Raw genomic sequence first — 72,089 nt, 5'->3', positions numbered from 1 at the left:
TCCAAATCTACTCCAATTACGTACATTAGAACTCACAACCTTAAACACTTGGAGTGCATCACCTTCCAAAATAATGTTATGTAAACAATAAAAGACTCCTAATTTACCGTGTGTGTGATCAATTTGTAATAAAATATGTAAATGCGAAATTTAAAGAAGATAGATATTTTGTTAACGAAGTGGAAACTCAATTAAGAGAAAACCCACTCCAGGGTAGCCAACCCCTAGATATCTATTATTCAAAAAACAAAGCTAGTAACACTCACATACTCTGATGCAGCAATCGTACCTTGCACTCGAACACTTACCTATACGTGAACACTTTCCAACCAGGTCTCCTACCTGAAGAGGTCTTCAATGGAATCCTTTAGCTTAGGGCTCCTCCCTAAATTAGACTTCAAAGTTGATCAAATCACACAGAAACAATCCTTAGAGAGCTAGCACATATCACTATCTCTGCCTAAGCACCCTCTCTTAGTACAAAAGAATTCAGTATCAAACTCTATAAATAATACATGTCTAGAGGCCTCTATTTATAGGCTTTAGAAGACCTAACTTGAGTTTGAATTGGATTTTTCTAGGCTGCATCCGGACGTAGGCTGAGAGCGTCCGAACGGTGAACTGCGCAACCGCCTTTACATAATGCGCTTCACGCGTTTCCTTATTAAGGCTGCATCTGGACGATGTTGCTCTAACGTCCGAACGGTTGTAAGTTGTCTTCCCAATTCGTGTCTACAAAGGACTCTGGATTCTTCTCGAACATTGAAGAGCGTTCGAATGATGTTGCCTTGTCGTCCGGACGGATGCACACTGAGTTGTCAGAATCTTCTCTACACAGAAGGGCGTCCGGAAGAGAACAAGGGATCCGACTTTTGCTGAGTTGCAAATTGCGCAGAATCTTCCTGGAACTCTGAAATTGCCTTCTTGAAGCTTATGACACTGAAACTTGTCATAATAAGGCCCTTTGCATATTATAGAAATAATCTCTGAATATTCTGAAGACTCTGAAATATTACGACATCCCTATTATAACAGCAACATTACATGATAGTGATTTTGTCAATAGAATGTAGCCAGTAAAACTAACATTATGTAAACCTAATTTTTTGTAGAATAAAGAGAAATGAAATGTTGTTGAGGCTTCTGCGTGTGCCTCCGGTTTATAAACCATATATATATATATATATATATATATATATATATATATATATATTGTGTATCGATTGTCCCATATATAAACTTGAACTTCAATTAATCTCTAAATTTCATTTTCCACGTTGCATATTCACAATCACAATTCAATATCATAAGGACAAATTTAATGCCTCCAGTTTTGTTCGGTATGACTTTCCATTAATATTGCACTACTTTTTGTAAAATGATTTCTTGGACGTCTCTATAGTATAATGTTCCGGCTTTTCTTATTATTTTATATACACCGATTTCAAAAACCCTAATATTCTCATTCTAAGGATCATTTTGTAAATCTAGCTTGCTTTGAAACTCATGCCCAACAATGTGTTTAGACAAACTTTATTTGAGTTTGGTTGATCACCTTACTAAGAGCCCAAGCATCGACGGCCCAAATGGCCATTAACCAAAACATTTCCATATGAGGAGAGGACCCAAAATCATTAGTTTGTCCAGGCCTAATGACCTTTTGAAGTATCACAGTAGGCGCGGGGAAGGGCACAATAGAGTCCCTACCTTTACCATGACACTGTACCGATCCACTAAAAGACAATGTTAACAACTACCCTAAAAAATGGAATATTTGTTGCGTGCTCACTACCCACGCCCATACATGTATGGAAATTCCATATCGTGAGAGCATCCCCAACTGAGAGGTGCCATGTGGCTAGATGGTTGATCAAAAGGAATCTCCTACAACTATAAAATGGGGTAGCCACTAGAGATGAAAATTCAGTTATGGTTGTTACCGATTATTAGCTAAAACTGGTAACCTTAACCAAGGTAGCCGGTGGGCTAAAATCTCCAACCGTAGCCAGTTAACCTGTTATTTAATAACCGGTAGTTACTGTTGATACTCAATTATCTGGATTGGTAACCGAAATTTTAAAACATTAAGTCTTTGGGGCCTAATTTGGGTAAAGAAATGCTAGGGGTACCAAATCTTTTACCAAGAGATTAGTACCAAGATGATGTTGAGCTTTTTAATTGGAGATGATCAAAACAATTAATAAAAAGAAATGCTACAGGTTGCCTATGAGTTTGAATGGAATAGAATATACGTATACAATTACAACCAGATTGCAGAAAATGTTTTATATGGAATTTCATGTTAAACGTATCAATATGCCTATGAATTTGAATGGAACATAACATATATATATAGTTACGGTTAAAGTGCATATGATATTTTATAAGGCTTCATGATTAGATGTGCTTACATACATGTATTTCATGAAGGTTTGGAAATGCTCGTATCTCTGAATGACTGGGTTATGATACCACTCTTTTTCTACTTACACGTATACATATACTTGTAGTTTTTTGAAGGTTTGGAAAGCTTGTATACGAGTATGACTGAGTCATATGATAAATGTATAAATGTGTGTATAAAGTAGTATGTTTCCCACGTTTACAAAGTGCTAGTGTTTACCATACCAGCTACGAAACATTTTAAATGTAAAGATTCATACTAATAGTAGCTGATAAGTAACGTAAGCTAGAAAGGAAAATAGTTGGGTCATTGTGAAAACTTAGGGAGTTTTATACTACTGAGTTTGTGGAGTCATAATTCCATCTATGCGGACATGGTTACCACCACGATTGTGTAGATGTTGATGATTTCGTTGTAGGTACTGCAGACGTCTATGAGGACCTTGTGTTGGGGATCATGCGATAACCAAAGTATGCGCAGCAGAATACTGATCCCATAAATAATTTCTTCAAGATAAACGAGGCTAGATTAATTAAACTAACATGTTCAGGGTACTTAAAATCGAAACTGGCCTCTCCTAGCCTGCTACGGCCAATTAATTTTGGTTTATTTGCTCCTTGCATGTTAAATGATAAAGAACATGTTCGTCGTGTTCTTGATTCGACCTATAGATCTTCTCTCTTATGACTGAATATGACCGTAAGTGTGGACTCACAAATTTTAGTATTAAATTAGTAAATAATACTCCACTATTGCCCTCTATTTATAGACTTAGATTTACACTCATGATAGGGTTAGGAGATAAGATAGGGTTGTAGCATAGATATGATAGGAGTCATAGGAAGAGTTGAATTCCACCTCCTACTATCTAAGGTGCACAACCAATGGGAGTTAAACACTCCATTGGCCATGCACCACACAGCTATGGGGAGATAATTATCTCCCCATGCGTCTAGGGCTAAGGTTTTAGGCTAGCGTTTTATTAGGGTTAAAACCTTAGCCCATTGCTACCAATTTTTCAGCATAAGCTTGGGTTTTATCCCTTAGACATAATGCTCATTTATCTCTACTTAAGCTATTTGGAATTACTTCCAAGAGCCCATAGCTCTTTAATTGCTTAAGCCCATAGAAATTAATTCCTAAGCTCAATCATCTCTAAGTAATGAGCCACATAGGAATCAAATTTCATTGGCCCATGTTTTATCAAATAAAACAATCCACATAAATAAATACATAACTGAGGCACATATCATATGGTTAATTTACATCACCTCAAAGAGGGACATAAAGGAAAAAATACAATTAGTTTCAAATAGGTCTGTGACAATATCACACGACCCTATTCAATCACAATTGATTCAACTAAACAAATGTAACTATACTCTAATATGTATTTTCAAATTAATGAATCAATCCCCTCGATGTACTTATTTATTACATATTATCCCTCTATGGAATCATTCCATAGCCGAACCAAAGTCAATACACTGTTACTTAGTTCACAACCTCTTTTTCTTGATACTCTTGATTTAATTACATGATATATCCTTTTTGTACCTTGTGAGATTTTCATCTCATCTTGCACAAAATAAAGTTTCAGTAAATACCACTAAAACACTCAGACCCGAGCTTTAGAATAATCATTCCCATTAAATCATCAAGGGGAATATTCCTTATCGCTTTGTTCTATAACAAAGTGAAAATAAATATTGACTTCTAAAAGAACGAAGTGTGTGTTTGTGTACAATAAAATATCTTAAATGTGAAATTTAAATAAGACAAGAAATTTGTTGATGAAGTGGAAACTCTATGAAGAGAAAAACCACTCCGGGGCAGCCAAACCCAGGAACTCCACTATCCAAAAACAAAGCAAGTTACAAAGCACTCTTACTCACAAAACCTATTGCAATAGTCATACCTTTAAATATAACATGAAATCCATCGTGAACGCTTCCCAACCAAGTCTCCTACTTGAAGAGGTCTTTGATGGATTTCTTTACCTTAGGGCCGACCCTTAAGATAGATTTTACACGAACTGTTGAGCACACACCGGCAACGACTAGAGAGCTAGTGGATCTTTGATTCTCCCTAAACACCCTCTCTAAGCACTGTGGAATTCGTTACAGAATTCATACAATTTACAAGCCTAAAGCCCTTTATTTATAGGCTTACAGAGATCCTAAATCTAGACAAATTTGGACTCTGGCTGTTGAGTGTCCGGACGGAAGATTGCCTCGTCCAGGTGGTCTTCTACGACCGCCTTTAGAATAGCGCAATTCTTTCCATAACAGGTATACGTCAAGACGGCTTGGTCGAGCGTCCGGACAGTCTTCGCTATAACTCTGTTCCGTGTTCAAATGGAAATTTGGAATATTTTGAAATGCTGGACATGGTCCGGACGTGCTGCCACGTCGTCCGGGCGTCTTGAAGAAACTTTCCAAACGGTGTCGACTTCTAAAATCTAACTCTATGTAGAAATTGGAAAAGCTTGACCTATCGTCTGGACGGTGTTGCTCTGACGTTCAGACGTCTTCAACTCAATCTGCTAGATACTTCGGGGCATCTGGAAGCCTTCAAAGGCTCGTTCAGACGGTTGTACAGGAACCGATTTTTTTGTCTTGGAATTTGCAAGGAATCTTCATGGACATCTTTTAGAAACTTGTGATCAGTCACATGTTTTAAAATAAACACTGTCCGAATATATGAAGACTCTGAAATAAGAACCGATCATCCTGTTAATATGCAACTATTACACAAAGTGTTTTTGTCATCCAGAATGTTGCCAACATAAAATACTAAGAAACTCCCCCTTTGACCATTCTGGGACAAAAAACACTTGACCAGGTTGGAAATACATTCCCGGTTTAAAAAACAAAAAAATACTCCCCATTTTTGTCACAAAAGGACAAAGGGTAAACAGAGTATTAAGGAAAACCAAAAGTGTTTAAGAAATACACAAAGTGTCATAACAAATTAAAATTGTTCTCAAAATAAGAAAAAAATCAATCCTCATCATCAGGCTTGGGGTGATGATACTGCAGGCACTCCCTTATGTCAATCTGACACTGTTCAACACGCTCTTCAATAAGATTAACTTCCTGCTGGAGAGCTCCCATAGATGACATAAGCTGAGTAAACGCAGCCTCTATGTCAAAGGAAGGAGGCAAAGCCTATGATGATGATGCAGCTGCTGAGGGGGGACCTGGTGGAGGCTGAGGAAAACCGCCTTGAGCCTTATGCTGCAACTGCGCATTAGAATTCATGAGTGTCTATATGCCAAGAGGATCTGGAATCCGTGATCTGGGCTCAGAGTCTGAAATATCTGTCACGATCTGAAGACAAATTTGAGTGATTAAACACCCAAAAGACAAACTGGTGTTCTTCTCATCACGGACCTCAAGCATAGTATGCAAGATGTGCTTGTACAAACAGAAAGGAGTCCTCATCACTATGGCATAAAGAAGGGTGGCCTTCTTGAGAGTAAGCTCACTCCGATGAGCTTGAGGCCAAAGGTTTGTTATAACAACCTTTGCTAAGAACCGGTGCATAGGAGCAAAAGCACCAATATTGATATGTGAATGTGACTTCTCCTCTCTCTGTGGTCTCGTGCCAAAGAAATCATGCAGAAAGTCGATGCTGGGAGCCTTATCACTAGGAGGAAAAGGAACTCTTGAGACTGGTAAAACAGGTACTCCGATCACAGCACTGATAAGCTGTGGATCAATCTGAATCAGCTGTCCTATGACCAAAGTCTGCATGATCAGTCCTCTATCATCATCCTGGATGATGATCATGTTGCCATAGAATTCCCACACCAGTCTGGGAAAGGCCGGGCAGGCACAGTTGTATAGGTACTCCCACTAGTTCTCCAAAAGCATCTGACCAATAGGGAATAGGACTGGATCCTTCAGATCGGCGCGGAGAAGATTCCGCTCTGATAGGACCTGCTGCCTTTGCATGCGGTGCCGCTTGTCAGCAACTTATTCTTCAGTCCTTTGCCTGACTCAGGGTGGAGAATCGTCTGAAGACATATTTCCTAGGCTAAAGAAAATCACAGAAAAATCCATGAAAATATTAAATCCTGTTAGGCCAAAAAAACATTTGGCATTAGGATGGCTGTAAAATGGACTATTCCAAAAATTACAAACATATAAATAACCATATTATGATATCATACCATAGATAAAGACAATATCTCAACCCAACAATAGAAAATATGAGCAATAAAGGCAGTTGACACTAACATAGACCCAAAAATAATTAATCCCTAAAAATAACTATTATAGGCATAAAACTTATAAGAAATCATTAAAAAAAGGAAAAAAAAATCATACTTGGGGTGGAGAGAATTCATAAAAAGGACAAGTGCACGTGAGAACTAAGCATAAAAATCAAAGAAAGATGCAAAACCCAACAAAAAAAAATCAAGGAGAGAAAAGAGTGACATGCGGCACAAGGGGGAAAGTGATTAAACCCTACAGGGTTCATCGTCCGGACAGAACATAAGTGTCGTCCAGACGTAGTGCCACGTAAGAGATCGCACTAACATGCCCGTCCAAACAAGGATAAGAAACGTCTGGACGAAACAACTATACCGTTGGGACAGCCAGAAACATCGTCCGGACGCTTCACACAAAAATTTGAAAAAGAGAGAAAAAGAACAGAAAAATAATTCCCAAAAAAAATTTCCAGAACACACATGTATAAAAAACTAATAACACAGTTCTAAAGTATTGTAACACAGATGCTAAAATATAACAAAGAGTTAAGTAATTTATCGAGCAAAAATTTTCCTGCATAAGAATTTTTTAAACAGTCTGCTTAACTAATGCAATGTGTGTGTGTGTGTGAAGACTTTCTCAGTAAGGTATGATCTTTGCTGATATAATTTAAAGGAACTGAAATTACTTTAAGGAGAGAATTTTCACAGTTGGATCAATCAAAAGTCAAATCTTGTTTTACTAGGGCCTAGACACCCTCATCTAATACCCTCCCCCTAAGCTGCAGCACTTTTCTTTTACTTCGTCCTTTAGTGATTGTCTTTTACCACAATGATTTGGTCACTGACTGTTTCTATAGGGACAAGTGGATCTTTTAATATATCAATATTTATTCAATTTTGAATGCTTTTTATCACTTGGTGCTGCAACCTAGAAAGAATGCCAGGATTAATGGGTTCTAGGTTCAACTAGCGAGTTGGTTAATTTGATAATCTTAGCACATAAAAAAAAATCTCTCCAAAGACATTTCAGAGGGGGTAAAAAAAAAAGAGGGAAAAAAATACCTTAAGGGAGCCTTGGATAGTGCATATTTTCATCGCATGAGAAAAGTAACTATCTATCAAATAGATGCAGCAGTGAAACTTTGCAGATATCAAACAAGAACTTTCAGTTATATAAAAGCAAAAAGAGTAATGCACCAAGAACTGAAACATCAGGTAAAAATACATAAGATATCTGAAAAGCTAAAAACTAGGAATAATTGTCTGCATCTTTCTCCCCTCCCCCCCCCCCCCCCCCCCTTTTTTAAAATAAAAAATAAAAGCAGAAAAAAAAAAAAAAAAAAAAAAAAAAAAAAAAACATGCTTTACAATAAAGAGGATAGCATAGTTCAAGCATGTAAGGTAAAAGCAAACCTGTCCTCAGGGAGAGAGGTTTGATAGTACCAAGATAGAAAAGCAGCCGCTCGACGTGCTATTTCTATCATCCCTATTTTCACCTGCAAAAATTCCTCAAGACAAACAAGAGGAAATATAGGGAAAGAAAATATGGTTCCATAACAACAAGCAAAGATTTCATACGATGATATAAAAATGCTATGCAAGTGTACCTGTCATGTTCTAGGATTTAGGAACCAAAATCCTTGGCATGTGTGAACTCACCTACTAGGTAGGTCCGCTCCCCCTTGGGGGTGAATGTCTTCTTTCTTGTCCTGTCCTTCCTTCTTTAGTTGTAGTGTCAAATATCTGACCAGATCTTGCATGAAAGAACTGACAAAAGAGGTTCCTTCATAAAAGATTTCCCTTTTTGCAGTCTTCTGTTTCTCCACATATAGCTTCTTGGGGACCCAAGTCCTTTTTGCTTGAGTAAGCTTCTGTAGTTGCTGATGCCTTGGAACATGATTTCTAGGCAAAGATCCATGATGCCTAGGTGGCTTAGATGGAGGACAGCTTGGCTGGACATGACTGCTAACTCCACATTGGTGACACATGGGAGTTTTAGGAGCCTGCCAATTTATCTTCCTCTGAACTTGCCGATGTGGGCACTTAGGTCTGATGTGCCCTAGTTTACCACAGTGATGGCATGTGGGAGGCTTTCTTCTGATAGGAAGCTTGTCCTGAGGCTAAGGGGTGACTGGTACTTCCCCATCCATAACAGTTTTTCCCTTATCCACATTTGAGGGTGGAGACTCAGGAATGACCGACTTCACAAAAATAGTCTGGGAGGTAGAAGGGGTATTAGAAGTAGAAGGAGGAACATAACCGAGTCCGGTCTTGTTAGTTGGGCACTTCTGAATGAAGAGCATGTGAATTAGCTTCTCATCTAAGACTCTCTCAAGTTGCAACTGTGCTTCCAAAAGCCTATCTTCTAAATCATTGATCTTTATTAGCATAGCGGTCTTCTCAGTCTTGAGGCTGTTAAGCTCTTATTCCTGCTGCTTGTATTTCTCCCTCAGCTTTATGAACTTTACATATTGAAGTTGATAGGCTGACTGTATATCTTCTTCTTCACTATTCTCAGAGTAGTAGGACTAAGAATCCTCATTTTCTTCATGTGGGGCCACGAAGGCCAGGAATTTTTCTTCCTCAGGAGTTTCTTCTTCCTTTTCAGACTCATCACTGAGAGTAGCATTAAAGGCTTTCCCTTTTAGTTTCTTCAGATTTGCACATTCAGTCCTGATGTGCCCGAAGCCTAAACATTCAAAGCATTGGGGACCCCTCAGATCTTTCTTCTCTGCTTCTTCTGACTCGGCTATGTGGGAAGCCTTTTTTAGTCTGTTAGAAAACTTCTTGAATTTATTATTTTTCATGAACCGCTCGAAGTTCTTGGCTAACATTGCCACTGCATCTTCATCAATATCAGATTCTTCGTCAGATGAGACTCTGCATTTCTTCTTAGATGCCTTAGATGCCTTGAGGGCAATAGTCTTTGCCTTTCTGACTGGAGGTAAGGAGTATTCATATGTCTGAAGAGATCCTACCAGCTCTTCAATCTTCATCTCCTCTAGATCTTTGCTTTTTTCTATAGTTGTCACCTTAATCCTGAAACACTCAACCAAAGATCTTAGTATCTTTTGGATGAGTTTGACATCCGAGATTTGCTTCCCAAGACTCACCATAGAGTTTCTTAGGTCGCTAATATTGGTGTAAAACTCTCCGAAGGTCTCTTCTTCTAGCATCTTAATTTCTTCAAATTTAGAAATCAACATTTGAAGCTTAGCAGATTTACCAGTTTTGTGCCTTCATATGTTGTTTCTAGAATTTGCCATGCATCTTTAGTAATTTCACAATTTGAAATTCTTGCGAATTCAGATGGTGAAAGTGCTTGACATAGTGCATGGAGGGCTTTATCATTGGAGAGTCGCGCGCTTGTTTGAGTAATAGTAATTTCGTCTGTATCTTCTGGTTTAATCCAACTAGTTTCAACAATTTTCCACACGTCAATTGATTTTAAAAAGAAGCGCACGCGGGCTTTCCAATAGCCATAGTTCGTCCCATCAAATGGCAGAACTGAATTAAGATTTTGAGACATTATAAAAATAACCAAAACAGAAGTCAAGAGATTCCACTCAAGAAATAAATCTAAAACAGAGTGTACCAAGCTTTGATACCAATTGAAAATAAATATTGACTTCTAAAAGAACCAAGTGTGTGTTTGTGTGCAACAAAATATCTTAAATGCGGAATTTAAATAAGACAAGATATTTGTTGACGAAGTGGAAACTCTGTGAAGAGAAAAACCACTCCGGGGCAGCCAAACCCAGGAACTCCATAATCCAAAAACAAAGCAAGTTACAAAGCACTCATACTCACAAAACCTATTGCAGTAGTCATACCTTTAACTATAACACGAAGCCCATCGTGAACGTTTCCCAACCAAGTCTCCTACTTGAAGGGTGAAAATAAATATTAACTTCTAACAACCAAGTGTGTGTGTTTGTGTGCAACAAAATATCTTAAATGCAGAATATAAAGAAGACAAGATATTTGTTACGAAGTGGAAACTCTGTGAAGAGAAAAACTACTCCGGGGCAGCCAAACCCAGGCAATCCACTATCCAAAGACAAAGCAAGTTACAAAGCACTCATACTTACAAAACCTATTGCAGTAGTCATACCTTTAACTATAACACGAAACCCATCGTGAACGCTTCCCAACCAAGTCTCCTACTTGAAGGGGTCTTTAATGGAATCCTTTACCTTATGGTCGATCCCTAAGATAGACTTCACACAAACAAGGAGCACACATCGGCAACGGCTTGAGAGCTAGCGAATCTTCAAATCTCCCTAAACACCTTCTCAAAGCTAAGAGAATTCAATACCGAATTCTGTAAAATTGATAAGCCTAGGCCCTCTATATATAGGCTTATAGAAAACCTAAAACTGCTGAGATTCGGACTCTGGCTGTCGAGCATCCGGACGAAAGTTAGCCACGTTCGGACTGTCTTTTGCGATATCTTTTCAGAAACAGCGCAATTCTATCCTTATCAGGTCCACATCCGGACGGCTTGGCCGAGCGTCCGGACAGACTTCGTTATAACTCCTTCCTGTGTCGAACAGAACATTGAAATATTTTGAAATGCTAGACAACGTCCGGACGTGTTGCCACGTTGTCCAGACAACTTGTAGAGACTTCCCTAATAGTGTCAACTTTGAAATCTAACTCCGTGATGAATACTGATTGACCTAGCCGTCCGGACGGTGTTACTCTGTCGTCCGGATATCTTCAAAGCAAACTGCTGGATACTGTAGGGCATCCGGACGCCTTAAAAGGCTCGTCCGGACGGTTGCACAAGAACCGGTTGATTTGGCTTGAAATTTGCAAGGACTCTTCATGGACATCTTCTAGAAGCTTGTGGTCAGTCACATGCTTTAATTTGACCACTGTTTGAATACATGAAGATTCTGAATTGGGAACCGACCATTGAAGGAGTCTTCAATTGAATCCTTTACCTTAGAGCTCCTCCCTAAGACAGACTTTAACACGATCACAACAACAGCACTACGACAACGGCTTGAGAGCAAACTGATCAGCACAATAACTCCTAAATTATACTCTCTAAGCTCTAAGGAATTCAATACCATCTTTTTACAAATTACATGCCTAGAGGCCTATATTTAAAGGCTACAGAAGACCTAAATCGAGTCTGGAATGATTTTCTCTAGGCGGCGTCTGGACGGTAGCTGAGAGTGTCCAGACAAATGTTGCTTGACTGATGAGCATTCAAACGATTAACAAGGACGTCAGGATGGATGCAAGGGATTCAACTTCTCTGTCTTGAAATCCACACAGAATCTTCTTGAAGCACGTAACCGACAGGTAGACTCTAAATATAAACATCATCTCTCTGATTAAAAAGCAACATTACATAGAAGTGATTTTGTCCAACAGAATGCAGCCAATTACAAACTAACAAGCTGCATCCGTTCGGATGACAGGGCAACACCGTCCGGATACTATCCTTGATAAGGCAAGACATGGAGAAGAATTTCAACCGTCCGAACGTCAGGGCAACACCGTCTAGACACGGTCCTTATGATGGTTATTACGTACAGCAGAAGTGCAACCGTCCGGAAGCTAGGGCAACACCGTCCGGATTCAACCTTGATATGGTATTCCGTGAAGCGCGTTATGGAAAGCTGGTTGCACAGTTGTTTGTCTAGACTGCCTCAGCTTGCGTCCGCAAGCCACTTAGAGAAAACCGAATCAATGTCGATTTAGGTCTTCTGTAGCCTATATATAGAGGCCTCTAGGTACGTATTATTTACAGAATTTGGTATTGAATCCTTTAGAGCTTAGAGAGTATATTTTAGGAAGAAATTGTGAAGATCCGCTAACTCTCAAGCCGTTATTGTGGTGTTGTTGTTGTGCTTATAATTGAAGTTTATCTTAGGGAGGAGCCTTGAGGTAAAGGAATCCATAGAAGACCCCTTCAAGTAGGAGATTTGATTAGGAGGCGTTCACGTTGGCTTACTTGTCAGAGTGCTAGATACGATCTCGCTGCATCGGGTATGTGAGTGTTACTGTCTACGCACTAGCTTTGTCTTCTAATAGTGAATTTCCTGGGTTTGACTATCCCAAAGTGGTTTTTTTTCTCTTAATTAAGTTTTCACTTCGTTAACAAAATATTTGTGTTCTTTAAATTCTGCATTTACAATATTTTGTTGCACATTATGCACACACACATGGCAAATTATAAGTCTCTTAATTTTCATATAGAAAATATGATAATATTAAAACTCTTGAATTAAAATAAAGTTCAACAATTCCAATGGAGTGGACCGGAACCCTTGTCTCATCTCTTAGTGTTAGGTGCATCTCCCCTTTATTCAGTTGCCTGGTTACCTGAAACCCCTGCAATGAATTGTAGACATAATTAGTTGATCCTGAATCCACACACTAATAATTTGTGGGATTCGCAACTAAACACGTTTCAACCAAGAAGGAAGATTCATTACCTTGAACTATGGATGCAAGAAACTTAGTGCAGTCTTTCTTCCACTGCCTTGGCTTATCACAGTGGTAACAGTTTTCAATTTGTTTGCCTTTTGTCCTTTTTCCAGCTTTCTTAAACTTCTTGTCCAAAACTTTTCCAACTTGTTTAACCTGCTTCTTCTTTTTTTTTTTTTCTTTTTTTTTTTTTTTTTGGGCTTAGAAGTGGAAGCCTAAGCAATGTTGGATGAAGCCTTGGTCTAACATAGCAGCACGACTTTGCTCACCATCATTTTCTTCAGGATGTTCATCATACTGTCAGCATGATCTACATCTTGAACTTGATGTTTGATTACATTTGACACAGATGTCTAGATGTAACATTTTACCATCTCATCAGATTTCTTCCAGCGATCAAATTGATGTCTTACTCCCTCAGATGCATTAGCTGTTGGATCATTAGGACAAGCTTTAGTAAGCACAAACTTGTTCCCCTCAGCTATGAGTATAGTGTCCAAATTATGTTTTCAATCCACGTAATTAGGACCTACCACCTTATTTTGATTCAAAATAATTGAGAAAAGGCTAAACGAAAACATTTAGTTCTGGAAAGTTAAATATGAGCATATATATCAGGCATATACATTTAGCACTAAACAAAATTTGTAAACCCAATAGAAAACACATAGTATTTAAAATGCAATGACATCCTAATCTTATAATTAAAAACACCATTCACAAGGAGGAGGGCCCATGGCCAAGGTGAGGTGCTTTTAACTACGATGACTAGACAACATTCATTCTCTTTATTAATGTTACTTAGACATTAATAATTTGCCGCTTTATCTTCAGTCTCAAATTCTAAAATAACATAGCTCCGCTGGCAATAAATTAGTCAAATGTATACCATCAAGTATATTTGATGTGATTGTAAAGTAACTCCATGGCAGCATGATCGTTCTTGATACATAATTACATCTCCACTATCCCTTAAGGAAGTCTAATCTGTAACACCCCGAATTTGAGCCAGCAAATTCGTAAGCAGAAACCTCCGGTTTCCATGTGACATTACTACATCAGAGATAAACTCTAGCAACGGAATATATTTTTTTTCTAAAGTCTTAGGAATTGATAACATAACACATTGGAGTTGACTGAAATATCTCAATAAATTTATTAAAATTTACTTAGGTTTATTTTTACATGCTATATGCACACTAGGTGCATCAAAATTAGTGTCACAGACGGCACATAAGCATATAACATAAAGCATGACAAACATGACATCGTTATAAATATTTACATGCCATAAAACAAAACACACATAAGCATAACTAGTAATTTCTAAACTAGTACATAGTAGTACGATAATGGTCTCAAAAACCATCAAAAACTGGCATATGGGTCCATGCCTTCATACTCCAGATTTGCATCAGTAACTATGCAAATATGATGTTATCATATTTACATAGACAAACAAGTGAGTCATCCATTTTCATATCTAAGTTACCATCAAACTAATAACAGTTCATAAAGAATGCAAATGCAAGGGTTGTATGAATAGGCATCGTAGTAACCATTTAGTTTGGTATTTTATGATCATCTTTCTTCAGACCTCTTGTTCTTAGGTTATCCGAACCCGTTCATGTCCTTTGCCTCCCACTTGAAGTCTTACCTATTTGCACGGGAATCCTACCGGTCCCAGCATTAGTTATATATTAGGACTTCGGACACCCCTGAGTCACTTTGAACTCCTTGGGTCCACTTACTAGCCTTCCTTCCACTTACTACTACATCAGCTTGTTGATGGCTATCTCCTCAGCCATTTTATTAATTGAACACAACATGCAATGCATGAACAACCACATACAATGAACACACACCACACAGTCATAATGAAATGTAGAATCATTCTTCAGTAAGTACATCCATACTTACTCTCCTCTTCGTGTAGTTCCTTAGACTTCTTTTCAACATAAAATTCCATCCATACAATAATATATATATATATACATATATCAATTATCTATCAAACAAATCATTGTTTATAGACCCTCATCTCTTTATATTTATTATTATCTATCACTTCATTATGTTTGAGATGCTCACTTATAACAATCTTAAAACCTTAGCAATGAAATGTAAAAGGGAAATATAAATACGATCAACTCATGAAGTCATGAGGACAATGAAATGTAAAAGCAAATTATATTACTCTTTACTTTAATTCTTTTATCTCTTAAGCTTATTGGGTCTTTAAATAATTCATAAAACAAGTAATGAAATCAAATAGTAAGAATGAGATGCCAAGTGGTTCATAAGATATTCCTTTGAAAGTTTCACGTTCAAACTATATCTTTTGAGTTTTTGAACTCGATTTAGCGGAAGTGAATTAAACACTTTCTTAGGAATATCCAAGAAGTCACTCCATGCATCAAGATCACTTACCAAGTTGATTTGGAGAGAAAAACCTTCAAGAACACCCAAGTGGCCGTGTGGTAGAAGGATAGAAAAAGGGATAGAAAACCAAGGCAAAAGCTTTCATGAAAGTTGTCTGTGATTTGTGTGTAAAAAAACCAAGACCCTTGCATGCTTATTTATAGAAGGAAAGTATGGGTATTAAGGTGCAAAATGTAATAAAAGAACTAACTTATTAGATAATATCTTGTAAACAAGTCCTTACTTTATTATCTATTTGAATTTAGGATTTTCGTCCAAATAAAAGGCAGCTTACTACGACCTACTTTTCGATGGCCAAACCGACTCTGATTGGCGTGAGATTTTGAGGGTAGATAGAGGGCTTCAAGACAAACACTTTATCTTTTTGGTTTGACTCATTTCAAGTTCGTTTTGACTCAATTTTGGTCCAGTCAAAGTTTCTATCTATAAAGCCAAAAGATCTTTAAACTACTTTCTGCGTTCACACTTGCTTTATTGATTTTTCTTTCTTTTCATGATTACTCTTGTGATATTATTGAGATATTTTATTCTTTCATCATTACTCTTGACTTCTACACAAAAATGTTCTAGAAACATGGTGATATTTTTCTTTGACAGTTTTTTGTTTAATTTGACAGTTAGGTTATTTAGGCTCAGGTCAAAAAGTCAACTGGTGGACTTTTTTACTAACTTTTGTCATATGATAGATCTTTCTTTTGTGAGCACATCGGTCTTTGAATCAACTACATCTGAGTTCATTTGACCTGTTTTCGGTTCAATCAAAGTTTAAAGCTTAAATGTTACTTTTAATTTTTTAAGGGTTTTTAGGTTTTGATCTTTAAGTTTTTAAAACAACTTTAGGTTTGCTTATAAAAATCTATGGATATTATCTCCTCAACAATATCAATAATTTCTTAAGAGCTTGAATTTGCTGGGCGTTACATAATCTTTTAATTTGCAAAGCACAGACACCCTCGTCAGGGAGCACATCCCATGGATAAGGCGAGATGCCTTTACTTCATCATTATTATAGATGTATGATGGAGATTGCGAGATTCAAAACCTTGAAACTCTCCCCTACTTGTATTTTCAAATCATGAGAAGCAAAATCTTGTTTACTTGTTTATTATATGGTAAGGGCAATATGACTCATTAGATGATTGACTCTAATTGATGACCAGAGATCTCGGAGTTGTGACCTAAAACCAGAAGAAAGAGTAGACATGAAGAGTGGGTCAGTTCATTATCTCACCTTCCCGATCGTGCTTAAATTTCACTAATCGAAACAAGTTATTTCACTAGATATGTTTACTTAATTGTTTTGTTTTTCGGCTTCAGCCCGAAACTTTTTGAATCTTTCAAAGGCTTCATAGGTATACATAACCATACCTTGAGTAGTCATTAGTAAACGTGATGAAATACTCATAATTCTTCGTGTTTGGATACTCATGGGACCACATACATCAGTGTGTACGAATTCTAGCAAATCTTTGGCTCTATATCATTTTGTAAAAAATGATCCCTTGGTCATTTTATCCTCCAAACATGATTCGTACACTGGATAATCCTCAAAATCCAATGGGCCCAAGAGCCCATCATTAACCAGTCTTTGGATCCTCTTTAACTTAATGTGGCCAAAACGTAGGTGTTGGATCATGCATAAAAGAGTATACGTAGCAGAAAGCAATCCCAATGATCTTTGTCTTCAAGATAAACAAGGCTAGATTTAAAATTAAATACACAAGTTCGTGATACTTACAATCAAATTCGGCATTTCCTAGGCATTTAGGGCTATATAAAACTCTGCTGGAAATTCTTTTTGCATGTTGAATTATGATGAACACGTTCTTAATGTTCTTGATATTCTTGATTCAACCTTAAGGGCTTCTCTTTAAGGACTGAATACGACTATGTGTGTGGACTAACAAAACTATTCTCAATTCTAAAGAACAGCTAGAAGCATAAACTTGAGAAAAAAAATAAATATTCTCTCTTGAATATTTTTCACAACTCTCTCAATTGTGTTTTCTCACTTATCGATTATTCGACTCAATGTTTTCTTTTTTCTTGGGTTAATTACAATTAACCCTATTAACTAATCAACTAGCATTCATTTACATATTGTCCCCACGAACTATTAATTGTCACACTCAACTTCCTTCAATTATCAATTGTTATGAAAAAAAGCCCTTTTGTTAGTTGGGCTCGTCAAATATGACAAAAAAAGCACATATGACATGCATGTGCTCATTTTTGCTTGAAATAATGAAAAATCAGAAACAAACTTAGAACTTTTTTTTTATTATTTTTTTAATAAAAATGGCATAAAGGTGGTCGAACCACTGCTAGGGGTGGCAGACTACTGAGGTACTTGAGAGGGGCCCGGCTACCCTCCAATCACATGATATGTGGCTGAGCCATCCCAAGCATATTTGAGGGTAGCCAAATCACATGAGGGTGGCCATTTCACCCCCAAATGTGTTTAGAGGTAGCTCAACCACCCATTTGAGCCTGTCCGACCACCCCGAATCACCAAGAGAGTGATCGAATCACGCCTTTTTTGTTTTTATTTTTAAAAAAAAAAAAAAAAATTGAGTTTTTTTCTCTTAATTTTTTTTAACTTGAAGGGTATTTTAGTAAATTTAGTTTTTAAACTATAGGTGTTTTCATCATTTCACGTTAAAAATTGAAATGTGTGTGTCACGCGATCCAAATTTCATCTAATTTAACGAGCTTAGCTACTAGAAAGGCTTTTCATTTTCATTTGTTCTTTTTTTCCAAGGATTAGTAATGGGAGTCTGGGAGAATGTTGAGTGTGGCAATTGATAGTTCGTGGGCAATGCTCAAATGAGTGGTACTTGAGAGAGTTAAGTGTAATTATTATTATTTTGCATTTTGAATGAAAATGTACGCAGTCAAAATGTTGAATAAATTTCCCCTTCAAAAAAAAAAAAAAAAAAAAAAAAAACTTTAACCAATTACATAATCCATTTAAGCTCTCTGGGATATTGTGGTGCACGATTGTGTATATGAATTGACAAGCTCAAAATCAAAGTTATGAGAATCTACAAAAAAGAAAAGCCATGTCATCAAGTTATTGATTCAACAGCTTAGAAAAAAAAAGAAAAAAAAAAAACGTTATTGATTCAACCATCCAGGTGATAGTCACTGATATTTTATAATAATTTTTATTTATAAAATGAAATTAGAAAAGTATAATGTTTGTTTAGCTTTTTTTTTTTTTTGTTCTCCTAAATTAAATTTTGAACACATGCATATATGCTCTAATTAATGAAGAAGAAAAATAAAAAGAAGAAAAAGATGATCCGTGTATAACTGGATTAAACACAAAGAAAGCTGGTCGGCTCAGCGAGAGAGAGAGAGAGAGAGAGAGAGAGAGTTAAAAAATTTCAATGATACTGAACTCAGCTGCTGCCACTGCCACTGCCATGGCCGTCCCTTGCAGGCCTCCATTAAGGACCATGTGCTTAGGCTCCAACATCAACACGGAGCAGCTTCGTGCCCAGCTCGATCAGCTTCACTCCGAGGCAGAGAGAACCAGAGCCAAGGGTATGAATGCACGCACGTTTGCACTCTTTCATAATTCTGATGAAAATTAAGGATACCCATTTGCGTTTTTTGAATGCTAAAACACTTTATTATGCTGGATTTCGTCATAGTTTAATTCCTCTTTGATAATTGAGTGATTCCCAGAAAATTGTTTGGCTGGTTGAGTTGCAACATTGATTTGGTACCTGGGACGGCAGTATATCTTATTGAATATATATGAACTTTCTCACAGTTAGTATTGTCATTATGACATATCAGTAATAATATTGCTTGTTTTGAAGGAAATTTAGCTATGCTCATGACTGAAATATGATGGATTGGTTGATAGATAGTTGACACCTTCTCTCCGTTTTTTTGGGGGGTGGGGTGGGAGGAAGGGTGGTTCATTCATGCTACTTATTTGGACATTAATTTTACACATTTTTCCTTTTGGATGGATTAGTATTTCATTCAACCAAGCAGAAAGTACAAAGCACTTAACACTACAGTGGCAGAAACGTCTGCAAACTAAAAACTTTTTTTTTGTCTGCAAACTAAAAACTAGAAAACACATCTTCATTTCCTATCAAAAACATGAAAAAGAACTTGCCACATACAATAGATAACCCTATGCTGATTATTCTTAATCCTTTCACAAGTCATAAGCCTGCACCTCACATCATGAAGAACAGCGTGAAATATTCCCTCCTCAGTTCTGATTATGTCATTATGAATTCTAGCATTTCTATTACACCAAATATGGTATATAGTGGCATCCCAAGCTACTGTTAGAACCAAAACTTCAACCCTTTGCTTTTGAGACTCAAAATTTGCCAATATAGCTCAGCATTCCAGTCATGAGTTGGTCTTCTAATCATTCATTTGTTGAGAATGACATTCCAAAATCTTCTGGTGAATACTCAGTCAAAAAAGTAAATGATTTCAGATCTCCATTCTGCTTCTATAGAAAGCACATACCATGTCTTGTCCGTAACCCCAAATTTGCAAGCCTTCTCCAGTTGTCAATCTGTTCTTAACGGTAAGGAAAGAAATAAAAGAATGTTTAGCCACAACTTTAGCGAACCATATTAGTTTCCACCAATTCACTTCTGGCTTTTTTGTTCTACTAGCTTCCCAAGTCTCAGTTCATGTTCAGTTTATTGATTTTGAAGGAAGCCAAGAGACAATCAGCTTGATGGACTTAACTTCAAACAACTGACTTTGGATCCTAACTAATTCATCTGATCTTGCTGCATTCCAAGTCCAAAACCCTTATTGTGGAACACTGGAAAGTTTTGCAGCATAAGTACTGGCTGCATCATAAACCAACCTTGATCCAAATTTCCGAATTAATGGTCCCTCAGCATGCCAGATGATAATAGAGGTTCTGTTTGTTAATGTGTTTTGGAGGGTGTTTTTAGTTTTTAATTTTAAAAAATGTTTTGATGTGACATAAAGGTAAAATTTGTTTTTATGTTTATATGAGTGTTTTGTGTTTGGGTTGTTTGTTAATATTTTTATTTTAAGAAGAGAAAACAAAAGACAAAACAAAAATTTTAACAAACCGAGCCAGAGTCTTCTTGCTCGATATGGTGCTTTATAAAAGGTCTAGCAAGTTGTCTCAGGCTGAGAATTTTTCTCCAGCTCCGTGAACACAATCTTGGCACTAAAACACAATGTTCCTTGATGTACCTCATGATAGCGCCTTATTCAACTCTTCAAATCTTCTCAGTCTTGCCCCCCCTCCTCCCCCGAATCCTTCTTTGCTCAATTTGCTTGATTCTCCCTGTCACTGATATGCATTGAAACAAAGATTCCTTGATAACCTTCTTAGGAAGGATGATGATGTTAGTTCAATAAACCTGCATACAGTAAGGCACAGCTTGAATCTGTTGAAGCCTGCTGCCAAACTATTGATGCTTTGAATTCCAAGAAGAAATTCTGGTAGAACCTTATTAATCAAAGGTTTACAGTCCTGCACTGAAGGCTTCCCAGAAATCAGACGCACTCCCAAATACTTAACTGGAAGATGTCCTTTCTGAAAGTTCAGAATGGAAAAGATTTGGTTTTAACAGTATCTAAAAGCCCAGCTAAGAAAACTTCACTTGTGCTTAGATTTGCCTTTAGTCTGAAAGGATCTCTAACCTCATTCTAAACATGCTGAATGATAGTATAAACAGAAAAGAAAAAGAAAAAAATGAGCAGCAGCAAAAATCATTAAATCTCAGCAAAACACTATTGTAAAAGTTGAAGCCATTCACATCTTGGATGAAACTCAATGTCATGTTCGATAGTATTCTGCTTAAGTTTAGAAAACACCTCCATAACAATAACAAATATAACACCCCAATCCAAAATCTGCGCTAAAGCTTATTTTATTTTCTAAGACTCTCAAATGTATCTGTCATCAATAATTTTCACGGATTAATCAGAGATCTTTTTTCTTTAATATGTTCTGTACATCATCATATAACTGTTTATATCCACCTGATTTCGTTATAAACAAGGCATTGAAACCTAATACTCCAGATAATCAGCAAGTCACTACAACAGCCCCATAATCACAACAGTCACTTCGTAATCTTTACATTACTAAACATATCTCTAAATGGTTAACAGAACACATATCAAGTCTTTACGACAAAACTAAACCACATAGGATTTTTTTTATTATTATTATTATTATTTTTATAAATGTTGTCAATTCATTAATAAAGCGTAGAGGGACGCAATCCTAGTACACAGGAAGTATACAAGAGAATCCCTAAGAGGAATAAAAAGAAAATAAATTTAAAAAATCTGCATAAGTAAAAACACTTGAGCTATGATGAGCCGCTATCCAAATTTATAATGTGTTAAGTAAACACTTCCGTAACTCCAGCATCAATGTCTCTACATCTTCAAAGTGCCGCGCACTCCGCTCCCGCCAAATAACTATTCACCAAAAGTCTCCCCAAGATGTGTAACCTCTCTCTAACCTCCAACATCCTCAAATTTTCCTAGGGTGGATACTATCAGGTTAATATGTAATAAGAGGTATACATGTAAATAGTAATACATATGCCCAATATTCATTAATAAATCAAGGAATAAACAATATTATTCAATTACAACAAAAAAATCATTCAACTAATTGGAGTTTAGGACACCAGTCCAAGCAAAAAGCCCTTTAGCTAATCTAGATATTACAACAAACAGGTAATGTGACAATGATCACTCTATCTCAGGCCTTTCCTGCTATCAGAATAACCTTCTAAACTGCCATTAATAGCTATTGAGTATTTGGGAGAAGTAATGCAAAGCTTGAGCCCAATTTCTTAATCTCTTAGGAATACAAATTGCCTCCAAAATGAAAGAGAACAAAATGCTAAAATAAAATCGAGCGGAATAATAAAAAATAGAGACAAGGATTTTACGTGGTTCGGTCTATGACCTACATCCACAGGATAAAGCCCAAAGGGCTACTTATGCTTTTATTCCTTGATTGATTGAATAAATCTCTCTTATTTATAGATAGGAGAATAGGAATGAGCCTTCTATCTTAACAATGTGGGACAACTAACATATTATCTCTAACATTCCCCCCTCAAACTCAAGGTGGAAACTTGTGAAATCTTTAGTTTGCTTTTTGAACACAACACTAAAGGAGGTGATGGCGCCAGAATTGGAAGCATCAGCAGCTCTTGACCATCGGCAACTTTTGGGCCGAAATAGGCCAATTATGGGCCATACATAGAAGCCAACTGATGGCTGAAATGGGCATGGGCTTAAAGCAATACCACAGATGTCAAATTATAAATAATGGGCTAACTATGGGCCAAATATGAAAGCCAACAATAGGCTGAAATGAGTTTGGGTTTGAAACAATGCCACAAAAGCCGAATACAAGTAATGGGCCAACAAAGGGCCAAGACAGTGTAAAAAAAATGCGATTCTCTGTGACTTAAAGAGACATGGGCAAGAAACCAGGAAACAGTACTAAAAGGATTTTGTGATTGTGAAAACAATCCAAAAAAAAAAAAAAATTACAGAAGAATAAAAGAAAATAAGGGTTTCGTGATTGTGAAAACAATCTGAACCAAAAAGAAATAACAAGGAAATAAAAGAACTAAAAGAAAAATAGAAATAAATAAATTACAGAAAATAAATAAATAAATAAATATATATATATATATATATATATATATATATATATATATATATATAAAGAAAAGAAAAGATTTAGCCCAAAATCTAACAATTGGCGTTAGCCTATTAGCTCTGATACCATGAAAGAGAACAAAATGATAAAATAAAATAAAGTGGAATAATAGAAAATAGAGACAGATTTTACGTGGTTCGGTCTATGACCTATATTCACAGGATAAAGCCCAAAGGGCTACATTATACTTTTATTCCTTGATTGATTCAATACAAAGAATGCTATCTTATTTATAAATAGGAGAATAGGAATGAGCCTTCTGTCTTAACAATATGGGACAACCAACATATTATCTCTAACACAAAATGCAGAGTGTAAAGTCCCATTAAATACGCTTTCATCATATCAATGCTAATAGTACACCTTGCAAAAGACCTTTCTTGATGATAATTGTTCACAAGTTCCCGTGCAAGCAATACATTTTCAGCTATTCTTCTCCCGGGCATGAATGTTGTTTGAGTTAGTGCTGTAGGGAAAATAAAATCATTCACACCAACCTTATGTTTGTTAGCTAAGATTTTGCAAATTGTTACACTTTTACTGGATAAATCAATCAAAACCTTTTGCCTCTATAGAGAAAAGGATATCTTTTGTTTTTTTGGTTGAGGATGATTCGTTCTGGTTCATGAAATGATAGAAGTAGGTGTTCTGGATATTTCTCTCTCACCAGGACATCCACATAAGACCGCATTCCATATCTTACAACAGTCATGAACAACCCAATATTCCTTTATTGCATGTGAGAGCCTCCAATCATCCTAGGCATCAACCAACATACTCCAAATAAAACAGCACTAGTGACAATAGCTTCCTCACCACAACACATGTAGTAGGAGATGATCTACTGTCTCACAACTATTCTTACTCATTCAATGCCAATTTACAGTCAATTTCCTTCCCTTTCTAAGATCGTCAACATGTTCAAATTTACCCAAACCAACTGTCTACCCTAATAATGCTACGTCTTGTGTAACCTTTGCACAAATGCAATAGACACTCACACATATGTTGTAGCATTTTTTTTATTTGGAAAAATTACGTCATTGGTCTCTGGGGTTGGCCTAAATTACGAATCACTCTCTGTGGTATAAAAAAATTATTGTAAAGTTCTTGTGGTAAACTAAAATTACTAATCACTCCCTAAAGTCGTTTTCCGTCAACAAAGTTAACAAAATCCATTAGTTTGTCACGTCAACGCCAATAAGATGGCGACATATGTCAATTTGAATAAAAAAAATATAAACCTATTAAAAATATAAATAAATAAAATTTTACAAGTTAACAAAATCTGTTAGTTTGCCACGTCAACACCAACCGGCAACCACCCGTTTTCTCTTTTCATATATTTTTTTTAAAATTTAAGTTTTATTTATTTATATTTTTAAAAGATTTATATATTTTTATTTAGATTGACACGTGTCACCATCTTATTGGCGCTGACGTGATGCTTCATGGAATCTGTCAAATTTTTTTACGGAATTTGATTATAGTGAGCAATTTGTAAATTAAGCCAACCACAGGGATCTCTGAATTAATTTTGATACCACATTGAGTGATTTGTAATTTAGGCCAACCATAGAGACCAATGGTGCAATTATCTATTTTTATTTTGAATGATGTAATTTTTGTACTTTTGTTATTAAACGATTTTGTTTGTGAGCTTGAAATAAGGTGATGAGAGGATTGTAGTGGTCATGCTAGACTTGAGGATGTGTTTGCAATGAATTTTATTTGGCAAGTGGGGAGAGCTAGTCTTGGTTACTTGTTATATTATGCCCCTGGGGAATATTACTGCTTTTAATTTTTGTCTGATTACGGAATCAAAGCTAGACTAGTCTAAATTATAGGTTCTTTTGGTTTGAATCTTGATTAAGATTAACTTATTGCAGAATATGAGTGACATTTTCTTTTTTAATTTCTAGTTTCAGAGTTATTTTATTTTTGTTGGACCACCTTTTGAGGCTTTGTTTAAAAATCAGATTTATCTTCTCCACCCAAATATTCGCATATTATAACATGTACTTCATTGCTTTCAGTGCCACATATATAAGACGCATATTGCTTATACTTGATGACATCATTTTAAACCAATCATGGTGGTTGATTCAGCAAATAGTGCAAGGCTGAGACTTCTGCGATTGTCAGATGCAGCTGACAAGCTTCGACGGCAAGCAGCTATTAGTGTCCAAACTGGGAAAGAAAATGATGCAAGGCAACTGCTTTTACAGAAAAAAAAGGTCATACTAGCTTTGGAGAAGTCAAAACGCCGCATTGAATTGCTTGATGAGCTTTCGGCGAAGTTAAATGAGGTAGAATGAAGTTCTAATTGTTATCAAAGTATTATTTCTACACTGGATTCAACTGGGGAACTCATTGGAATTTTTTATACCAAAAGTTCAGTTACACCATGCTGAGTCATATCAAAATATCACTTTCATGGTCTTTTCTTGCATATTCTATTGCATTGAGTGAGATATGTTGTTAGTTGGGTTATATATGTTGCCTCTCAGGCAGTGAATATATCTAAAATTGGAAATTTGTGGCGTGTTAACACTTTAAAGTGGTGAAACCTACAAGTCATTAGGTAAAGGGATCATATTGTGAGGCATCTATTCATGATAAGACATTGCTAGAAGAAGATTATGAAAGTAACTTTAACTTATGCATACTATGCAGGTGATACAGAAAATGCTTTTCTTATTCCTCATTCATGTTATGGGAAAATATGTTAAAAGGGGCAGAAAATTCTATAGTTGATCATGCTAAAATTGATGATATTACCATTCATTAAGTTGTCTGCAATATGGAGCATTAGTGGTTCTTGATAGCTTTAAAACGCAGTTTGTGGTTTGTAAGGCAGTTCTCTTTGTCAAGTGAAAAAGTAAGTAGAGATGGAATAATTCAGAGTGATTTATTTTTACCATATTATTTGATTTATCTCATACATGTTCTGATATTATTGAAGTTCAGCTACCCAAAGTGTTGTACTTAGCAGTTTAGGGGGGAGGGGGGAGAGAGAATGTGTCATCCAATATGGTTGCTAGTGAGGAAAATAGGACATCTTTGCCATGTTATATGACAGATAGAACTCGAATCTATCTTCCTCTACATTTTATTTTCTTGATTGGTAAGTTACACACAAGGTGCCATTTGAGCTGTAGTTCACTTACCTAAACTTACCACCCATATAAGTAGTCATCCTATTCTCTTTCCCATATTTTAAACTAGGTTAATTAGACTTAACCCCCCTCAACTACCACTCATTTACATATTGCTCCCACGAACTACCATCTGTCACACTCAATCCCCTTAAACTACAAATCTTTGGCAAAAAAGCCCTTCCGTTAGCTGAGCTCGTTAAATCTAACAGCAAAAAACACACGTGACATGCATGTGCTCATTTCTACCTAAAATTATGAAAATACCCTCAAATAAAAAAAAATAAAAAAATAAAAAACAAAAGAGGGGTGGCTCGACCACCCCGAATCACCAGTGGGTGGTCCAGCCAACAACCCTAGGTATTGGGCGTGGTTCAACCACCCTTTTTTCCTTTTTTATTTCTTATTTCTTTTTTATTTTTTAATTTTGAGGGATTTTTCTTTTAATTTTTTTAACTTCAAGGGTATTTAAGTAAATTTAGTTTCTAAACTCGTGGCATTTTCGTCATTTCATGTTAAAAATTGGAACATTTGTGTCACTTGTTCAAGGTTCCATCTCTTTTAACGAGCTTAGCTAACGCAATGTCTTTTTGGCCAACGATTCGTTGTTTAAAGGGGTTGAAAGCTTTGAAAGTTCATTTGAAAAAATGGAATGAAGAAATTTTTGGTAGTGTAGGGAAGCGAAAAAAGGATTTAATGGATGGTATTCGAGAGCTTGATGACATTGCGGAAGGGAGAACTTTGATTGAGGAGGAAAGGGTGAAAAATGAGGATTTTTCTTAGGAGATGGAGAGGTTGCTTCTCTATGAAGTAGTGAGCTGGAGGCAGAAATCTAGGGCAATGTGGTTGAGAGAGGGAGATAAGAACACAGTTTTTTCACCAGTGGCAGATTTGAAAAGAAGAAATAACACTGTGGATTCATTAATTGTTAATGGTTCCTTATCTTCAGATTCTACGGAAATAAGGGAGTATATTGTGTAGTTTTATATGCATGTATTTAGAACAATATGGTTTAAGGCCAACACTGGATGGTCTTTCTTTTCATTCCATTGGTGAAGAGGAAGGTTCTTGTTTGGAAAGATAATTTGAGGAGAGTGAGATCTTTGAGGTGGTTAAAAAACTGAAGTGAGGTCTTTGAGGGGGTTAAAACACTGAATGGAGATAAGGCCCAGGGGTCTTGATGGGTTTTCTTTGGGTTTCTTTCAGACATTTTGGGAGGTTTTTAAAGAGGATATTATGGCAGTATTCAGGTAGTATCACGGTCAAGGGAGTTTTGAGAAGAGCATTAAGGCAACTTTCATTCTCTTATCCCAAAGAAAGCTTGTGCCGTAGATATCAAGGATTTTTGTCCTATCAGTCTAGTGGATGGTGTCTACAAAATAATATCTAAGGTACTAGCAAATAGATTGAAACATGTATTGGAGAAGATCATCTCAAATTCGCAGAATGCGTTTATTAAGGGGAAACAGATTCTGGATTCAGTTTTGGTTGCAAATGAGTGTATTGACAGCTGACTCAAATCAAGGGCTCTAGTCTATGCTTGGCTGCCCTCCTCTGTCGTCTTTCTCAGAAGTGGGTGAATCTTCGAGGGGAGGTGGTTTTGAAGAGATTGGTGGTCCTCCCGCGGCAGCGATTGATCTTAACTTCTGTTTTCAAACTCTAGGGGTCTCCCATGAGGGGAATGTGAAGGACTTTTTAGACTTTATGGCTCAAGTTGATGCGGAGCAACGTCAAGAGGCTCTAGTCTCCACTTCTAAGTTTAAAGGGAGTCGTGAAGGGAAGAATTTAAAGTGCACAATTAATTATGATCTAGGGGTTTTAATTCTAGACGGGGCAAGGCAAGAGGGCCACTGATGTGATGTAATAGTCTCTGGGTTTGGTGGGTTGGTTATGTTGGGGTGTTTTGGTTTTGGGGGTGTTTTTCCTCTCTTCCCTCTTTTTTCCTATTTTGGTGTCTTTTTTGTATACTTCTTATATGCTTAAGGGCGCCTTTATGCTTTTTATAAACTTCTTTGCTTATCTTCCTTTTTTTCTTCGTATAGCTTGGCTTGCTTTTTCCCCATTTTTTCTGGGTTCGTCCTTCATGATGCAGTTTTTCGAAGCTTAACAATTGAGGCCAATCATGGAACGGCGATTTGTCGTGGAAGCTAAAGATTTCTTTTTTTTTGGCGAAGTTTGGTATTTCAGAGCTTCGTTTGGAGGAATAAAGGAAGTCTTTCTCAGGGGTGGTGATTTTGGGCTCACTATGTTCCACTTGGTTGGTGGCCACGGTGAAGGAGACACTGAAGTTGCGGGGGGTTGAGGACTTTGTTAAGTCTTTTCGGGAGGACTCGAAGGTGCCGATTGTTCGGAGAGATGGAAATCAGGTAGGTAGATTTTTGGAGATGGCCTCTTTCGCAGTTGGTGGCTAGAAAGGGTTTATTTGGCTCCATGAGGGTCGAGAAGGGCGAGGTTGGAGGTGAGTTGCGGGTGAGCTGAGCAAGATGGTGGTGTTTCTAGAGTCGGTGTCGGTTCTTCGGAGGGGAAGGAGTTGCAGAATTCCTCCGGTGGGAATTCCTTTGGGGTTAGCCCCGAGAAGGGTGGGGTGATTTTGTCTTATGCTGAGGTGGTGCGTGGGGTGGTTGGTTCTTCTGTTAAGATCTCGGCTACGCCGGTGCTAATGGCAGAGAGCGCGAGTTGGATCTGTTGCCGATGTCGCTGTTTAGAGCCAAAGAGGATATGAGAGTGGCAGTGAACTGCTTTGATTTAGAGGAAAAGTCACCAGGGTTAATGGAGAAGAAACAAAAGATCCAGAGTGATGGAGGTGGCAAGGATAGGAAGATGAAGCTGGAGTATCCTAGATTTTCGGAGAAGCTTCTCAGGCTCCTCAGGTCAGACTTAGACTGGGTTTCAACGACCGTGGCCTAGTTCTTTGGACTGGGTCTGAAGCCCAAACTCTCTCTAGGTGTCAAGAGTGCTCGGGTTGGGTTTAAGCCCATCCTGAAGAAGGCTAGAGGGTTTGTAACTGCAGAGCGTGAGATCATTTTTGTAGTGTTGGAGTCCAGTTTGGGTCTGGGTTTGGTTTCGGATCCGAGTACGGCTTCAAATCCAGGTACAGGTCCATATCCGGTTTCGAATCCGAGTTCGGATTCGAGCACCGATTCTCTTCCTTTTCATTTTCCAGTTACTTTTGTGGTTTCCTCAGCAGTTGTTCAAGAGAAGATTCTCGCTAATCAAACGATGATTAACCCCCAGGTACACGCTCATGTGTATTTGGGGCGTGAGCCGGCCATGTCTGAGCCTCTGAACTTCTACTTCCGTAAGTCCAAGGCTAAGAGAGGTTTAGGTGGTTGTTAGTGCCGCTGCTGAAGAGTGGTTGTCAAATACTCTTGGCCTTACGAGTATGCCCCCTCCCGTAGCTCAGGAGGCTGTGGCGTTGGAAAACATTGATGCTGGGTGGTGGAAGAGGAAGGAAGCAGGGCTGGTTCTAGGTGCTGGTTCTGCTGGTTCAGGGTTTTCTCTTCCTCAATCTTCGCTTGAGGTGGGTTCGCCGGAAGGTAGGGTTCCTCCACAATTATCTTTGGAAGACTCCACTTCTAAGACTCTGATTCAGTATAAGCGCAATTGCAAGGACATGAGGCAGCTGAAGTTGGTTGTGGGTCAAGGAGAGCATGATGATGTGGGGTTTCTCAAGTTGTGCTCGTCCTCTCCTTTCCTGACAGATCGCGGTGATTCTGCATCGTCCCACTTCTCTAGCTTATTGCTTGATGCTCCTTCGATGGTTGAGTCTATGGGTGGTGTCCAGTTTTTCACTCATTTGGAGTGGTCTCTGTTATGCTCCACCACCAAGGTTTGGGTCCAAGGGGCAAGAGGATAAGACTATGGCTTTCCTCTCTGCCCTTGATGAGGAGCATATTCGGGAGGATAAGCTTGTGGGTTGAGAGCTTCAGGGGCCTAGGGGTTTAGATTGTTTTGTGGGATGTTGTTTGGGGTGGGTCAATGTTGTGGTGTTTGTTTGTTTCTTGTATACTTCGTGTGTACTAGGGGCGCCTTACGCTGTTATTTATAAAATTGGCACTTATTAAAAAAAAAAAAAAAGGGTAACAAGCTTATTGTGCAAATTGGATTTAGAAAAGGCCTATGATTATGTGAATTGGGAGTTTTTGTTGTATTTGTTAAAGAGAAGTTGTTATGGGGAGAAATTGATAGCATTGTTTTTTTTTTTTTTTGATAAGTAATATCAATTCATTAATAAAGCTCAGAGAGATGCAGCCCTAATACACAAGAAGTATACAAGAGTGCCCCTAATAAGAACGAACAGAAAATAAATTTAAAAAATCTGCATAAGTAAAAATATTCAAGCTATGCTAAGAAGCTATCCAAATATAGAACGTGTTGAGTAAACGCTTCCTTAGTTCCACCATCGATATCTCTACATCTTCAAAGTGTCACGCATTGCGCTCCCTCCAAATACACCACATTAAACACAAAGGAACTAACCGCCAAACTTCCTTTGCTGGACCATACCCAAATGGTGCGTCCCAACTAGTCAACAACTCCAGCACTATTCGTGGCATAACCCACTCTATCCCAAATAAAGTAAGAATGTAAATCCATAGATCTCAGGCAACTTCACAATGAAGAAACAAATGTTCTATTGACTCCCCACTCTTTTTACACATACAACATCACTTTATCACCAAAACATTCCGCTTTTGCAAATTGTCTTGCTTCAAAAAATTTTACCTTAAGCTACTGTCCATACAAAGAAAGCCACCCTTGCCAGAGCCTTGACACGCCAGTTACTCTTCCACGGAAATGAAGGGCCATCTTTCCTATTTAACACTTAATAATAGGACTTCACTTCAAATAAACCCCTTTTGGAGAGGTTCCAAATTAACCTGTCATCCTCTCCATGTTGAATCGAAATAGAATAAAGCCGAGCGAAAAAAAAAGGGTACCATCTCCATCTCCCAATCCTGAACTGGATGCGTAAAAATAACATTCCACTGAATAACTCCATTTTGAACAACCAAGTTTTCTGCCACCATCATATCTTTATTCCTCACAATACTAAACAAATCTGGAAAACATTGCTTCAAAGATCTCTCCCCACACCACCAATCATGCCAGAAACTTACATGAGACCCATCCCCAACCTCAAAACGAACAAAGTTGCTAAACTTATCCTAGCCCCTCCTAATATGTTTCCACACAGCCACTCCAAAAGTACCCAACACCTCTTTTTTGAACACCACCCACCCTTTAGACTCTCAAATTTGACGTCAATCACCAATCGTCATAATTCCTCTCTCTCCCTACCATATTGCCAAAACCATTTCCCCAGAAGAACTCAATTAAACTGGATGAAATTGTGAACTCCCAACCCACCTGAATGCAATGGAGTACAGATCTTGTTCCAATTCACTAAATGAAATTTGGCCTCATCTCCAATGCCACCCCAAAGAATCCCTTTGAAGTTTATCAAGACGTTTAGCCACGCCCATTGGAATAGGGAACAACGACAAGTAATACGTTGGAAGGTTGGAAAGAGTACTTTTAAAAAGAGTCAGTCGACCACCCTTCGACAAATACATTAGCTTCCATCCAACCAACCTTCGTTCCATTTTCTCAATGACACCATTCCAAATAGATACAGCTTTATAAGAAGCACCCAACGGCAAACCCAAGTACTTCATAGGCAAAGATGTGACCTGACATCCAAGGAGTGGAGCCAACCCTTCGACATCCTCTACCTCTCCAATAGGAACAATTTCTGATTTTCCTAAATTAATCATCAATCCTGAAGCTGCCTCAAAACATAAGAAGATACACTGCAGATGTCGAATTTATTCTTCTTACGCACCACAAAAAATCAACGTGTCATCGGCAAATAGTAAATGATTCACAACTAAAGCTTCAGAATCCCTATGTCCCACTGAAAACCCTGTGAAATGACCCTGATCCATTGCAGCAATCAGCATCCGGCTCAAAGCCTTCATAACCACCACAAAAATAAAGGTGAAAGTGGATCCCCTTGTCACAACCCATGAGTGCTATTGAAAAAACCTAACGGGGTTCCATTCACAAGAATAGAAAATTTCACCGTAGAAATACAAAATCGCATCCAAGTCCTCCATTTCTCCCCAAAACCACACTGCTGCAGCAAATAGAGCAGGAAGTCCCAATTCACATGATCATATGCCTTTACCAAATCTAGCTTACATAGCAGCCCAGATTCCCCCGATCGAATCAGACTATCCAAGCATTCATTAGCAATAAGCACTAAATCCAAAATTTGTCGACCGCCAATAAATGCATTATGTATGTTTGAGATAATCTTTCTCAGTACTGACTTAAACTTGTTCGCTAGAACTTTGGAAATAATCTTATACCCCCTTCCACCACCAAACTAATAAGGCAAAAATCTTTCAAATCCATAGCACAAGTCTTCTTTGGAATCAGATAAACAAAAGTAGTATTTAGACTCTTTTCAAACTGACTTCGATTATGAAATTATGCAAAAACAGCCATAAGATCATTTTTTACAATTTACCAACACTTCTGAAAGAAAGCCATTGTGAAGTCATCTGGTCTCGAAACCTTATCTCCATTCAAATCCTTGACCACATCCCACACCTCCTTCTCCTCAAACTCTCTTTCTAACCAAATACTTTCATCCGCATCAATGGATAGGAAAGATAGACCATCCACCCTTGGCCTCCAAGAAAATTGCTCAAAATACAGTTTGTTGAAATACTGGACTATATGCTTCTGGATCTCCACAAGATTCTTGGACATTGCACCATTTATATTCAAAGAGTCAACATGATTGAATTTATGATGTGAGTTGGCCACCCTGTGAAAAAATTTGTGTTCTTGTCCCCCTCCTTCAGCCACAAAGCTCGTGATTTCTGTTTCCAGTTCATTTCCTCAAATAGAAGAGTTTTCTCCATCTCTCTCGACATATCTATCTTTCGAACCCTTTCTTCTTCCTCTAAACAATGGCACTCTTCAACTCAGTCCAGTTCTCAAATGCCCTCCAATAGTTCATTCTTTTTATTCCCTACATCACCAAACACTTCCTCATTCCATTTTTTCAAATCCGTCTTCAAAGCCTTCAACTTACTAGCCAAAATGTAACTTGGTAATCCAAAAAACTCATAGGACAACCACCAAGTTTTTTAACCTGATCTACAAAATCATCCGATTTCAGCCACGTGTTTTCAAATTTAAAATACCTGCTCCCTCTTCGTGGAGGTGGTGTGTGCAGTGGCTCCCATTTTTGTCAAGGGCACTGGGAAGCAGCGTAGTGTTGTGTTCGTTGTGTCAAACCTGGCAAAAGCTCGGCAGGCGGTGACTTGGGGTGATTTGGAGAAGTATCTTCCGGCAGTTCTAGAATACTTTGCGGTGGAACAGCAGCCGGTGGATTGTTATGCTTTGGAGAAGCATTCGCATTACCCTCTAGTTAATAAACCCTTCGTGCTTCTGATGGTTCCTGGCATGCTTCGGCGTGTTGCAAGGTTACAGAGGGTGATGGTGACCATTCTAAGGAGCAGGCAAGTGTTTTCAAGAAGTTTCTCAAGCTCTTTGGGGAGTGGATCGTCTGTGCAAGTAGGCTTTCACCGAGTTTGGGCTTGTTTTGGGCTTAAATGCAAGGCCAGTTGCTTAGTGGCAGGTTGGATGCTTAATAGGGCTAAGGTAGTCTTAAGAAAGGCCCAGTGGATCTAGGCGTTTGGGCTCCAAGGCCTCTTCCAAGCATTCTGACCCAACTCTTTATACCTCGCCGGGGGTGCTTCTGCTTCGGGTTCAACGGTGGTTTCTTCTAATCTAGTTCTAGCAGTGGGTCTGGATCTCACCGTCTCTAATTCACTGGCATGCTCAAATCTCGACGTTGGTGGGCCTGTGCCGATCTCAGCAGTGATAGTAGCCTCTGCCTCGGTGAGGCCTACCGATGCAATTCAGCCTCATTTGCCATCTGAGTCTGAGGCCAGCTCTAGGTTGCTGGGTTTGGGTGCTGTCTAGAAGTGAGACTGAGCTAGATCCGTCTTCGGCTCTCATTGGGTGTGGTCCAGCGTTCCTGTATGTTCTCGATGACTGCTCTTCAGGCACGGATGCATTAGGTGAAAGGCTGCGTTGTTCTCTCCCTATGATGTCGGAGTCTAGAGCACCTATTTATTCATCAAAATCAAAGTCGGTGTTTAGATACTCCCGGAAGCCTAAGGTTGGCAGATTGGATGAGCATTTGCTTGCCGAGGCTTTGGTGGCAAAGTGTCTGCACCTTCGCCTTTTCGAGACAAGGTCAGCAAGCTTCTTCTTCGGCGCGGCTTCCTTCTCCTAAGCGGCGCGGTCCTTCTTTCGTCAGAAGTGAGTAGGTCTCCTCTCTCTTTGGTTCAGTCTGTGTTTGGGTGCCCTCTGTTGTCTTCCTCATAGGTGGGTGAATTTCGAGGGGAGGCATTTTTGAAAGGGTTGGTGGTTCTTTTGGGGTAGCGATTGATCTTAGCTTCTGTTTTCAAACTTATGGGGTCTCCCATGAGGGAGCGTCATGAGGCTACAGTCTCCACTTCTAAGTTTAAAGGGAGTTGTGAAGTGAAGAACTTAGAGTGCTCGATCAATTATGATGCCAAGGGTTTTTGTTCTAGTTGGGGCAAGGCAAGAGGGCCCTTGATGTGCTGATGATCTTTGGGTTTTGTGGGCTGCTTATGTTGGGGTATTTGGGTTTTGTGGGTGTTTTCCTTCTCTTCTCTCTTTTTTCCTGTTTTGGTCCTTTTTGTATACTTAGAGGTGCCTTTACGCTTTCTGTTTTACTAAATGGAGCCCTTTCTGGTTTCTTTTGTAGTACTTAGGGTTTAAGACGGGATCCATAACTACTCTAATTTTTGTAATTGTTATGGAGACTCTTAGTAGGATGATGTTGGCCACAGTGGAAAAAGGACTTTTAGTTGGTTTTTCAGTGGGGTAAAGAAATAATGCAGAAATGGTTGTGTTGCATATGTTGTTTGTGGATGAAACATTGATCTTTTGCGAGGCTAATTGTGAACATCTTCATAATCTAATATGTCTCTTTTTATGCTTGAAGCGGTATCGGGGGTTAACAGTTAATTTATCGAAATCAGAGATCATTCCAATTGGTGAGGTGGATGATGTGGAAAGCTTGGCTAGAATTATTGGGTGTAGAGTGGCTTTGGTACCGATGACATATTTGGGTTTCCCTTTGGATGCACCATATACAAGTCTACTTCTATATGGAACGGCATTGTCGAAAAAATGGGGAGAGGCAGTTGACTGGTTGGAATAGGTTATATTTGTCTAAGGTTGATAGGTTGACCTTGATCAAAAGTACTTTGTCCAATTTGTCCACATATTATTTGTCATTGTTTCCTATTCCAATTAGTGTGGCTAATAGGCTTGAGAAACTTCAGGGAGACTTTTTATGGGAAGGTAACAACAAGGAGTTTAAGTTCCATTTAGTTAAATGGTCAAAGATTTGTTCTCCAAAGCAAAATGGTGGTTTTGGGGTAAGAAACTTGACTAGGTTTAATCAAGCATTGTTGGGTAAGTGGTTATGACGTTACACTACAAAGAGGGAGGCTTTTTGGAGATTGGCGGTGGAAGCAAAATATGTGGTATAAGCGGAAGTTGGTGTTCTAAGGAGGTAGAGGGACCGTTTGAAGTTGAAATGTGGAAACATATTAGAAGAGGGTGGAGAATTTTTTCGAAATTTGTCAGATAGGAAATGGAAGATGGAACTAAGATTAGGTTCTAACATGATTTATGGTGTCGGGATCAACCATTAAAGGAATATTTTCCTAAGTCGTTTAGTATTGCTTGTTGTAAGGAGGCATGGGTTGCGGATAATTTGCAGTTTTCCAATGGTATTATTTAGTGGAATGCATATTTTATAAGATCTGTACTGAATTGAGAGGTAGATTTGGTGATTGTGTTTTTTGATTTGTTGTATTCCCTCATATTGAGACAAGGTGGTGAGGATCGTTTTTGGTGGATCCCTTCAAAGAGGAGGAAGTTTGAAGTGAGGTCATTTTTTCACGAGTTATCTAGTTTGGGAGGTTCATCTTTTCCTTGGAATAGTATTTGGAAAGTTAATGCTCCATCGAGAGCAAGTTTCTTTGTGTGGGCAGTGGTCTTGGTAAGATTCTGACTTTGGATAGCTTTAGTTAGAGGTGTAATGATGTTGCATGAATAAGAGGAGTGGGGAATCTATAGATCATCTTCTTCTCAATTGTGTAGTAGCAAGAGAATTATGGAATGCGACTTTTAGCCTTTTCGGAGTAGAATGGGTAATATGCCTACATTGCCTAGAAGGGTGATAGAGTTGTTAGATTGTTGGCGAGGTTAGTTGGGAAGTCGTTCAGTTTTAGCCGCTAGAAGGATATCCCCTTTGTGCTTAATGTGTAGCGGAATGCAAAATGTTTTCAAGATCGAGAGAAGTTGGTAGAGGAGCTCAAGAACATATTTGTAAAATCGCTTTATATATGGACGGGGGCATATAATATTCCTCATTTTTTCAATTTTTCTGAATTTGTGGATTTATGTTATTCTTTTAATCATTATTGGGAATTTTACATCCTGTGTAATAGCATTGTGGCCCTCGACGCTTATTAATGATATGCATTACTTAACGTGTGACAGGTGGTAGTTGAGGAGGGGTTAAGTGCAATTAACCCTTTTAAATTTAAATATTGGAGGACAAATCAGGTAAATTAAGGTCAAATAAGTTTGTAACATTAATTGAAGTCTTAACTTCTCACACAGAACAATCTGAAACTCCACCTACTATCTGAAACTAAACCTCACATGTAGCATTTGTTTTAGTCTAATAAGCCTTATCCTTGTAGCAAGTGTGGCCACGTAGTGTTTGACTGGTGATACAATGTCAGACATGCCATGTTACATATGCATTTCATTTGACCGTATAGCTTAGAGAGGAAGAGATATTAGATAGTTTGACAATTCATCCATGTTCCCTTTTCCCTATGTGCTATGGCTTAAACCAATCTTTCTCCTTAGCACTTGTTATGCAAACCAAGTCCATGTAAATATAATTCGTTTAAGAGGGTATCCTAGGTCACCGGCTCACATAAAGAAATGGTGGATTTAACGAAATAAATTTGGATTTTATATAGCTTTTACTTGATTTACAACCAAATAAGACACTTTTCTATGTAATTTGCAAGTGTCTTTATGACCTGAAAGGTCACCCTGGCAATCAATGCAGGTCGATACTAAAAAGCTGTTTGTGCTTAACTTTAATTGTGTTTGCACTCTTTTTGTGCCACTGTTTTTCTTTTATTTTCAACTTTTATATATTTACCTGATCTTATTCAATTGCATAATCTCTCAATCTACAATATGATCAAAAGAAGCCTAATTTCGTTTCAGGCCGTATCTCTGAATGAAAGTCAGCTAGTTGGGAATGTTTCTTTGGATCTTGAAGTTGGTAGAGAAGATGCACCCAGTCCTGTTCGGATTATATCACCAAAGCAGGAAAATACTGAAGATCTGAATGAGAACAAAGAATTTGAGCCTAATATGCTGGAACTGGACGGTACAGAAGATTTGCAACTCCATTCAGAGGGTCAAGAAAACCTACCAGTTGATAAGGAGGCAGAGGATCTTGAAGCTTCTCCAAGTGTGGGCATTCAGAATGAAGATGACAGTGTCAGTAGTTTGAATGGAATATCTTCTTATGAGGATTTCTTGGAACATTTGGATAAAGATCTCAGCAATATTGAAGCAGAACTTCTGACCATTTTGAGGGTCTCAACCTTGATACTAGATAGCAATGAGACAGGAAAAAATTCGAGGGTGCAGGAAACACTGGAACTTCTTGAGGGCATCCATGGCATTAGAAAGAGGTATGCTTATTAATCAGCTTAAAAGTTGGTGTTCAAGATTTCGAAACAATCATGATTGTTGCCTAGACATTACACATGAATATTAATTATTAATTTATTATTGAGTAACCATTATTTTTTTTCTCACAGAATTACCAGTATTAAATTGACGAAGGTGGAGACCAGATGATATTTCATTTTGTGGTATTCAGTTTTTTGCAAGCAGGTAAGGATTAACTTCATGTCTGAGAAAGTAGCATTTCCATATAAGAGTAGTGTGGTAGAAATTGCATGAAAAATACTAGAGAGAAATAGACAGCTAGCTAAAAAACGTAGCCTCTCTCACCCCTTTATTACATAAATTGGAAAAATCAACACAATGACCAAAACACCCATGTAACAAATCCCTATTACTAACAGATCCTTCTATCTCTTCTAACACTCCCCCTTAAGGTGGAGCATATAAATCACATAAGCCCAACTTGGAACAAATAAACTCTAACTGATATCAACATAGATTTTGTAAACATGTCAGCTAACTGATCTCCAAACTTCACGAATGATGTAAATATATCTCTTCTGAGTATCTTGTTTATAATAAAATGACAATCAACCTCAATATGTTTGATTCTTTCCTAAAAAACTGGATTAAACGCAATATGTAGCGCAACATGGTTATCACAAAACGATGGAATAGGAGTAGGAGCTGAAAATCCAATCTCCTAGAGAAAAATGTTGTGATCACATTAAGTTAGTAGCAGTATGAGCCATTGCCCTGTATTATGCTTCAGCACTAGATTGTGCCACTATTATATGTTTCTACTTTTTCAAGTGACCAGATAACTGTCTAAGAATGTAAAATATCTTGTAGTAGATCATCTATTTGAGGGAGAACTTGCCCAATTTACATCAGTAAAACCTTCTACCTTAAAATGTTCGTTTGGTCTATACAATATTCCAAGACCAGGAGCTCTCTTCAGATGCCGAATAATAAGATTAATGGCTTCCCAATGTGAAATCCTAGGAGCCTCAAAGAACTAACTAACAACACTAACTGCATATGAGACATCTGGCTTGGTGATAGCAAGATAATTCAACTTTCCAACTAGACGACGATAACTGCCACAATCTTCAAATAATTCCCCTTCATCCTTTAAGTAACTTCTGACTATGATCCATTGGAACCTCAACAGGATGAGCACCTAGAAGACTCGTCTCTTCTAACAAATCAAGTGCATACTTTCTCTGAGACAAATTGATACCTGTTCGAGATCTAGCAACCTCAATACCCAAAAAAATATCGAAGTTTTCCAAAATCCTTTGTATGAAACCTTTGCTGAAAAATCTATTTCAATCGAGCAATGTCTTCTGAATAATCTCTAGTAATCACGATATCATCTAAATATACCACAAGGAGAATATAGTCTGCACTAGAGACCAAAGTCCAATACCACCTGAGAGAATTTTCCAAACCATGCCCTCGGTTATTGCTTAAGACCATACAAAGTATTTTTCAACTTAAATACACGGCCATGATACTCCCCTTGAGCAACAAACCTATGTTGTTGCTCCATATAAACTTCCTTATGTATCTCCCACATGTAAAAAAACATTTTTTTTTTTTTTTTATATCCAATTAAAACATGGGTCAATCTAGATTGGCAGCCAAACAAATAAGGATATTTTGCAAAAGAAATTTTGAAAACCGAAGAAAACTCCTCATCGTAATCAATATCATATGTTTGGGTACAACCCTGAGCAACCAAACAAGCTTTCAATCTTTCAACGGAGCCATCAAGGTTAAATTTAGTAGTGTATACCCATTTCCAACCAGCAGTCTGTTTACCGGGCGGTAATGAAACAAGTTCCCAAGTCCCATTTTGATGAGGCTTCTATTTTGATTGCCATGGCTTGCCTTTAACCAGAATCAGATAAAGCATCATGCACTGTCTTTGAGATAAAAACACTAGAAAGATGAGAAATAAAGCAAGAAAGTGAAGGAGATAAAGATCTAATAGATACAAATGACTTATAGGATGTTGGGTAGTAGAAGAACGTTTACCTTTCTGAAGAACAATAGTCAAGGATTGGAAGTAGGCAAGGACATTGGATGCGAAGACAGAAAGGACAATGGTGGAGGTGCAGGAGTTGATGGTCAAGGGCGGCACGTATAGACCTAGTGGGGCAATCGAGCGTGTTGGCAACAAGACTGGACAAGGAGAGGCAGACTGAGATAAAGGGGGAACAAGCAACGGAATGGACTAGACATCAAGCTCAAGAAGAGAACCACCCAAAGAATTAGCAGAGGTAAAGAATGGAGTAGACTCAACAAACGTGACATCGGCACTAGTGAAGTAGCGTCGAAGAACAAGACTATTACAACGATAACCATTATGGATTGTGGAATAACTAAGAAAGGCACATTTAGTAGCACGAGGATCAAGTTTATCTAGACCTAGACCTAAGTTGTGAAGGTAATAGACAGACCCAAAAACCTTCAATGGCAAGAACGGGGTGGAAGAAAATAAGAGAGAATGAGAAGAGATACCATCTAAGAATAAAAGGCATCCAATTGATGAGATAGCAAGTAGTGAGAACAACATCACTCCAAAATTGTTTTGGGACATGCATATGAAATAAGAGAACACGCTCAACATCTAACAACTGATGATTCTTGTGTTCAACCACACCATTTTCTTGGGGAGTGTAAATGCAAGTTGTTTGATGAATAATGCATTTATTAGAAAGATAAGATGCAAAAGAACTAGAGGTATATTTTTTGTCATTATCAGAACGCAAGATATGGATTTTCTGACCAAATTGAGTTCAAATGATATACGAAAGATGGAAAATAACACACAACGATTTTTCATTTAAAATAAGCATGTCATACGAGAAAAGTCATCTACAAAGGTCACAAAGTAGTAAAATTTATTGGAAGCTACATTAATTGGTCCGCATTTATCAAAATGAACAAACTTGAAAGGCCTAGAAATCCTACTAACAATTCTTGACAGAAAAGAGACAGTGGTGCTTGCTAAGCTAACAAGCTTTGCAATGCAATGACGATACATGATTAAGAGCATTCACAGCAGCTTCTCTAAAAAGGGTCTGTTCCCTAAGTTTTAGGGAAAATTTTAAGAAAGTTACAAAAACCCCTTCACAGCAGCTTTCCTAAAATTTTCGTTTCCCTGGGAAGCGAATAGTGCTTCCCAATGCATTGGGAAGCACTTTTCACTTCCTATTCAATTGTTTATTCACAAAATATGTTATCTCTCTCTTACTTTATTTCTCTTTCCTACTTTTAATTAAAGCAAAGGTAAAAAATATATTATCTCTCTCCTACTTTATCTTCGTTTTCCTACTTTTAATTAAAGTAAAAATAAAAAAATAATATTTTAATGATATAGGGAAAAATGAAGGGAAGCTGTTGTGGGGTGTTTTTTGATAGGGAAGTAAAAAGTAGTGTTGTTCTCTATATTTAGGAAAAATCGTTGGGAAGCTGCTAGGAATGCTCTAAGACTAAGAACTTGACGCTTCAAAGTATAAATGGAAGGACGACTAAGACAACAGTGACACTAAAGAGTAGAGATTGACGACTGCAGAGTTCGAGGTGACGAAATATTTGCAAGATCCAAATAATACAATCCACTAGCTTCATGTCCCATACTAATCATCCTCTTCGTCTCGAGATCTTGAAAAATGCACAAAGACGGATAAAAACTAATAGAACAATTAAAAGCTTTAGTAATTTTACTAATGGATAACAAATGGGGAAACTGCATTTACCCTCCTTTAACTACCTTCGTATTTAAATGTTTCCCCTCCGACCCAAGATGACAAAAATACAATTAATAAGATAAAGAAAAAAAAAATCCAAAAAACGTAAGAAAACCAAAAAAAAATTAGAGAAAAAAAAAATGGAAAAAGCAAATATGTTTGGAAAAAAAATAAAATCTTAGCCGTTGGTCACGAGCCAACTCCTTTTTTTTTGTAAAAAAAAAAAATAATGGACTTTAGATTAAGGGTGTAGTTGTATTTTTGTAAAATTTATAAGGGTGTGTAATGGTTAGTCAGGGTTAAAAAAAAAAAAAAAAAATGGCACGTGAGACGCACATGACAACTCTTCTGTTAGGATTGAATGAAAAATCCTAACGGAGGGTCCATTGCAACCTCAATGGTTGATTAAGGGGACATTACAAATAAGATGATAGTTTACGTTTACCCCATAACAAATTAAGAGGTAAACCAGGAGGAACATGTAGAATAGATAACAATTCAATACCAGCAATTCTAGTGAGAGAACCATTAGCTAAGGTAACACTTTGAGGTGAATCAACAAGATGATAATTAGAGGGGGAAGTAGACGAACCAGTTATATGTTTACTAGCTCCAGAATTGATGACCAACTAGTCGCTGGTAGATGATAAAAGATGGTGAGATGCAGTACTTGACTAAGAAATAGTAGCCCATAACTGAGCAACTCATCTCTCGATATTGAGATCAAATAAGAATCCAGAGCTGGACTCAAACTAACAGCTGTGGTGGGGGAATCCTGCTGGGATCTATGTGCATCAAACCAAGCAATTGGTCTTTACAAAAATATGGAGAGATCATGCTATTCAAAATTAAATAACAAGAAGAGACAATGAAAACATACATAGGGTGAAGTCGACTACTCCTTAGTGTTCTTGAGCAAACTGAATTTTCTCCTTCTTGCTATGAATCACAGATGTCTCTAAGATTATTGAAACCTCAGAATCTTCTCTTCAATGACTGAAGATTACCAAAGAGTATGAGCTCTCTAAGGAGAATGATAAATCGATTCCCGTTTATGTTGAGAATGAATGTATACAATGTTGTTTTTTTTTTTTTTTTAACACCCTAATTGGCTCCTCTATTTATAGAGTTGGGTTTATTTGGAGGAGTGGGAAACTATTTTCCATTAGGAGAGGAAAAGGGGGGCAGTAAGGGTTAGGGATAAAACCCCAGCCCCTTGCCTCTATGGGACAGCCCGAGCTATGGTTTCATCCCTAGCCTTAGGCAACTACTGCATGCTCCATGGGCTTGGGTTTCATCCCTAGCCTTAGGTGACTACTCTGTTACCTGTCCCTACTCCTATGTTGGAGTCGAAGCAACAACAGCTTACTAATGAGTCTCCTACTGATAAGCCATCTGCATCGCCTGTGGAAGAGTTGAGAGTTTACTCCAAACGCCAGAAAAATAAGACCATTCCTAATGCTACATGCCAAACATCTGATCTTGGCTCAGGTAATACTACTTATACTTCTGATATGAATTATGTAATACCTATTGTCAATGATACAAGACTGCCCATTACACAACGTAAAGAACTCATCCCTCTACTACTGATATGGGGGCACTGAGTAAAGACGAGGTAGAAGCACTCCATCGACTTATATCTCGATTGGACACATTTTCTACTGCATCCTCCTCCATTCTTACAGATAATTTAGCCACTGCTCTAAATGCATCTGCTACCCCCTCGGATAATCCGTGGGTCATTGACTCTGGTGCCTCTGATCATATGACTGTATGTCTCCTTTATTTTCGTCATATAATCCTTGTTCAGGCAAAGACAAAGTTAGAATAATTGACGGTTCTCTGTTGCCAGTGTCGAGTAAAGGATCTGTTTCTATCACCCCCTCTGGCCTTAGCCTCTGTCCTTCATGTCCCTAATTTTGCTGCTAATCTATTATCCATTGCACGTATTACCATTGAGTTGAATTGTCAAGTAATTTTTTACTTTTACTATTGCTTCTTTCAGAACCTAGTTACGAGGAAGATGATTGGCAATGGTAACTTGAAGGATGGCTTGTACTATCTGGACTCTCAGCCCAACACACAAGGTCGGCTCATAAACATGCTTATCATACGGTTTGGGCGAATGACTCTGCAGCTAGAATTTGGCTTTGGCATCAACGCTTAGGGCACCCTTCCTTTTTAATTTATCAACGCATGTTTCCTGCATTATTTTTGCATAATAATGTTTCTATGTTTCAGTGTGAAACTTGTGAACTTTCAAAACACCATCGTGTGTCTTTTTCTCCTAATATCAATAAAAGTGATGCACCATTTGTTCTCGTTCATATTGATGTGTCTCACAAGTGGTCTCTTTATCTAGTTATTGGTGGTTTGTCTCCTTTATTAATGATTTTTCTCAGACCACATGGGTCTACTTGTTAAAGGACAAAAGTGATGTGTTTTTTGTGTTTCAGATGTTTCACAAGATGGTTCAGACTCAGTTTAATACCAAGATTAAAATTGTTCGTTCTGACAATGGAGGTGAATATATGTCTGGTAATCTCGAGATGTGTTAATTTTTAATTGACTGCATTCTGTTGGCAAAATCACTATTATGTAAGTCTGCTAGCTTAACAGGGATGCTGTATTTTCCAGAGTCTTCAGAATATTCAAAAGTTAATTTACTCAATATGAAAAGTCTTAATATGACAAGTAATAGTGTCATCAGCTCATGAAAGACAATTTCCAAGCATCAGGAAGATTCTGCGCAGTTTACAACTTAACAAAAGTCGGTTCCCTACTTACTGTCCGAACGGCCCAAAGGAAGCGTCTGGACGCCCATCAGTGTTCGAAGAATGTCCGAACACCTTAGCAGACACCAACCACAGGGAACTCATGTTCGCATTGATGTTCGGACATGCGAATAGCAACTCCTGAGAGCACCTATTTGCACAGGTGTCCAAACGGCAAACTGGAAGCTGGGAACAATGAATATTGCAAGCAACCGTTCAAACACTAGGGCTATACCGTCCAAATTCGATGACTGAAGATTATTGAAGAATCGCGTATTTTAAAGTCAATTGATGCTTGCCGTCCGAAAGCTCATTGCCTAAGTCCGAACGCTACCTAAAGAACTCCGATTCAGACTTGTATTAGGTTTTCTATAGCCTATAAATAGAGGTCTCTAAGCATGTATTATTCAAGAATTCGGTATTGAATTCCATTGTACTAAGAGAGGGTGTGTAGGCAAAAACAGAGATATTTGCTAGCTGTCTTAGGATTTTTAGTGTAATTTGATCAACTCATTGAAGTTTAGTCTAAGGAGAAGCCCTAAGCTAAAGAAATCCATTGAAGACCCCTTCAGATAGGAGACCTGGTTGGGAAGCATTCATGTATAGGTACACGTCAAAGTGTACAGTATGACCACTGCATAAGTTATGTAAGTGCGAGTGCTTTGTTTTCTAAATAGTGGATGTATTGGGTTTGGCTGCCCAAGAGTAGTTTTTCTCTTAACTGACCACTTCGTTAACAAAATATATATCTTCTTTCAATTCTGCATTTAGATATTTTGTTACACAATTGATCACACACACACGATAAATTATAAGTCTATTTTATTTTTCTAGACGTATTTTTGAGAGTAATGTATTATACACCAAACCACGAATGTCAATACTCCGCAGCAAAATGGTGTTGCTGAACGGAAAAAATCGATATCTTTTAGAGGTAACTCGTTCCCTTAGCTTGACACGCATGTTCCCATATCTCATCAATAGGATGCCTTCTCGAGTATTAGATTTCAAAACACCCATCGAGGTGTTGTCCCCACCTTTCTCTACTTCAAAAGGTGTTTCTCTGAAAGTTTTTGATTGTGTTTGCTTTGTCCATGTCCATGGTCCTGCTATGAGTAAGTTAGAACCTTGAGCCCTCAAATGTGTTTTTGTGGGCTATTCTCTTACTCAGAAGGGGTACAAATGCTATCACCCCCCATTGAGAAAACACAATCTCTATGTGTGACGTCCCACATCGCCTGGGAATGAGGATGTGCTTATATGTATAAATGCACCCTTTATGACACAACGCGTTTTAAAGCCGTGATGGTCATGAACCTATCAGAACTCCGCAGTTAAGCGTGCTTCTGCGAGAGCAATCCCAGGATGGGTGACCTCCTGGGAAGTCTGGTACGGGGAGCCAAAAGCGGACAATATTGTATCATTGGGGGGTGGGTCATTACAAATGGTATCAGAGCCATTGCCCAGCCTGAAATGGTGGGAGCGTGCACAAGCCCAATGAGGGACGCCAGCGGGGACGCTGGGTCCAAAGAGGGGGTGATTGTGACGTCTCACATCGCCTGGGAATGAGGATGTGCTTATATGTATAAATGCATCATTTATGACACAACGCGTTTTAAAGCCGTGATGGTCATGAACCTATCAGAACTCTGCAGTTAAGCATGCTTCTGCGAGAGCAATCCCAGGATGGGTGACCTCCTGGGAAGTCTGGTACGGGAAGCCAAAAGCGGACAATATTGTGTCATTGGGGGTGGGTTGTTACACTATGGATGTCATTTTCTTTGAACCACAATCATGCTTCTCTTCATTCTAAACTGCTCTTCAGGGGGGAGAGTAAGATTGAAGATGATTTTTATACTCCATTACCTGTCCCTACTCTTATGCTGGAGCCAAAGCAACAACAGCTTACTAATGAGTCTCCTACTGAACCTACTGATAAGCCATCTGTGCCGCCTGTGGAGGAGTTGAGAGTTTACTCCAGACGCTAGAAAAATAAGACCATTCCTGATGCTACATGCCAAGTATCTGATCTTGGCTCAGGTAATACTATTTCTGCTTCAGATATGAATTATGTAATGCTTGTTGTCAATGATACGAGTCTGCCCATTGCACAACGCAAAGGAGTTAGGTCATGTACACACCATCCAGCTTCTGATTTTGCTTCTTATGAACACCTTTCTTCATCATATCGTTCCTTTGTATCCAAATTGTCTTCTGTGTCTATCTCTAGAAATCTACAGAAGGCACTTAGTGATTCAAAATAGAGGGCAGCGATGCAAGAAGAGATGGAAGCTCTTCACAAAAACAAGACTTGGGATTTGGTTAAATTACCGAATGAAAATAAGGTTGTTGGCTGCAAGTGCGTATTCACTATCAAGCATAAGGCTAATAGTTCTGTGGAACGATACAAAGCTAGACTTGTTGTAAAAGGCTTTAATTAGACCTATGAGATTGATTATGAGAAAACATTTGCTCCAGTAGCAAAGATGAACTCAATTAGGGTTCTGCTGTCTATAGTTGCAAACTTAGATTGGCCTCTAAATAAATTTGATGTGAAAAATGTATTTCTTCTTAGAGACGAAAAGAATAAATATACATGGAAATTCCCCCTAGATTGGAAGATTCATCCTCAATGGGAAAAGTGTGGAAACTAAAGAAGGATTTGTATGGCCTAAAACAATCTCCAAGAGCATGGTTCGAGCAGTTTTCCCGAGCTATGTAGAGATTTGATTACAAGCAAAGTCAGGCTAATCATACATTCTTCATTAAGCATTCCTCTCAAGGAAACGTAACTGCTTTAATTGTGTATGTTGATGATATTGTCTTAACAAGAAATGATGATGAGGAGATACATAACTTAAAACACCATCTTGCTAACAAGTGTAAAATAAAGGTTGGGGAGTTTGAAGTATTTTCTTGGCATTGAGGTAGCAAAAAGCATGATATATTTATCTCCCAACGAAAATACATACTTGATCTTCTTAAGGAAACATGAATGCTCGGATGTAAAGCTACTGACAATCCAATAGAGGCAAATGTTTAACTGAGAGAAGGTAACGAGAGCCCTTTGGTGGATAAGGGCAGATATCAACGATTGGTTGGATGGTTGATTTATTTATCTCATACCTGCCCAGATATTGCATATGCGGTTAGTGTGGGGAGTCAATTTATGCATTTTCCGCGAGAGTCTCATATGGAAGCAGTTTATTGCATTCTTCGCTACTTAAAATTCTCACTGGGTAAGGGGCTGTTGTTTTCTCAACATGATCATTTGAAAATAGAAGCCTATACAGATGCAGATTGGGATGGCTCAATTATGGATCGACAGTCCACGTCAGGTTATTGCACATTTGTGGGAGGTAATTTGGTTACATGGTGGAGCAAAGAAACAGTCTGTGGTTGACAGATTTAGTGCAGAGACAGAATTTATAGCTATGGCTCAAGGAGTGTGTAAAACATTATGGTTGAAAATACTCTTGACAAAGCTTGGGTTTAACTCCAAGGACTCAATGCGATTGTATTGTGACAATAAAGCGGCAATCAGTATTGTTCATAATCTAGTCCAACATGATCGAACCAAGCATGTTGTAATTGATTGACACTTTATTAAAGAAAAACTCTTAGAATGTATCATCTGCACACTACATGTGAAAACAGGAGAACAACTAGCAGATATATTGACAAATGGTATGTCTAGTAGTATTTTGTCATTTAGCTTTATCCAAGTTGGGCATGCGAGACATCTATGCCTCAACTTAAAGGGGAGTATTGAAGATGGAAATTACCGACATACTATGATTTTTCTTTATTTATTCTGATTGTAATATTGTCTTTTTATTTATTTCCATGTTAGTCTATTGGTTTCTTCTATTTAAACCTATGCAATCGTCTGAAACAATTACAAGCAATTAATAATAATTTTCCTTCTCTCTTTATTTTCTTCTTTTTAACCCAAATAAATGTCTCACTCCTAAATGTATCAAAGTGACATCCACTTCATATTTGAGTCTGCGATCCTCTCAAGATTTAGAATTAATGTCATAAGGAGTCTTGAAGTTTCACATCATTCCTTTCTTAAAGTGTTTTAAAAGAAATGACAATTCTGGTGGTCTGTTCAATGCATTGAATCCGCACCAACGTATTAATAGTAGTCATCATCTCACATGATTAAGATAGATCATCATAATTGATGTGTTACAATTTTATCAAATGGAATGCTAGTTCTATTACTGACTGCGAATATTAAGTTGTACACTGCAAGGTTTATAGTCTAAGATTTTTTGTGTAATAGTCTTGTTATTCACATTATAGACCATATTCAACGCAATCTAATGACCATTTACATGCACATGATGAATAATAATCATAAAGAAAAATAATGTAAATATGTTATATGCCCAATGCTCATTAAATATATCAGTGAATCAACCACTTTATTCTATTTAAAACCAAGATATCTTACATACTAATTCGAGTTTAGGGCACTATCCGTAACAAATCCTTTTGAGAAGAAAACTGATTGGCAGACCAAATAGTTTGCCATGTAGATCCTAACAAGGGGCAGAATTAGAATTTTAGGTGCAAGAGGAGGGGGGGGGGGGGGGGGGGGGGGGGGGATTAAAAAGAACACTTTTTGGGGGTTAAAAAATTAATTCTAGAGGTTTTATTTTATTTAAAACATAATTTAGAGATATTTTAAAATTGAAAAAAATTCACTTATCACTCTTGATCTTTTATCACTTCTACAATTATACCCACCCCTAATCTTTTATCACTTCTGCAATTATACCCTCAAACTTTAAAATTTGTTAATTTAGGGTCCCTATCTTTCAATTTTTTTGCAATGGCAATCCTTCCAACGTTAAATTACAAAAATACCCCTAAGATGTTTATAAAATTAAAAAATTACCTAGATTGAATAATTGATTTTTTTTTTTTTTTTTAAAAAAAAAAAAAAAAAAAAATCAAGTCTGACCCACGGCGGGTCACGAACCTGACCCCCCGTGGGTCACAAAGGTGACCTACCGGTGGTTCTCCTATGTACTCATAACATCTACAGGATTGATCGTCTTATCTACTGTTTACATCACACTCCCAAAAAGCAGCTAGAGGAAGCTCTTCGCACATGGAAGATTTTGTATCAGAACCTGATCAGCCTGAAAAGTGAATCTATGGCAGAAAAGAAGGAAGGCCAAGATCAATATTTTGTCACATCACCTGATTCGCTATCAAAGAGTGAAGGCATCTATCGCTTATCAACAAGTGAGGAATTGGATGGTTCAATTTATGACGAGGAAAGCCTCATCGAAATTGCGCTTCCAAGTGGGTAGTATGTTGGAGAGAAGCCTAAGGTTAATAAACAGCAGCAGAAAGTGGCTGCAGATTTCTCGCCTGAATCCTTTTCCAGCCACATTATCAGCTGCTCTCTTTGATACGAGAAATGCCAGGCATTCAAACACTTTATTTTTTTATTTTTTTATTTTAGAATTTGATTTCAACTTGATGTGTCATAATCCTATAAAATTTATTATTTTAAAAAATGTGTCACAATATCATATGATTATGACACATCATGTTGGAACCAAATTCTAAAATAAAGTGTTGGGATATCAAGCATTTCTCTTTTAATATAAATGAGATAAACAAAGAAAACAACTTAATTGAGATTGACATATCCATGGGCTCCATCGGGGTTCACAAACGTGACCCACCGGTGGGTCACATTTTTTCAAAAAAAAAAAAAAAATAGAAGAAAGTGGTATTTTGAAAATTTTGCTTTTTCTGGTAAGATTTTATGTTGAATTTAGACGGAAGGGTTAACATTTCAAAATAATAATAATAATAATAATAATAATAACCTTAAATTGACACCTTTTAAAATGAGCGAAGAATAGTTGATACATATTTTGCTTCATGCAGCAGTCCTCAAAGCTCACCTTCTATAAATGATTCAAGGAAGTGGCCGGGAGACCCAAGTACCTTGCGTTACTATGAGATTTCTTTAAATGGATGCTAGATTTGTTTATGTTAATCCTTTGGCCTAACCAATTTTCAAAAATTGAATTTCTTGGATCTGTTGAATTTTTGGATTTAGCAATCTTTCATTCTTTTTTTCTCTCTTTTTGGGAGGGGCAAAGTATAATTAACCCTTAAAGATAAATGTCGTGAAAATAGTCTCTACATCACATGCAACTCACTATGTCCGTTTCCATCATAGTCCTGATAAATATCATGAAAGTAGCCTCTAATAGCCAAATTTGATTTAAGGTGCTACTCGAAACAAAATGGTATTTGGGCGAACGAGTTGCAATGAGTTATAATTAATGAGTGTAAGTGCAAATAGGGTGTTAGTTTGGGGGAGCAAAATGTAATTTAAAAAATGAAAATGAAAAAATACACTTAGCCCTCACAAACTTAGACCCTTTTGGCACTTATACTTCCAGATTTTAAAAAGTGACACTCAGCCCCCTTTAATTACCACTCTGTTACGATTAACACCTATAATCAGCATTTTCTGTCAAATTGGACGGAAATTGTGTCACATGACTTGCACGTAACTTTTTTTTTTTGACAAAATTATCCCCTTTGCTGAAGTTGTTGTGGAAATTACACCTAAAAACAATTAAAAACATAAAAATAACAAAAAACAAACTGAATCTTAAACTTCTCTGCTGTTGAAAGCTTGATGAGTAATAACAGCAATAGATTGGTGGTCTGCTTTTGCACCATTTCTGGCTAATGTAATTGGTTGTCCTCAGTTGGAAGCCACTCTTGCAATTTTCATCGGTCAGTCAAGTAAAGAAACCAGTGTGCTTGCTTTTAAATGGGACCGTTGCCCAATATTGAGCAGATTTTGACAGGTTAGGGTGCAAATCATAGTCTAACAGATATGCTCGGTTCATGCTTCAAATCTCACTAAAGCATCTTGTCCAGTTAAACATGTTAATGAGTTTGAGAGCACGGAATTTATTTATTTATTTATTTTTTTGAATAATGTTTAGGGCCATTTGGGGAAATTTTTTGTCCAAAAAAATCACTTGACTCAATTTCCATCCAATTCGAGAGAAAATTCTAACAAAGGGTGTTAATTGTAATTAGAGTTTAGGAAAAATATTGACGCTGAATATTTTGAGAGAGTGGAATGTGGAGTTGCATCTACAAGAAAAATAAGGAGTCCATTGACCACTTTTTCATTGTGAAGTAGCAAGAGTGTTATGGAGCTCCATTCTTAATTTGTTTGGTGTAAATTAGGTTATGCCTAGACGGGTGATTGATTTGTTGGTGAGTTGGAGAGGACATTCAGGGCATGGTACAGTCATGGAAGTATGGAGGCTGGCTCCACTGTGTTTAATGTGGTGCCTTTGGAGAGAACAAAATTCTTGGAGCTTTGAAGATGGAGAGACTTTGGTGTTAGAGTTGCGGAAGATCATGTTCAACACCTTTTATACTTAGATATCAGCACATCATAGTTTGCTTGTTTCTAGTTTTGCAGATTTTTTGAACTTGTGTTCATCTTTTCTTCAAATTAAGGATTCTCTTGTATATTTTCTGTGTATTATGGTTACACTCTTTTGCACATTTTAATGATATTGATTACCAAAAAAAATTGTAACAAAGTGGTAGTTGGAGGGGGTTGATTGTACTTTTTAAAGTTTGGAGATATAAGTGCTAGAGGTGTAAGTTTGAGGGGACTAACTGTATTTTCCCAAAAGGAAAAAGAACTGATCTTTTCATGCTTAGCTTAAGTTTGAGAGGAAGAAAGGTTACATGTCAAATGGCTACAGTTGATAAATAGATTTACAAATTCCAAAACCATTAAGCACACCAAACACATTTTAGGATTCATCTTTCTTACAGCCTTGTTTTAAGGGAATGAAATTGAGGATTTTTTCCAGAAGTAAGTTTGTCAAGATAGTACCTGGAATTTCTAGTTAGCCCGTAAATTATTTACTCCCAAAATTCTTAATTGTTGATATTGATTTTATTTTTATTTTCCATTTGTGCACATTTTGATTTCTCATCAGAAATCTATTTCTTTTTCTTTTTCTTTTTCAAATGGCAGTTGCTACTCAAAAGTGAAGGCATGATTTGTGCACAAACCACAGCGTGAAAGCTGAGTAGGCTGAAAGCAGGCTGTTTGAAGCTTATAGAATCTTCTATTGCAACAAAATTGCAGAACATGTGAGTTGAAGATAAATTTATGGTCCTCAATTTTTGAAGTGTTTAGTTGGTAGTTGATAGATATACCAAAACCTGCACCTGATGTTTGTTACGATCAAGTATATTCCTGTCAGGAAAATTTTTTATATTTCACTACCTGTATGTGTGACAAAGCTTGTTTTAAGATGAATGCATAGAATTGTAGGAGAGCTACAGATATTGAACATTTTACTACCAGAATTGGGAAACAACAATACAATCTGTCTCTTTGGAGTATTCGTGTTTCTGCTATTAGTATAGCTATTTACGTTTCGGGAAGTTTTGATATACATTGATATAGGATTTACATTCTGTAGGATGAGATAAAAGCTGACTTCTCCAGCTAAGAAAAAATTGTAAGGAGTAACAATGAATTGAGATCATGGAACATCCCTATGTATATGAAGGCATTTGAAAAAGAATAGCCCCCACTAGCATAACCATCTGACCTCGTCTCTGAATGATGGGATCAACTGCCTCGTTCTGCTTGTGTTTGACTAGGAATAATTGGACATCCTCACATTGTTTGCCTTCTGTACCAGGTTTTGAGAGGTCCTGGCGTTGGCTATTGCTGAGGCAATATCCCAAATGTCATTATCATTCATTTCCATTTGGGAAACCATGTTTGAATCAGTCGCCTTCCATGATATCTGCCAGAGTAATTTTGCCACAATTGCTTGTGTCCAGCAAATCAAATTGTTTGCCAATCTGCAAGATGTCTTTCTCTGTTATCCTTCCCATCTCCTTAAGCTTGTATATGATGAACTCAGATTTACTATAGCAACCAACATGAAAAACAATATCACCAATATGGTTTCAGGAACGAAAAAGAAAAAGAAAAAATCAATCAGAACTTTGAAAAGGTGAGTTGAAAAAAAGGAGAAAAAGTTATGTGCAATGTCCTAGATACAAGATAATCTGTATTAAATAAATAATTTTGTATTGTAAAAGGTAAACTTGGATATCGATTTAATGCCATTTTTGTGAGATAGTAAATTGGTAAAGTTCTTCACATGATTTCTTTAGGTTTTAATGAAATCCTCATTAGGTTCCATAGTGTCTCCAAATATATGGTTAACTTTTTCTCTAGTTTTCTCATATTCTTTTCTGAGCCACACACCCTGCTTCCATGATACTGGGGATACTGTTCTCCAATATTTATCCGTGTCCTGGCATCAGATACTAGTAAGGTAAACTACTGACATAAAGTAGGCATCTTCACCTTTCCCCTCTTGTATAATTTGCACATCACTCATTAAAAGAGCGGCAGTTTGCAATACAGATGCATAAGCTAAATATTACAGTACACAATCTATGATTAAACACCCTATGATAAACTCATTCCAATTACGACTTTTTCTTGTTATAATGTTCTGAAAACCAGCTAGCTTCTGCTGGAAGGAACTTGGTTCTTTCCAAATGTATTGCACTTCAGCTGTCATATTAGTACCAACCATATTTTGTCATATGCCCAATTGACCAACTGGCTCTATGTAAATCATCAATGCCTTAACACTTGCCTCTTTGATCCACAAATTGCTATTCTCTGACACTAAAATTGAGCATACCATTTGCAAAAACGAAGATGTAGGCTTATGCTATAGTGCTTCCTTTTCCAAATTAGCTGTTACAAGAGTGCACTTACCAGACAACAAAGTCATTAGAACTGTTGCCATCCTTGTCAAACAGAAGCCTACCTGCCTCATATCTGGTTTTTAACATGGGCTTTGTCTTCATTACATTGCATCAAGTTCCCTCGTATTCCCAATTTGCAATTCCGGCAAACACCAAGAAGTATCCATTCTTAGCACAACAAACAGACTGCCACCTTTCTATTCTTAAACTGGAATATCCACCCCTTTCTGATAACTAATTTTTGGATCCATATGTTCTAAGGCTAATCAGTAGTTCCACACTTTGCTTTCCTGTGTATTTGATTGATTGAACCTGCTGTATCTATCCTCACAATGGGTACCGTAATGCTCCACTTGGTTTTGTTTTCTTGGAATTAACTCTTCAAAACTCTCCTGAATTTTCTGGGCAATCTATCATATGCTTTTTTAATAGCTTACTGAGAGTCACCTAGAGATGTGCCATTTCCCCTTGAACCTCTCTCTTGATTAAGATAGCCATTCTGACTCCCAGTGAACGCAAGTTTTGTTGATCTTGAAATAGTACTTTTTAACATCGATTACGCAATACCACTCTCTCCTACAATACAGGAGTATGAGCAATAAGCTTGATCTCGCATTTTTCAGTATGGCACAGAATGTCTCACTCAACGAATAGGACTTCTATTTCCAAGTCGTAGCACTTCTGCTGTCTTTTAGAATGTATTCAAATAATAATGTCAGTTGAGCTAAACAAGTTCCTATTATGAGTCAATCTAATTGAAATATAATTTGTTCATAGATATGTCCCTGTCCAGATTCTCAATCAACTCATGTTGCAAAAATTCGTTAAGATTCTCATAGTGAGGATCTCCAGTATCATGATTTGAAGAAATCTAGAAGAAATTCTGTTCACTGCCATTATTTTTTTCACTCCAAAAAGACGTGTTCTTTTAGGCTAAATTGTTCTTTCCTATTTATGATCATCACTAATTTCATGAACACTTGTAGGAGTCCATGTTAATCAATTATCTTTAGACACCTTGCATGTATTTTTGAGATTTGACACCAAATTTGTGCATCAGTATTAATTTCCATCTATTGTTAAATGCACTAAATTATCAATTAAACCAACTTATTTTCTGCAGTGAGATAAGAAGAGGGAAACTTGCATAAGGTTACTGAAAATATAAAGAAAAATTTATCTGAACTAAATTCATAAATACCTGATAGATCCATCATTATCAAGGTCTGCAGCTACCAAATCCCCCACAGTAATCTTCTTCTGAAGAACCCATTTTGCAATCCTGCGATTCCTCTTGTCAATCCTAAGCTCAGTGAGGTATAGAAAGGCCCTGGCAACAGCTAATGTACTAACTAATAGCCAAATTACTGCAAAACACCTTCCTGTAATCGTGGTAAAAGCATAATCCCCATAACCTACAGTAGTCACTGATGTAACTGAGAGATAAAAACTATCAACCCATGTCATATCCTCCAGGAAATGCACCATAATTGTTCCTATAGCAATACACCCAATCACAACAGCCAAAGCTAACCCTACTTTGATTCTTATTCTCATTCTTCCTTTTTCTGTATCTACCATATATGTTCGAACCATTGAGTTGAACTTATTCTCATCGACGGCGCTCAATAAGACTGCCTCTTGCCTGTCACAAATGTATGTTACCAACCCATTGAGCAGGATGTCAATGAATCCAAAACCAACTAAAATGAAAACGCAAGTAAACAGCTTTGTGAATGTGGTGTCCGGAACGATATCACCATACCCAATGGTGCAAAGAGTGACCACAGTGAAGTACAGGGCATCCACTGGCTTGAACGTAGTATAACCCTTGAAACTCCCACTCGTCAAAAATATTGTTACTACAAGTATGACATATAGAATGACACCGATAAAGGCTTGCCGGACGATTAACGGGGTTGATCTTTGGGGAGGTCGGGGGTCGACGGAATCGTGAAAATCTTCCCGGATGTCAGTAAATACGGATGGAGCGGAGTGCGAGCGGCGTGAAAGTCGTCTCTTTTTGTCGATGCTGAAGTTGGCAATGAGGTTTAAATAGGAAGAGGACATGGGGGTTGTGATGATGGGAATGATGCCATCATTTGTGATAAGATGTGCTGCTGATTGGCGTCGGGAGGAGCCGAGACCAAGATCAAGGTAGCCTGAAGGAAATTCTCTCCTTGGTGATGGCCTAACAGACTCTTCGTCTACTCCTCCTGTCCTTGAGAGAAGAGCTTCATCCATCTGCATCATATCAAGAAACGCTTCAAGAATTAAATCTTGTACCAGAACTACTTTGCTTTCTTGAAAAAGAAAAAGAAAAAAGAAAAAAAAAAAATGTAGCCAGTACTCCAACTACAAGTCAATGCGTTGAAGAAATGGAAACGGTTTTGATAGGTGGTTGCTCATCTAAGAGTCATATGGGGGAGCAGCCTCAAATATAACTGGTTCCAACTGCATGCCACTCGTCAATTTATGCTGCTATTTAAATTTAAGTGTAACTAACTGCCCCACCGCATGAGTTACTCAATCCGTTCTACGCCGCTACTTTTTTGGAGCCTTTTTGGTGATGTATGCGTGATAATCACGTGATACAAAGCCAAAGGTGAAATGAATTTTTATTTTTAGCAATTTGGACGTTAAATTGTTAACAATTTTGACAACAATATAATCACGTGATCAGGATTATTGAGTGAATTCAGGTCGTTCTTTGTATCAAACGGCTTGAAAAATTCTACTCATTAAAAATGTGGCACGTTACCGAGACAGCCAAAAAGAATTTTCTTTTCAAAAAGCTTATTCTTCACTTTTGAATAGAATTTGTTTTTTTTTAATGAAAATCAAAAGACAACTTTTGACTCAAAGCCTTTTTTTACAACATAAAGCGTAAGAACCTGATGAAAATATACTTAAATTTCATTAATAACATGCTACATTTTTTAATAGGCAATATTTTTCAAGCTGTTTGATATAAAAAATGACATGAATTCAAGTAATTTTAGAATTGTTGTTGGGCTTATTGGGTGTCAAAATCAATGACATTTTTTGTAATCGCCACATTTTGGGAAACAGAAGAAAGATTTAAGATGGCGTTGGATCTTGAGTGTTAAATTAAACAAATGATATGTGAAAACTATTTGGGCGTGAGAAACGTGAATATCATTCAATATCTTGGAACACCCGGAAAATTGTGGCCCCATATAAATAAATAAAGAAATGAAGGTCGGTCTCTCCCGTGGATTGTCCTCTACTTCATCGTCCAACTTGCAACTACTTCTACTTCATCGTCCAACTTGCAACTACTACATACCTCACTATAATCACTCCAACTAATAAATTTTATATATATATATATATATATATATATATATATATATATATATATATATATATATATATATATATATATATATATATATATATATATATATGTATTAAAGTAGAAACCTTCGAGACAATAATTTGGAACTGCGACAAATGACGGTTTAAAATATTAACAAGTGTCATTTTAATGTCCAAATCAAAGAACAACACAAATAAATACAAATCAAATTATATTGAGGAATTTAGAACAAATAACAAATGTAGTCCGTCAAATAACAAACAACATATATGTTAATAGAATGACTACGCACGCTTAGTCTTCGATCCGAGATCTTACAAGACAACCAAACATCAGAGTGGTGCACCGCAAAAGGGGGGAGGGGGGCAGCAGCACTACCTCCAAAGTTTAAGTTAGTAAAGATATAAGGTGAGAATGAAAGAGATAGATGGAGATTAGCGTCTAAGAGCGTACCTGGTCCTCCCTATATAGATGTGGTTTTAGTTTGGTTGGATGCCTTGTTAAGGCAAGTATCTTCAATTACTGATTTATTTCGTTGATTTGGCCTTTGATCACGTTGGGAGTTTCTTTTAGCATTCACCATTAGGAGTGGGCACGAGCCGCATCGGGCCGAATTTTAATGTTTTTCGAAACCCGGCTTCCGCAACCCACACAGTGAAAGATTTGTTTGAATTCAGGTATCATAGGTTAAGGCGGGGTGGGTATTCTTGATTTTTTTCTTTCTTTCTTTTATATGCCCAAAACAATCTAGGCTTATTTCTAATCATTTTTTTTTTCAACAAAATTGTTTTGTTGGGCCCAAAACAGTCGGTTTTGCTAGCATTCAGCTAAATCCGCACTGCTCATTCTCAACAAATTTCTACACAAAATCAGCACTGCCCGTTCAGCAAAATCAGAAGTTCAACACATTAAGCTTAAAAGTTACATAAAAGACAAACAATTAAACAATAAAAGATAAACTACCAAGCAACGTCCACCAAAAGACTAAGCCAGCAATCCTAGCACAGCTGAACACTCTAAATCAACAACAAAAAACATGCAACCCAATATAGCAGCACCTTCAACTAATCATCCTCAAGCAAAATGCTGATGTTCTTCAAAGTTATTTCTACAAAGGAAAATGAAAAGAAAAATTGATTTTCAATCATAATTCAAACTGATAAATAGAGTAGGCTAATATTTAAATAAATTAACTTGTGAATAGTAAAAAGCTTACTTGATTCGAAGCTATAACTTTCACTATCATCAACTATCTCTAAATCATAACCATTGTCACCGCTTATGGGTTTTGGCCATAATCAATTTTGTGAATATATTAAGGCTTCAACTGTTCTTGGAGCCAACGAACTTCGAGAAGGGTCCAAAACACGCCCTCTGATGGTAAAAGCCGACTCTAAAGCAACCGTTGGAATGGGAATTGATAAAATATCTCGTGCTATTTGGGCAAGTATTAGGAATTTGGTTGAGTTTACCTTTCACCAATTTAAAATATCAAAATTAGCATTCAATTTTTCTACATCCTCTGTCAAATACAGATATATTTTCGATTTGCTTTCTACATCACTTTTAGAAGCTCAATATTTATTGAACTTATTCATGAAGGGAAGTGAATGGTCACTACTCTCTCTTTCATCTATTGTGATTGACGAACATTGAGACGAATCACTACCATGATGAACCCAAGATGAACTCCCGCCAATGTTGTCATAGTGATCATATAATTTGTCAATGTGGTGCCTCAATTTTGTAATCATTTGAGTTGCTTGCTCAACACTGAGAACTTTTTTGAACCAATAATCTAATGCATCCAATTTGGTACGTGAATCAAGCACAACTACAACAAACAACATTAAGTTGACTCTATGAAGATCTCCTCAATACTTGTACTTCACTTTCATTTTCTCCGCCATGGCACTCAAGACATAATAACCACTCTCACTAAAAGCTTGTAAATGTGCTTGAATGCTGCAAATCTCTTGGAAGTACATATTAGATGTTACATGCAAAGAACCCGAAAGTCGCATGATCGCATCATAAAAAAGTTTCGAAAACTTGAGGAAAACTCTAACATTTTCCCAATTGTCCAAAGTAGGAGGTCTCAAACCCCTTCTCCATTGCCCTTTCTCAAACAACGTAGAAATAAAGTGTTCATCTTCCTCTTCCATAAGTTGTAAAGCACTTTAACATTTTTAGCATCTTCTAACATCTTATATGCGGAGTTCTATCTAGTTAAAACATCAAGACACAAGAAATCATTAAACTGAATTTGTTCTCTCTCCATATGTGACGACCCATTTTTTTTTTTAAACATATATAAATGGATCTTCACAGTGGCACGACTACTTGTCGCTCAGCCAACATGATGTACACGTTTCATAACATGTACCTGATATTCAGAGTTACATCTAACACAGCGGAATATAATAATCAATGTGTAGCGGAACACATATCAATAGCGGAAATATATCTAATACATAACTGTTATCAACAACAAAAGCCATTTACATGTCTAACTGATTAAAGCTTATAAAACATTTTACTATAATTACATATCAAAATACAGACTCATCAAATACGTAAACCACGTAGGACACGAGCCATAAATAAAATACCCAAAATACGGACTACTCATGAGTCTGTGATTTATGACTGTCGCGATGTGCTCCAATCAAAGCATCCCATACGCTAGGTGAACGAGTCAATATCTATATCCACATAACCTGCAACCAAAACATCAATGTCTGCACGGTTGCGGGGGTTGCCGCATCCGTACAGGTGGAATTATGAGCCCACCGCCTTAGCATAAATAATTACACTAAGACCTCAGAGGTATACTATTCACTAAGTTTTCGCAAAGAATCAACTTTTCATTTTTTTAGTCTCGCGTACACTATAACAGCTACCAATTTATAAACTTTTGTTTGAAAATCCCCATAATTGATACAGCAAACACCGACTAATAGAAAACATTTAAAATATACTATGCAGCTAAGATTATACGTAGAAGTTCCATTGTGGGAGATAACTACATACATTTTCACCTACTATAATACTTTTACAATTGATGGCTAAATGCTTTTAAATCCATTATGCAGATTATCATGAAAACAACTATAAGAGACCTGTAAAAGCATACCCTATATATCAAATCATGAAAACATCACACTCATAAAAACAATGTTATGCATACCCAATTGCCAACCTGATCCATAACCTATGCCAATGGGGACTCAGGCCCAAGGGTCTTCGACTACCTATGCCAATGGGGACTCAGGCACAAGGGTCTTCAACAGCCTATGCCAATGGGGACTCAGGCCCAAGGATCTTCCACAACCTACGCCAATGGGGACTCAGGCCCAAGGGTCTTCAACAACCCAATGCTCTATGCTCAAAACTTTACATACTTTCAAGCCCCATGCTCATGCTTAAATACTATACACTTAATTTCATGATCGTGTCTTTAACACATGCTTTCTTTATAAAACATAAACAGTCCTACATATCATTTCCTAGACAATTTGCATAACTTAAATCTCCAACTTATACTCACTCTAAAATCACATATCATATTCATACTTCAAAACATCATCATAATTTCAATATACTCAAAAGTACTTAAATCATCAAAAACATATCATAATCAACATACAGTTGGTTCAGGTTTATAAAACAATATATATTTTGCAATTCATCATATATGAAAATAATACTTCTCAGTGAATAGAATACTCACCTTGGCTGCGCAGATTTAAGCACTAGGTTTCCTAGACACCACCTTACAATGTATCACTGTGAAATAACACATTGCACTATTTAGCACTTTAAATAATTAACACCCTAATTAGCACTTGAATCGCACAAGGCTAAACCGTTGGAAAACCCATAATATTTTTAAGGATTCCAAACATCTACCCATAAGTCCTAAACACTAACTAAAACTCAAACAATACTAACCCAAAGTGTTTACTAAGGGTTAAATATTAAAATAACTATTTAACTATTTACTCATAATATTAATTACTAACCCATAATTAATTTCACTAACCCATAAATTATTTTCATTAACACTTATAATAATATTAGCCCTAAAATTATATTCCCTAATTTCTAAATTATTTCTCACTAACATTTTCTCACTAATATTAACCCTCAAATTATATTCATTAAACTTTTACATTAAACATTGCCGTATTTAAAATAACATTAACCCATAAGAAAATCTTAGGGTTAACCTCACAAATACTATTTAAACTAAATACCCATAATTATTTGTTTTTACTAACATTAGGACCTAACTCATAAATACTTATTTTTACAAAACCCATAACTAATTTGGGATTAATCATCACAATAACTACAATTAATCCACAAATTAATAATCTAGGTTTTAAACACTAAAAACTCTAAATTAATTTAACTCATCAAATTAGGGCTTCAAATTAAACCCAAAATTATAAAACACTACCTCAAACACAATATTATTAACCCAATAGCATTTACTAAGGGTTAATCATATAAAAACACACTACAATTAAATACCCGAAAGTTAGGCTTTAGAGAACTTACCAAAATTTCACCAAACCAAAACCCATGGTTTGGGTAATCTCAAGCAAGTTCCAAGTAACCCATTACCTAAAGAAAACACTAGATTAAACTCACATTTTAAGATTTTAACCCAAAATCTCAAGAATACGAATTTAGTGCTTTACCTTAAAACGATCGGTAAAAACATAGATCGGGCTTCATAGATCACGTTATTGAAGACGAATTTGAGTTTTGACGGTTGGATTTGTCTAGTTCATGGTTTTTGTATATAAAACTAAAGAGAAAATGAGAAATGGTGAAGGGGATCTGGACGAGTGGCGTGAAAAAGCTCCCTACCACTTTAAAATGATGCAGTGCATGACTTTTTGGAAATGTCGTCCGTGTCCTATTTTTTTTTTTTTTCAAATGCGTGCGTTGAAATCAAAGGCCATCAGGCCTTTTAAGAGAATGGCCTTATTTTTTATTTATTTAATTCTTCTTTTATTTCACTTTTTGTTTTGACTTTTCTACATTTGTTTTTCCTCTTTTTTTTTTTTTTTACACACGTGTTTGTGCATTCATTTACTCTTCTTCTTCCCTTTTCAAATATTCTGACTCTTCATCTTTTTCTTTTACTATATTATGTTCTATTTCTTTCTCATTTTGCCCTTTTATTATTATTTTAATAGTCATTTGGCCATTGCTTCACCAAATGGCCGCATGGGTGAAGGGCTTGCGTCCTTCAATTTTTTTGAATGTGGGGCGCAGACGTGCACCCCATGTTCCATATATATATATATATATATATATATATATATATATATATATATATATATATATATATATATATACACTTTTATTTCATTTCATTTCTTTTCATTAATTTAATTCATCTTATTTTCTTTTTGCTATATCTGATTCCTCTTTTGTTATTATCATTTAATTTTTTATTTATTTAGTTAAGTCTTATTTATTTTTACTCACCAATTATTTCTTTTGTCTTACTTTCTATTTTTAAGGACACTAAATTAACTTTAATTAATTATTTACTCAAATTTCCTATTTTAATTACTACGAAATGTCACAGACATTACATCCCTCCCTCCTTATAAAAATTTCGTCCTCGAAATTTGGACATTAATCGTTTTACGAGCATATGAGCATGCATTCTATATTAGGAACACCCATGCAAGTATGCGTTTTACATTGGATGTTTACGCCAAAGTGGTATGATACAACAATTATACCCAGATTTATTCGCTAAAATGGGGGATCACTTCCACATTTAACGATCGAACACTCATTTGGGTTCGTCAACATCGTAATTTCACCACGGAATTCTCACTAACGGGATGAGTTTAGTGCTTTCTTACAAATCATCACTCGCTTTGCACCTCTTCATAGGTCAATTTCTATTGAATATAAAAAAGCGCATCACAAGTAAATGATCGCAAACACGCTCGCAACGGAGAAATACGGGAAATGTCATGAATGCTCGCTAAAACTAGGAGACATGATGACCGATTACATGACGAACTCACGTTTAACACTAGGGACAACTCAATATATCAAAAATTGAGCACATCCATATTGCCCCAAAGCGTTACATGTTTCGCATTAGTGACACCCTGCGATACACAGGATCACCAATTCAAACACAAATTTGTGGCGATGTTTATACGCATAGCTCTTGTCATTACTACACTTTGAACATCCTCTTGATCGAGTGCACTCTTCCCTAGAATCATGCACCACTTCAAAGCTCATTGATTGTCTTACGCTAATTTCATGCCAAATGAAATGGCGTTCCACGCTTGCGTCTATACGATGTTATGTGCGATACAACGTTAGTAGTTGTAAACCTACAATAACTAGTAGCCACAACCAATGGCGGGTATCATAACCAACTTCATGGATTCCCACACGCATAACTTATGCGTATCTTCGAGTGTCTAAATAGATCTCTCGGATTTGTAGTCCGCTTGTGGAGGGTACGTTGAGCTAGTACTCCTAATACAATTTGAGTCAATCTCGCCATCACAAAATTTCGCACACGATGCATTAGCCGTGATAGTAGCTTGAGTTGCACGTCAAGACATCTTGCCGTCAAGATCTCCTAGCACAACAAGCCATCATTGTTGTCTTACGTTTCTGTCTCTCAGCACAAAAGTGCATCAAGACTTGGGTGTTAAGTGTGAATTCCGCACATTTCACCATAGAGACATTGCCCACAAATTGGTAGAGCATAGATAATAGCTACCATCTGCGAATCATGAGAAGGATGACGCTACTCCTGATCTACAGTTAATAAGTAGCATAGGCTATATCCTTGTTATTACACAAGGGTGCATCCCCTCCTATTCTGATGTATCTGTGCAAGCCACATACCCAACAATTTTTCCTGGGTAGTTTAAGCACAGGTGCAACTGTGTGTTCTTGTTCTATCGTGTTGACTACGTGTCCATTCTCGTTCATTACATAAACCAAGAATGACACTTTATCAACCAAAGCTCACATCTCATGAGCTTGGAGAAGAATCTCTTTTACTAAGCACTTCAACACTGATATCAAGTGTCTTCCCTGCCCAACATGACTAGTCGAATAAACTAACGTGTCAACAGTACACTTAGCTACTCAGATGTATAGGTACACATGGAACACTTGATTGATCAAGTCCATAAATACTAATGATGTATTTGTCAATCCAAATGGCATCACCAAAAACTCATAGTGGTCATACCATATATAGATTGCTAACTTTGGCACATTTTCTTTCGCACCAATAGTCAATGGTATCTCGAAAGAAAGTCAATTCCCAAGAATACTGAAGCTCCTTGAGTTGACTGAACAAGTTGTCAGTTCTCAATAAGAAATTCTCATCTTCGATCGCCACTAGGTTTAGCACACGATAACCTATGCATCCCCGAATAGACTCGCAACTAAAGTAGAAACATTTGCATTATCCGAATATCCCCAACTTGGAATCGACATGAGCTTGGCTTAGACATAAGCCAAACACACAAGTGTATACTCTCGAACATTCATCATTGTCTAACGTTGGAGAGAGATAGCGGAATAACTCGCAAACGGGACCCGCAAAGTTCGGACTCTCAACTATGAGGTAAGAATACAACTACCCACTCATGATTGTCTACGTTCACTTCTACTCTTTGATTGTTAATCCATTCCAAATTGACACCCAAGCCCTAACTAGTTAATATCGTAGTTCAACATGGTAAGTTTTATTGTTTAGCATGTTGAACACCAAAATTCTATATGCATGACATTAAAACTCAACATATTACATGTTGAAGCTAAATATGTCAATATTGGAACTCTACAAGCAAAACACTGTTAGCTTCTCTAGCAGAGTCTTTTCTCTAATACCGATGGCACACTTATCCACACGCTCCCTATAAGCGAAGGCGTCATCATTATGAGTGGTCACGCATAAGTTCTAATCTAAGGGTTCAACGCTCAATTTGCATAGCTTACAAGTGCAATTGAGACAAGGGTGGACAACTTAACATATCAAACTAAATGAGTTAGACACCGTAACTCATCATGTCAAACACTAGAGCTAACAATGTCACCACCCATATAATGCTAAGGCAATGACCTCCATGTTTACTGTGGACAAATGCGTCACCAATAGAAATGGTCACGCACATTGATTTTAAAGGTTTGGTGCCCAAGATCTTCCTCAATATACATCTAAGTGTAGCTCCGCACACACTACATTGGGCAACGCTAGAGTTGCTTTGAGTCAAAGCGGCTAACATGGGACATAGCTTTACGAGATGGCCAGGTTTACCACATTGAAAGCATACCCGTGATTCAACACGACACATACACCAAAGTGTGGCTTTCCCACAATTGGTGCACCGCGTGACACCGAAGCGGCTTGCAAAGACATTCTCTTCTCCAAGATACTTAGGGCCACAACTAATAAGTTGCTTCTTCGGTGGTAAGGAAACATGAGCTCCCAATGGTAATGACCGTTTTCTACTCAAATGATTCGTGGTCGAAGGTCCAGCAATGAGGGACGCCTAAAACCACAACTAACGAATAATTTCCTCGACAGAGGGGAGGAGGAGGTAGAGGCACCTAAAATCACTTTCACCTTAATCACTCACTGAGGAATCCTCTTCCTCATTGCGTATCGATATTGCTTGTCTAGACGGCATGACTTGTCTGTACAATGAAATGCCACATAGACAATGCTGCATAAAGAAGATTACATGCATCACAATACCCATGCAATGCACCTAAGAAGCTTATTCTAAACCGTTCCCCGTCTAAGCGATATACTCTACACAATCACATTGAAGTTAATCTACAATGTGAAAGTGAGAGGTAAACTAATTATACGTAAATTAAATAATATGCATCACAAAATTCATGTAATGCATATGGAGTATTATATTTTAATTTCCTATCTTTGTTGAAGCTTTTAAGATTTCCTATGGATCTTTTGTTATTCTTAGACTCTACACAACCCTAGGCTTCCGCTTATTCTCATTTCTAACCAACCCTAGAGCAAACTGATATGATACCATTAGCTGTGACGACCCATTTTTTTTTTTTAAACATATATAAATGGATCTTCACAGTGGCACGACTATTTGTCGCTCAACCAACATGACGTACACGTTCCATAACATGTACCTGATATTCAGAGTTACATCTAACACAGCGGAATATAATAATCAATGTGTAGCAGAACACATATCAATAGCGGAAATATATCTAATACATAACTGTTATCAACAACAAGAGCCATTTACATGTCTAACTGATTAAAGCTTATAAAACATTTTACTATAATTACATATCAAAATACAGGCTCATCAAATACGTAAACCACGTAGGACACGAACCATAAATAAAATACCTAAAATACGGACTACCCATGAGTCTGTGATTTATGACTGTCGCGATGTGCTCCAATCATAGCATCCTATACGCTAGGTGGACGAGTCAATATCTATATCTACATAACCTGCAACCAAAACATCAATGTCTGCACGGTTGTGGGGGTTACCGAATCCGTACAGGTGGAATTATGAGCCCACCGCCTTAACATAAATAATTACACTAAGACCTCAGAGGTATACTATTCACTAAGTTTTCGCAAAGAACCAACTTTTCATTTTTTTAGTCTCGCGTACACTATAACAGCTACCAATTTATAAACTTTTGTTTGAAAATCCCCATAGCTGATATAGCAAACACCGACTAATAGAAAACATTTAAAATATACTATGCAGCTGAGATTATACGTAGAAGTTCCATTGTGGGAGATAACTACATACATTTTCACCTACTATAATACTTTTACAATTGATGGCTAAATGCTTTTAAATCCATTATGCAGATTATCATGAAAACAACTATAAGAGACCTGTAAAAGCATACCCTATATATCAAATCATGAAAACATCACACTCATAAAAACAATGTTATGCATACCCAATTGCCAACCCGATCCATAACCTATGCCAATGGGGACTCTGGCCCAAGAGTCTTCGACGGCCTATGCCAATGGGGACTCAGGCCCAAGGATCTTTAACAGCCTAATACTCTATGCTCAAAACTTTATATACTTTCAAGCCCCATGCTCATGCTTAAATACTATACACTTAATTTCATAATCGTGCCTTTAACACATGCTTTCTTTATAAAACACAAACAGTCCTACATATCATTTCCTAGACAATTTGCATAACTTAAATCTCCAACTTATACTCATTCTAAAATCACATATCATATTCATACTTCAAAACATCATCATATTTCAATATACTCAAAAGTACTTAAATCATCAAAAACATATCATAATCAACATACAGTTGGTTTAGGTTTATAAAACAATATATATTTTGCAATTCATCATATATGAAAGTAATACTTCTCAGTGGGTAGAGTACTCACCTTGGCTGCGCAGATTTAAGCACTAGGTCTCCTAGACACCACCTTGCAATGTATCACTGTGGAATAACACATTGCACTATTTAGCACTTTAAATAATTAACACCCTAATTAGCACTTGAATCGCTTAAGGTTAAACCGTTGGAAAACTCATAATATTTTTAAGGGTTCCAAACGTCTACCCATAAGTCCTAGACACTAACTAAAACTCAAACAATACTAACCCAAAGTATTTACTAAGAGTTAAATATTAAAATAACTATTTAACTATTTACTCATAATATTAATTACTAACCCATAATTAATTTCACTAACCCATAAATTATTTTCATTAACACTTATAATAATATTAGCCCTAAAATTGTATTCCCTAATTTCTAAATTATTTCTCACTAACATTTTCTCAATAATATTAACCCTCAAATTATATTCATTAAACTTTTACATTAAACATTGCCGTATTTAAAATAACATTAACCCATAAGAAAATCTTAGGGTTAACCTCACAAATACTATTTAAACTAAATACCCATAATTATTTGTTTTTACTAACATTATGACATAACTCATAAATTCTTATTTTTACAAAATCCATAACTAATTTGGGATTAATCATCACAATAACTTCAATTAATCCACAAATTAATAATCTAGGTTTTAAATACTAAAAACTCTAAATTAATTTAACTCATCAAATTAGAGTTTCAAAATGAAACCCAAAATTATAAAACACTACCCCAAACACAATATTATTAACCCAATAGCATTTACTAAGGGTTAATCATATAAAAACACTACTACAATTAAATACCCGAAAGTTAGGCTTTAGAGAACTTACCAAAATTTCACCAAACCAAAACCCATGGTTTGGGTAACCTCAAACAAGTTCTAAGTAACCCATTACCTAAAGAAAACACTAGATTAAAGTCACACTTTAAGATTTTAACCCAAAATTTCAAGAATACAAATTTAGTGTTTTACCTTAAAACGATCGGTGAAAATGTAGATCGGGCTTCATAGATCACGTTACCGAAGATGAATTTGAGTTTTGACGGTTGGATTTGTCTAGATCATGGTTTTTCTATACAAAACTAAAGAGAAAATGAGAACTGGTGAAGGGGATCCGGACGAGTGGCGTGAAAAAGCTCCCTACCACTTTAAAATGATGCAGTGCATGACTTTTTGGAAATGTCGTCCGTGTCCTATTTTTTTTTTTTAAATGCCGTGCGCTGAAATCAAAGGCCATCAGGCCTTTTAAGAGAATGGCCTTATTTTTTATTTATTTAATTCTTCTTTTATTTCACTTTTTGTTTTGACTTTTCTACATTTGTTTTTCCTCTTCTTCTTTTTTACACACGTGTATGTGCATTCATTTACTCTTCTTCTTCCTTTTTCAAATATTCTGACTCTTCATCTTTTTCTTTTACTATATTATGTTCTATTTCTTTCTCATTCTGCCCTTTTATTATTATTTTAATGGCCATTTGGCCATTGCTTTACAAAATGGCCTCATGGGTGAAGGCTTGCGTCCTTCAATTTTTTTGAATGTGGGGCGCATACGTGCGCCCCATGTTCCATATATATATATATATATATATATATATATATATATATATATATACACTTTTATTTTATTTCATTTCTTTTCATTAATTTAATTCTTCTTATTTTCTTTTTGCTATATCTGATTCCTCTTTTGTTATTGTCATTTAATTTTTTATTTATTTAGTTAAGTCTTATTTATTTTTACTCACCGATTATTTCTTTTGTCTTACTTTCTATTTTTAAGGACACTAAATTAACTTTAATTAATTATTTACTCAAATTTCCTATTTTAATTACTACGAAATGTCACAGACATTACACCATACAACCCTTAAACTTCTCAAATCTTGAAAGTGAAGACTTCACATATTTCACCACATTTCAAACCTTCACAATAGAGTTAATAATCTCTTTCAAACCATCAGTCACAATAAGATTTAGTATGTGTGCACAACACCTCACATGTATAAACTCATTCTCCAATATGATGCCCAACTTATCTCTTGTTCTCGGCTTCAAGTACTTAATAGCAGTATCATTTGTACTAGCATTGTCAACCGTGATAGCAAAAATGCTACTAATACTCTGCTCAAGCGTACAAGACTCCACCCTCTTCCCAATAGTCTCTCCTTTATGATTAGGAATTAAAGACAAATTTATAATTCTTTTGTGTAAGTTCCAATTATTATTAATAAAATGGTAGGTGATACCTATATAATTAAGGTTTTGCACTGAAGTTCATGTATTAGTGGTAAGACAAACCTGAGCACTGGTTGTCAAGAATATTTCCATCAAATTTTCCTTCTTATATATAATAATCTTCATACATTCCTTCATCACAGTGTAAGGAGAAGGAATTTGAAATCTAGACTCAACAGTCTTCATGAAATCGTGAAACCCTTCACCCTCCAATTATCATCTTATCCAATGCTACCCTTATTTTATTAACATTGTATTTCGCAATGACAAGATTACTGACAGATCCTTCTTCTGCTTGTCCTTCCTTCTTAGCATCAAAACTCAACTTTGATTGTGACTTATCTAATTTGCTAAACTTACCAAGATATTTCTTTCAACTATTCTTCAAATATGATAGTATGGATGAAGTACCTAGCCTTCTGGAGTGACAACTAAACAAGTAGGGCACACTCATTAAACAAGTACCTAGCACGTTGAATGAAGTTGAGCATGAAAATGAATCTTTGATTGTTAAACTGTTTGATTCACATGTTTTAATTGATTCCTTGAAATCTGAGAATTGTGTGCTTGTTGAGAAAGCTAAATCACTTGAAAATGAACTTGGAATGTCTAAAAGTCAATTGGAAAAGTTTTCTAGTGATAAACTTGCACGTTTATTAAATTCTCAAAAATCTTATGGTGATAAGTGTGGGTTGTGCTATAATTATAACGCTTCTATTTCAAAAACCATACATGACGCTAAAGGTAAGATTAAGTTTGTTCCTTCTTCCTCTTGTGAGAAAACTGCTCTTAGTGGTATTGATAAAGGAAAGGGAGTGATTCTGATGGGTCTAAATTTGAGGGTGCACATCCTCCTAGGAGACAAATTTTTCAAAGGTTTGTGAAAAATAAATAGACTTCTAATTTATGGTGTGTGTGAACAATATGTAACAAAATATCATAAGTACAAAATTTAAATGAGACAGATATTTTGTTAATGAAGTGAAAACTCAATTAAGAAAAAAACTACTCTGGGGCAGCCAAACCCAAGAATTTTATTATTCAAAAGACAAAGCTAGTAACAAGACAGTAACACTCATATACCCTTATGCAACGATCGTATCTTGCACTCTGACACGTAACCCAACGTGAACGCCTCCCAACCAAGTATCCTACTTGAAAGGGTCTTCAAGGGATTCCTTTAGCTCAGGCCTCCTCCCTAAGCTAGACTTCACACGAACAAAGTAACCGCACACCGACAACAGTTAGAGAGTTAGTGGATCTTCATAATATTTCCCTAAACACCCTCTCTAAGTTATAGAGAATTCAATACCGAATTCTGTAAATAATACATGCCTAGAGGCCTCTATTTATAGGCTTAGAAAACCTAAATCGCCACTGATTCGGATTTCTCTAGGCGGCGTCCGGACGGAAGGATAGA

At 37.0% G+C, this 72,089-nt stretch overlaps 2 protein-coding genes and 1 long non-coding RNA gene across 9 annotated transcripts; 1 reads left to right on the top strand and 2 right to left on the bottom strand.

The window, feature by feature from the left end:
• The first annotated feature begins 18,821 nt into the window (after nucleotides 1–18,821).
• Nucleotides 18,822–45,555, top strand: LOC133861124 (uncharacterized). 5 transcript variants are annotated; one of them, XR_009898960.1, is made up of 7 exons: nucleotides 18,822–19,064; nucleotides 25,354–25,553; nucleotides 37,782–38,257; nucleotides 38,387–38,462; nucleotides 44,025–44,106; nucleotides 44,476–44,542; nucleotides 44,758–45,555. XR_009898960.1 is itself a non-coding variant. In XM_062296840.1 (5 exons), the coding sequence occupies exons 1-4, from the start codon at nucleotides 18,908–18,910 to the stop codon at nucleotides 38,424–38,426; spliced, it is 837 nt and encodes a 278-aa protein (XP_062152824.1). In that variant the 5' UTR covers nucleotides 18,822–18,907; the 3' UTR covers nucleotides 38,427–38,462; nucleotides 44,025–44,346. The 5 variants fall into 5 exon arrangements, 3 of the variants coding, with proteins under 3 accessions (XP_062152824.1, XP_062152823.1, XP_062152825.1); XR_009898959.1 differs by having other exon boundaries at nucleotides 44,476–45,555; XM_062296840.1 differs by lacking the exons at nucleotides 44,476–44,542; nucleotides 44,758–45,555 and having other exon boundaries at nucleotides 25,390–25,553; nucleotides 44,025–44,346.
• A 7,597-nt stretch (nucleotides 45,556–53,152) lies between these two features.
• Nucleotides 53,153–56,942, bottom strand: LOC133861726 (two-pore potassium channel 3-like). 2 transcript variants are annotated; one of them, XM_062297524.1, is made up of 2 exons: nucleotides 55,829–56,942; nucleotides 53,153–53,700 (listed from the first exon to the last, which is right to left on the bottom strand). In XM_062297524.1, exons 1-2 carry the CDS (start codon nucleotides 56,878–56,880, stop codon nucleotides 53,490–53,492), a joined length of 1,263 nt encoding a protein of 420 aa, XP_062153508.1. In that variant the 5' UTR covers nucleotides 56,881–56,942; the 3' UTR covers nucleotides 53,153–53,489. The 2 variants fall into 2 exon arrangements, with proteins under 2 accessions (XP_062153508.1, XP_062153509.1); XM_062297525.1 differs by having other exon boundaries at nucleotides 53,153–53,767; nucleotides 55,829–56,940.
• A 3,530-nt stretch (nucleotides 56,943–60,472) lies between these two features.
• LOC133861948 (uncharacterized) lies at nucleotides 60,473–69,582 on the bottom strand. 2 transcript variants are annotated; one of them, XR_009899096.1, is made up of 3 exons: nucleotides 69,407–69,582; nucleotides 62,537–62,602; nucleotides 60,473–60,711 (listed from the first exon to the last, which is right to left on the bottom strand). It is a non-coding gene; the product is annotated as an uncharacterized LOC133861948 (long non-coding RNA). The 2 variants fall into 2 exon arrangements; XR_009899097.1 differs by lacking the exon at nucleotides 69,407–69,582 and adding an exon at nucleotides 62,680–62,838.
• Between the last annotated feature and the right edge of the window lie 2,507 nt (nucleotides 69,583–72,089).

Source organism: Alnus glutinosa, chromosome 2, assembly GCF_958979055.1.
Source record: "Alnus glutinosa chromosome 2, dhAlnGlut1.1, whole genome shotgun sequence".
NCBI classification, from domain to species: domain Eukaryota; kingdom Viridiplantae; phylum Streptophyta; class Magnoliopsida; order Fagales; family Betulaceae; genus Alnus; species Alnus glutinosa.
Note: the sequence above shows the minus strand (reverse complement) of the source record. Positions and strands in the feature narration are given on the sequence as shown.

Excerpts from the sequence above, each read along its gene's own strand:
- LOC133861124 (XM_062296839.1), top strand. The coding sequence starts at position 18,908 with ATGATACTGAACTCAGCTGCTGCCACTGCCACTGCCATGGCCGTCCCT. Across the intron at positions 19,065-25,353 it reads AGAGAGAACCAGAGCCAAGG|CAAATAGTGCAAGGCTGAGA; the intron begins GTATGAATGCAC and ends TGGTTGATTCAG. Across the intron at positions 38,258-38,386 it reads ATCCATGGCATTAGAAAGAG|AATTACCAGTATTAAATTGA; the intron begins GTATGCTTATTA and ends TTTTTCTCACAG.
- LOC133861726 (XM_062297524.1), bottom strand. The coding sequence starts at position 56,880 with ATGATGCAGATGGATGAAGCTCTTCTCTCAAGGACAGGAGGAGTAGAC. Across the intron at positions 53,701-55,828 it reads GATAATGATGGATCTATCAG|ATTGGCAAACAATTTGATTT; the intron begins GTATTTATGAAT and ends GACATCTTGCAG.